The sequence below is a fragment of the Podarcis pityusensis genome, assembly GCF_964106645.2.
Source record: "Podarcis pityusensis genome assembly, chromosome: 9".
In the NCBI taxonomy this organism is placed as follows: domain Eukaryota; kingdom Metazoa; phylum Chordata; class Lepidosauria; order Squamata; family Lacertidae; genus Podarcis; species Podarcis pityusensis.
In genome coordinates this window covers 6,056,487-6,126,274 of record NC_138034.1, presented here as the reverse complement: position 1 = coordinate 6,126,274, position 69,788 = coordinate 6,056,487, and the positions used below count along the sequence as shown (strand labels likewise).

At 45.8% G+C, this 69,788-nt stretch overlaps 4 protein-coding genes and 1 long non-coding RNA gene across 17 annotated transcripts in view; 2 read left to right on the top strand and 3 right to left on the bottom strand.

Annotated features, from left to right (window-relative positions):
• The window catches only part of LOC308484764 (uncharacterized protein), a 48,352-nt gene extending 38,250 nt beyond the window's left edge, over nt 1-10,102 (bottom strand). For 7 of the 8 annotated variants that reach the window (XR_013990108.1, XM_081019886.1, XM_081019891.1 and 4 more), the window contains exons 1-3: nt 9,639-10,102; nt 8,150-8,504; nt 7,887-8,038 (exon numbers count right to left, since the gene is read on the bottom strand). Coding sequence is in view for 7 of the 8 variants with exons in the window: in XM_081019886.1 (XP_080876012.1) it covers nt 7,887-8,038; nt 8,150-8,377 (380 nt within the window). In the remaining variant the exon portion in view is untranslated. The remainder of the gene's footprint in view (nt 1-7,886; nt 8,039-8,149; nt 8,505-9,638) is intronic. The other variant, XM_081019887.1, reaches the window with a different exon arrangement.
• Nucleotides 10,103-12,579: 2,477 nt separating this feature from the next.
• CLK3 (CDC like kinase 3) lies at nt 12,580-32,032 on the top strand. 3 transcript variants are annotated; one of them, XM_081021480.1, is made up of 14 exons: nt 12,580-12,736; nt 18,053-18,204; nt 18,703-18,919; nt 21,315-21,408; nt 21,675-21,741; nt 22,808-22,924; nt 25,282-25,329; nt 25,681-25,847; nt 26,194-26,288; nt 26,649-26,778; nt 28,904-28,986; nt 29,812-29,891; nt 30,203-30,293; nt 31,518-32,032. In XM_081021480.1, the coding sequence occupies exons 2-14, from the start codon at nt 18,053-18,055 to the stop codon at nt 31,701-31,703; spliced, it is 1,527 nt and encodes a 508-aa protein (XP_080877606.1). In that variant the 5' UTR covers nt 12,580-12,736; the 3' UTR covers nt 31,704-32,032. The 3 variants fall into 3 exon arrangements, with proteins under 3 accessions (XP_080877606.1, XP_080877605.1, XP_080877604.1); XM_081021478.1 differs by lacking the exon at nt 12,580-12,736 and adding an exon at nt 13,079-13,254; XM_081021479.1 differs by lacking the exons at nt 12,580-12,736; nt 25,282-25,329 and adding an exon at nt 13,076-13,254.
• Nucleotides 32,033-32,746: 714 nt separating this feature from the next.
• EDC3 (enhancer of mRNA decapping 3) lies at nt 32,747-54,315 on the bottom strand. 4 transcript variants are annotated; one of them, XM_081021464.1, is made up of 7 exons: nt 54,174-54,315; nt 52,238-52,415; nt 48,582-48,901; nt 42,291-42,623; nt 36,574-36,727; nt 35,352-35,569; nt 32,747-34,530 (listed from the first exon to the last, which is right to left on the bottom strand). In XM_081021464.1, coding segments are annotated over exons 1-7 (1,539 nt in total). In that variant the 5' UTR covers nt 54,175-54,315; the 3' UTR covers nt 32,747-34,195. The 4 variants fall into 4 exon arrangements, with proteins under 4 accessions (XP_080877590.1, XP_080877591.1, XP_080877592.1 ...); XM_081021465.1 differs by having other exon boundaries at nt 54,170-54,258; XM_081021466.1 differs by having other exon boundaries at nt 54,166-54,244.
• Nucleotides 47,368-48,698, top strand: LOC308485620. Its single transcript, XR_013990657.1, has 2 exons — nt 47,368-47,943; nt 48,471-48,698. It is a non-coding gene; the product is annotated as an uncharacterized lncRNA (long non-coding RNA).
• Nucleotides 54,316-55,519: 1,204 nt separating the features above from the next.
• On the bottom strand, nt 55,520-64,350 carry CYP1A1 (cytochrome P450 family 1 subfamily A member 1). The gene is made up of 7 exons (XM_081021468.1): nt 64,197-64,350; nt 61,088-61,943; nt 59,925-60,051; nt 59,086-59,175; nt 58,863-58,986; nt 58,280-58,366; nt 55,520-57,241 (listed from the first exon to the last, which is right to left on the bottom strand). Exons 2-7 carry the CDS (start codon nt 61,922-61,924, stop codon nt 56,953-56,955), a joined length of 1,554 nt encoding a protein of 517 aa, XP_080877594.1. The 5' UTR covers nt 61,925-61,943; nt 64,197-64,350; the 3' UTR covers nt 55,520-56,952.
• Between the last annotated feature and the right edge of the window lie 5,438 nt (nt 64,351-69,788).

Here is a 69,788-nt window from a genome sequence, read left to right as displayed (position 1 = left end):
AGCTATCGCTGTCATCATCAGTACTACTGAACTCAATAAGATCAAACTCATCATCATCATCATCATCGTTTCCTGTGGGAAATGTCTGTACTACCCGCTCTTGCTTTGGAGCACTCTCTAGGAACTTTGTGAGAATCACCTGACCAGATTCAGACAAAATTACTCTGTAGAGACCCTTTTCATAACCCACAAAAATGCCTCTGGCATTCTTTACTCCACCTGGAGCTTCTGTTCTCACATGAGACCCGAAAACCTTAAAATAGGCAACAGAAGGTTTTCTATTGAACAGCTTCTCAAAAGGAGAACATCCCAACTCTGTTGAGACCTTTCTCAACCACACATGAAGATAGGACGCTAGCGATTCGGCCCAATATTCATGTGACAAATGTGAACTCAGCAATTGCGCATTCATCCCCTTTTGCAATTCTTTGTTCACTCTTTCACAGACCCCCCTGTTCCACGCTTCTTGCGAAACTGCCACTTTGTGGTCTATCCCTTTTCCATCCAGGAACTTCTGAAACTTCTGTAACAGAAAAATTTGCTTCTCATCTGTGAAAAGACAATCAATGTTAGCATCATGCATATTTTTAACCTTGTCACAAAACTCCTGAAACTTTTCTAAAGTTTCTTGCGGCTTCTCCATCATATAAACCCAAGAATAATTAGTGAAACAATCCACACACAAGGTAAAATCGTGCACCGCCTCTAGATGGTTCTAGAGGACCAATCACATCAGCATACACCCGCTGAAATGCTCTGTCGACCTTCTTGGTCTTGGTCACCTTCCTGGTGCTCACACTGGTCACACCTGCAAGAGAGATTTCGTTAGAAACAGAAGAATTACATTTCATGTAATCACTTTGATCAAAAGTCAACAAATACAGTCCATCTTTCTCTTTGGCAGTAAGAAACAGTTCTCCATCTTTGTAGATCTTGCAGCTTTTAGCATCATAGGACAGTTTCAGTCCTTTCTTTGCAATCTGCGACACGCTCAGCAGATTAAATCTCAGTTCTGGAACCAGGTAAACATTACTTATAGTCAAGTTCAGACTCTCAAGATACACAGTCCCAATTCCAGTCGCTTCCAACTCCTGACCGTTGGCCTGTTTCACAGTGAAGCTTTGCTTCTTCAACGTCGAAAACAGTCCTCTGTGCGGGCACAAATGTTTTGTACAGCCCGTGTCGATTATGAACGAGTTCCCAACATCTGGCGTGGTTCCTTTCGCCATCATAGCCTTTGCAGGTTTCACCTGGCACTTGGTACGGCTTTTGCCTGATGCCTCAGGCTTCGTAGAGCTGCTCTTTGCTCCTCTTGACTGGCGCGGCTTCTTACAGTTTCGCTGTAGATGCCCAGTCTGTCCACAATTGTAGCATCGGACAGCACTCAATGCTACACCATGCTCCCCAGTAGCATCAGCAGTGGGGGAATTAGAACTCTGTTCTTCCCTCCCCCTGTCTTTTTCTTCCAGTGCAGCAAGTCTGTCGTGTTCATTCAGGACCACAGCACAAACTCTCTCCGCGGTCAGCTGCGCGGCCGGTAGGGAACCAAGCTGACTGGCAACAACCTTGTAGGTGCGGCTAAGGCTGTTTATCATCATGAAGCAAAACACTTCCTCCTGAAGACAGAAATTGCGTTCCACCATCTGTTGACGCAGAAACTTCATTTCTGTCAGGTGCGCTTGAACATCTCCATCAGGCGCAAGTCTCAGATTGGTCAATTTCTCAAAATACAGCAACGCTGAAGAACCAGCATCTCTCTGATGCGTTGTACGCAGCGTGTCCCAAACCTCTTTCGCATTTTCTAAATGCTGAACATGCACCAACTGATCATCTGAGACACACAGAATTATAGCAGTCCTGGCCCTTACATTCTGTGACTCCCAACCTCTGGTTGGTGCTGCAGGGATGGGGTTTTCAATTACATCAAAAAGCCTCTGATTCTGCAGCAGGGCCTTCATCTTTACAGACCAAGATGAATAATTGTCATTGGTTAGGGGGAGTGGGCAAGGCAAACCTCCCCCTTTCTTGGCATCCATCTTGAAGCCAAGCCTCCAGCTCACTCTGTCAAACAAACTGTAAAATCCAACAGTTGTTTTTGTCTTTCTCACGCAGCAAACTGCAAATTATTTACGCTCTTTGCACCTGGCAGCTAAACTCAGGCTGCTATCGAAAAGTCCCTTCCAAGAGCTCGTAAACCTTGTAGCCAAAACATTCTCTGGTTTTGTTTCGCTTTCCCAGGCTTACACGCAGAGTCCAGCCCCTTTGCCAGTTATTTTCCAGGACCGTTACCTAGCAACAATGCATTTCAATAGGACATCTTATCTACCACAAAAATTTGTGGAATGCAGGCTTCAGCCTTCAAGCTGCAGGCCTCTTCCTCCGGAGCTTTTGTTTTCTTTGAAACGCAGCTCCGTGAACCAGGGAATTAATCTTCCTGCGTTCACACTTTTAGCCCGAAATGCAGCATACCTTGAGCTTTGTTGCTCTGGAAAACACCTCTTCTTTCCACCAGCTGTCTGTGGAGCCTCTGGCTGTTTTCAGACGCTTCTCTTCCTCCTTGGAGCAGAGGAGGACAATCCACCAGCCTCTCATGCAGATGTTCGATGGATCGAAACCATCCTCTGCTACCACTATTGGAATTCTGCCTGGGTCAGAGGAATGTGCCACAAGCATAGGCACCGGCAGATATTCCTGTCGACCTCCCCGCGTCTCCCAACCTCTGCTGATAAGCAGGCGAGGTCCGGCGATTCTTCTCAGATGTATGAGAGGAACACACCGTTCTTCCTCTCTCCCCTTTGGTGTCCCCAGGGAGGGGAAAGAAGCAGACAGAAAACTATTTACATCATTTATTTCTGCCTCTTACATCAGTACAGAGAATCATGTCTGCACTCAACAACAGCAAGAAGAAAACTCCTCCCAAGTACATCCAGTACGGGTCATATGACACACACACACACTGAGCTAACATCCGGTGCTCAGTACAGAATGGACTGCCCCTTTGTTCCCATGGCAACAGTCACAAACATCCTGTCTGGCTTTCCAGCCACAAGCAGCTGGCTGAGCTGCTAGAGCCTTTGCTTGCTGCACCATTGGTGCTTTATGGTAACACTGGATCCTTTAGATGGAAGATGAATGACAATTTGTTTAGAGATCAGGAAATTACCAAGAAGGCCCAAAAAGTTTTGAAGGATTACTTTGAGATAAATATGAATACTACGGTGGAAAAAAGAATCGTCTGGGACGCAAGTAAAGCTGTAATGAGGGGATTCTTGATACAACAGAATGCAGTAAAGAAAAGAACACAAAATGAGAAAAAAGATAAGATCTTGGATAAAATAAAAGAATTAGAGAAGAAATTAAGAGTGAATCCGAAGTCACAGCCAACTCTGAGAGAAATTAAACTTTATCAAACACAATATTCTAAATTGATAAATCAGGAAATTGAATGGAAGGTTAAATTAATGAAACAAAAAACGTTTGAGTCGGCGAATAAATGTGGAAAACTGCTAGCTTGGCAGTTGAAAAGAAGACAAAGATTAAATACGGTTACAAACTTAGAGGTTGATGGAAAAAACATTCAGAATCCAGTGGACATTAGAAAGTGTTTCCAGAGATATTTCAAAAAACTATACACCCAAGGGCCGCAAGACGATGTTGAGATTAAACAATTTTTGGCAAAAAATGGACTATCTAAATTGTCACAAGAAAATAGGACAATCCTGAATTCTAAAATAACACGACAGGAGATTGAACAAGCCATCCAGAATATGCAACTCGGCAAATCTCCAGGGCCAGATGGGCTGACCTCCAAGTACTATAAGACATTAAAAGACTATTTGATACAACCTTTGATGGAGGTCAGCAATGAAATTATGGAGGGGAAGAGGGCACCGGAGTCGTGGAAGGAAGCGTTCATCACATTAATACCAAAGTCGGAAGCTGAAAAGACACAACTTAAGAACTACCGTCCCATCTCCCTTTTAAATGTGGATTACAAAATATTTGCAGACATTTTGGCAAGTAGATTTAAAAAAGTTTTAAATGAAGTAATTCATAAGGACCAGGCCGGCTTTCTCCCAGGTAGACATCTGTTTGCTAATACAAGGAACATTATTGACATTTTGGAACTTTTGCAAACAGATATAAATACAAAAGCAGTTTTAATTTTTATAGACGCGGAGAAGGCCTTTGACAATATCTCCTGGAAATTTATGATGGGAAATTTAAAAGAGATGGGAGTGGGACGGGGTTTTGAGAATGGGATTGAGGCGATATATTCAGAACAGAAAGCTAAATTGATAGTTAATAATGTGGTTACAGAAGAGTTCAAAATTGAAAAAGGGACACGACAAGGTTGCCCTATCTCCCCTTTGTTATTCATTTCGGTTCTGGAAGTGCTATTGAACATGATTAGAGGGGATCGGTTGGTGGAAGGAATTCAGGTCGGTCAGAAACAATATAAATTAAAAGCTTTCGCAGATGACCTGGTTTTGACCCTGCAGAAGCCAGAGCCCAGTACGAAAAGAGTATTACAACTGATTAATGACTTTGGTCGGGTGGCTGGATTTAAATTAAATAAACAGAAAACTAAGGTTTTGGGGGAAAATTTGACTGATACAGAGTCAGAACGGTTTCAGAATGAGACGGAACTTAATGTGGTTAAAAAAGTAAAATACCTAGGGGTAAACATAACAGCAAAAAATCTAAGTCTATTTAAGGACAACTATGAAAAATGCTGGACAGAAATTAAGAGAGACTTAGATAGCTGGTCAAAATTGAAACTTTCTTTGTTAGGCCGAATTGCTGCTATTAAGATGAATGTATTGCCAAGGATGTTGTTTTTATTTCAAACACTTCAGGTTCTGGACAAAACGGAGTGCTTTCAGAAGTGGCAGAGAGACATTTCTAAGTTTGTCTGGCAGGGCAAAAAGCCCAGAATTAAGTTTAAGATATTAACTGATGCAAAACAAAGAGGGGGCTTTGCCCTGCCAGACTTAAAGTTGTATTATGAAGCCGCAGCGTTCTGCTGGCTAAAAGACTGGCTACTTCTTGAAGACACTGATGTGTTAGATCTGGAAGGGTTTAACAATGCTTTTGGATGGCATGCATATTTATGGTATGACAAGGTTAAAGCAAATAAGGCCTTTAAGAACCATATTGTCAGAAAATCACTGTTTAATGTCTGGACAAAATATAAAGACTTGCTGGAAAATAAAACACCAAGGTGGCTTTCACCTTTGGAAGCTAAGGCCCGAAAAAGACCCAATATGGAGGCTAAATGGCCAAAATATTGGGAAATACTAGAAAAGGATGGAGACAATTGGAAATTGCAGAGTTTGGAGAAAATGAAAGACAAAGTGCGAGATTGGTTACATTACGCTCAGATTAAAGAAGTTTTTAAAAATGATAAGAAACTAGGGTTCCAGGTGGAGAAATCGAAACTAGAAACAGAATTGTTAGAACCAAAGATTAAGGTACTTTCAAGGATGTATAACTTGCTGTTGAAATGGAATACACAAGATGAAACGGTTAAATCGGCTATGATAAGGTGGGCACAGGACATTGGGTATAATATCATGTTTGAGGACTGGGAGAGGTTGTGGAGTAATGGATTGAAATTTACTGCATGTAACACTCTGAAAGAAAATGTAATGAAAATGATTTATAGATGGTATATGACCCCAGTCAAACTTGCAAAAATTTACCACCTGTCTGATAATAAGTGTTGGAAATGTAAAGAGTGTGAGGGAACGTTCTTCCACCTCTGGTGGACTTGCCCTAAAGTGAAGGCGTTCTGGGAAATGATTTATAATGAATTGAAAAAGGTATTTAAATATACCTTCACTAAGAAACCAGAGGCTTTCCTTTTGGGTATTGTCGGCCAAGGGGTGGCAAAGAAGGACCAGACATTTTTTATGTATGCAACAACAGCAGCAAGGATACTTCTCGCAAAACACTGGAAAACTCAAGATCTACCCACACTGGAAGAATGGCAGATGCAACTGATAGACTACATGGAACTGGCTGAAATGACCGGCAGAATTCGTGACCTGGGAGAAGAGAGGATTGAGGAGGATTGGAAGAAATTTAAGAATTATTTACAAAAGCATTGTAATTTGAGTGAATGCTAAATAAGATGCTAGACTAAAATAATTGAGCACCACTAAATTTAGAAGTTTTTAAGAAAATAAGTAAGACTGTGAAAATTTAACTCCTTTCGAGAATTATAAGATTATGAAATATAGAAGGGATATAAGAATTTAAATAAGATGATAAATTGCTGACAAAACGTTATAACGATGAAAGTGGGAGCGGGAGATGTGAGGAAGTCCAAAGAAAATGTGAAACTATGTTAAGACAAATGTTATATTGTTTATTATGTTTACTTCTATTGTAAAATTCAATAAATTGCTTTAAAAAAAATAAAAATAAAAGGAAGATATTCTACAGAGCTGCTCTCCGAGTGGTTTATACTCTGCAAGACTCTGCAAAACTCTGCTGCGCAACGACTGTATTATTGAGACAGTGAATCCGGTGCTCTCAGCTCTGAGCTGTGAGTCCACAGCACTGTGACCGTTTCCTGTGAGAAGGAGGTCTCTGGCGGTGCTACCCAGCTCGCCTAGCCCAGTCGGGGTTGAGGTGCAAGAGTCCAGTTGGTGCACTGGCTCTAGGGCGATGCTGACAGAGCTTCCCCCGACCCCAGCCCCCAGAACAGGCAGCTCTCCGCAAGCCTTGGGAGACCGGCGCAACTTCCCGCCGGGCTCCCACACCTTGCGGATATCTGCCTGAAGCCCAAACCAGGTCGGGGAACAGCGGGATGGCGGCGTTCCACCTCCCCGCTGTCCCCCGAGCTTGTGGGGCTGGCGGCGGAGAGAAGCACGCTTCTCCCCACCGCCAGCCTCCAAACCAGGTCGGGGAACCGAAGCCCGGGGCGCGCTGTGCAGCGCGCCCCCGGCTTCTAGATGCAGGCTGCTATCCGCAAGCCTAGGGAGCCCGACGGGAACTCCCGCGGAGCTCCCAAGGCTTGCGGAGAGCTTCCTGAAGCCCGGAGAGCGAGAGGGGTCGGTGCGAACTGACCCCTCTCGCTCTCCAGGCTTCAGCGAAAGCCTGCATTCACCCCATAGGACGCACACACATTTCCCCTTCATTTTTGGAGGGGAAAAAGTGCGTCCTATAGGGCGAAAAATATGGTATGTTTTTACTTTGATTTTATTGGTGTTAGCTGCCCTGAGCCCGGCTCTGGCCGGGAAGGGCGGGGTATAAATAATTTTTATTATTATTTATTATTATTATGACTCTTTGGGTCTCCTCCTTAGCACAATAGCAACCTCCCCTCCTGCAACTTCCAGGACCGTATTTAGAAGCTTCCTGCCTCTGACTGTGGAGACAGAGGATCATACGGGAACCTGCATGCAGGACCTGAAATCACAAGCCCTCTCCCCAGTTATGATTTCCAGCAACTGCTGTTCAGAAGCACTGCTGCCATCATAACTAGAAGCTACTGATCGCCCTCTCCCACATGAGTGTGTCTAATCCTCTTTTAAAGCCATTTCAATTGCTGGCCATCACGACATCTTGTACCTCATGCTTCCTTTCCTAAGAAGGATTTTGAAAGCAGAACTTTGACCTTGTGTTGTGTACTAAACTTGGATCCTAGAACAATAGGCAAGTAGGATCGTGGAATGCAACAATTGATTTGGTCTGCAGGAAAAGACCAATCAGGCTCCAGGAGGGAAGCAGAATCAGCCAATCAGACGTTGTGTAAATAATGTATATAAAAGCCTGAGGTTTGGGGGGCAATTCAATCACTGTTTTACAAGCTGCAATAAAGAGCATGAAATCACTGCAGGGCTCTGAGTATATTTCACCTTGCCTGACACACGTACATTCTGCTGCCTTTCGTGTGGAGCACTTGTGGCGGACTCCTAGACTTGGCTCTCTGGGGATGCTTGGGATGAAGGGGTTCCCTGCTGTATTCTTCCACTCGGCCTCTTGAGCTGCTGAGCTCCAGCGGTCCTGATGCCCCATTGACAACTCTCTGATCAAGAGGAAAAAGAAAGAAAGAGGCAGGTGGGTTGCTGACTGAGATCCAGGAACACCTCGGATAAACCTGACAGGCTAAGCCCCAGCAGAAAAGGTGCTCTCTTACCTTTGATGGAAAGAGAACCTTTGGAGAAAGAGCCCTGTCCATGTTGATCCTCTTCAGCTCTGCTGCAGAAAATGGTTGAGAGGGCTGATGGCTTCTTCTAGAACTTTCTGCAACTTTGCTGGGCAATCCCAAGGACTCAATTTCTGCGAAGCCATGTGGGAAATGTTTATTGCTAGGACAGGGCTGGGAGGGCAAGCCTGCAAGTCCTCTCCAATTCTGGAGCAACATGTGAAGAGTTGAATGGTCACAGCCCAGTCTTTTTGTCTGTCTCCAGTTGTGTAGATTTAGACACAGATCCAGAATTGTGATCTATGGATCCAAGTTAATGGCAGATGATCCAGGAAGATCATGGGATCTAAAAGACATGTTACCAAACATAGCCACACACAAAAAAGGATCGTAATGAGTGATCTCATGAACCTGTCTTTCCCAGTCTAGAGATTTTTCCACAATGCTGGAACTTGGGAAATCCTTATGACTAAGATTTTCAACACTTAGAGACGCTGAGCATCAGGGCGTTTGCAGAATCCACATTGCTGGAACCATCCCTGAATTTTGATTATCTCCTTTACCTGATACACTTACCTATGCGGAACTGAAAATGTCAGATTTGGTACTCTTCCAAAGGCATATTTCTAGAATTTGCATGAAAAACTTAAATTAAAAGCTGTTTAAAGACAATTTAAAATGTTTGTGTTTGTTTTTTCTTTCGAATTGCACAGTTGCACAATGGTTAAAATTGTGGGTTTCAAAGGCATTGCAAAACACTTTAAAGAATAATGAGTGAGTGCTGTTTTTCTGAAACCTCCCAGAGGACTGTGCAGGGGCTTATCTATTACTGACATCCTGAAATCAATTCCTGCTGGGATTCAAACAGCGTGCGATCCAAGGGATATCGCAAATAGCAGAATAATGGTGTGCAAGAATCAGCTTGTGAAGGTGAGGGCACTTGCAGATTACCTGCCTACTGAGCAGTCATTCTGATTTGTTTGAGGGGCAGTTAAATACCATCCCTTCATATCCCTCCCCTCCTCCCTCAGAATTCTAGGAACTGTAGTTTGTGAAGGCTGCTGGGCATTGTAGCTCTGGGAAGGCTAAACTACAATTCCTGGAGGGGTGCTTTACACTGACATTGCATCAAAGGAAGTGCTATCCCACACTTCCCAGTGTATTTTCCTGTCACTTTTCTGACTGCAAAAGGTCAGGGAATCAGGTTTGTTGCACAAGATCTCCCAAGGAACCAGAACTGTGCCACTTGAATCTATTGGTATGTGACTGAACCCCACTCGAAATAGTGGCAGTTCAACTGCCTTTGCAAAGACAGGGTCATCCTTGTGGCAAACCCTTCTGGGACCCATCTAGAGATTCTCATGGGTAAGCTGCTCCAGAGGTCAGCTGCTCTGAGTAAGTGAGCCCAAGTTGCATTCTAAAGGGAGAAATCGCTTGCAGCAATGAAGCGTCCAGAACTCTGGGACTTTTCTAGGCTTACCGTACCTCCTCACAAAGCATGCTGGTGTGACTGAATTCCCAGTGCTGAGAGAGAGGCCTGCAAATACGTTCTTTTCTCTTCTATGCACCAGCTTGCTGTGGGGAAATACATATCCCATGCCAAGACAAAAAGCAGGGCAGCTGCTGCTATGGAAACTGTGGTGGCAACGAGGCAGTGCCTGCTTCTGGCCTGCTAATAAATTGGCCATTGTGAAACGTGGGTCACCTCTCAAAAAGGGAGGAGCCGCCATAGCAGGGAGGAGAAAGGAAACACACAGAAAAGGGTGTTTGTGTGTGTGAATAGAAATGACACACCCTTGAACATTCTGTAGGTGAAAACAAAGATAATTGGTTGTGCTTCAGATCCAGATCATAGCTGTCAACGTTTCCCTTTTTATAAGGTAAATTCTCTTATTCTGAATAGGATTCCTCGCAAGAAAAGGGAAAAGTTGACAGCTATGATCCAGATGCTCTTTGAGGAAACTGAATTTTTTTTAAAAATCCATTTCAATGGGAGTTTAGGCCCAGTTTTGGCACAGAAACTGCTTTGGTCGCCCTGTATGATGACCTCTGTCGAGAGAGAGACAAGGGAAACTTGTCCCTGTTAATTCTTGATCTCTCAGCGGCTTTCGATACCATTGACCATGGTATCCTTCTGGAGCAGCTGCCTGAGTTGGGGGTGGGTGGAACTGCTTTGCAGTGGTTCTGGTCCTACTTGGATGGTGGCCCCAGAAGGCGATGCTTGGGGAATGCTTTTCAGCCCCATGGAGCATTCAATGTGGAGTTCCTCAGGGCTCAATTTTATTCCCTGCTACTTAACATCTACATGAAACCGCTGGGTGGGGTTATCCAGAGGGTTGGAGTATGTTGTTAGCAATATGCTGATGACACTCAGCTCTGTTTCTCCTTTACATCTGCAGGTGAGGCAGTGGAAGTGCTGAACCAGTGTCTTGCCTTGGTAATGGACTGGGTGAGAGCCAACAAACTGAAGCGCAATCCAGATAAGACTGAGGCACTGTTAGTGGGTGGTTCCCTGGACCAGATGGCTGGGAGGTCACCTGCTCTTGATGGGGTTACACTTCCTCTGAAGGATCAGATTCGTAGCTTGGGGGTACTCCTGGATCCTGTGCTGTCACTCAAGGCTCAGGTGGCCCCAACGGCACAGAGCGCCTTCAGTCAGCTTTGGCTGGTGGCCCAGCTATGCCCCTATCTGGACAGGGATAGCCTAACTACTGTTGTCTACGCTCTGGTAACCAATAGGCTAGATTACTGCAAGGCGTTATACATAGGGCTGCCTCTGAAGACGGTTCAGAAGCTTCAGCTGGTGCAGAATTCAGTGGCCAGGTTGCTCACTGGGACAATATGATTTGAGCATATTACACCGATCCTGGCCTGACTGTACAGGCTGCCAATGAAATTCCAGGCCCAATTCAAAGTGATGGATCTGATCTATAAAGCCTTAAATGGCTCAGGAGCACAATACCTCAAGGACCACCTCTGGCCATATAAACTGACCCAGACTTTGCAGGTGTCAGGTGAAGCCTGTCTTCATGTGCCTCCTCCATGTGAGGTTGGGGGGTGGGGGTGACAACACAAGGATGGGCCTTTTCTGCAGTGGCTCCCTGTTTGTGGAAAGCTCTCCCCAGGGCGGTTCTTCTGGCACCTTCATTATATATCTTAAGGCGCCAGGCAAAAGTGTTCCTCTTCAGCCTTTGACTGATTAATATTCTACAGCCTTTTAATATGTACCTATGGAAAGGGGGAGTGTTATTGTTTCACTGTTTTGTTTTGATTATTTACTTGTGTTTTTATCTTGTATTTTATTCTGTGAATTGCCCTGAGATCTTATGTTGAAGGGTGGTATACAAATTAAATAAATTAATAACATACTCTTGTGCACTGGAATTTGGACACTGGAGGGCAACTGGGATGGTCAGAGGTCTGTTAATCCAATGTATGTACAAGCCATACATTTAACACCTGGAGATGAATAACACTGTATAATTTGTTTGCTTTTGTAACTTGAAAATTTCCCCCCCTAAAAGAACATGAAACCATAATCCATCTCTAAGAAATATTTCTGTCCCCACCCACCTCCCCCAGAGTACAGATATGTTGTAAGCCGCCAAGAGTGGCTGGGGTATAAATGAAACAACAACAGCAACAACAATAATTGCAGTCTTATGGCGAAATGCTGTTCCAAAGTTCCACAAGCGAGCTCTGTGGGCGCCACTGTAGTTGATGTTCCGTTGCACATAAAGGGATGCTGTGTCTCTATACAATCACTTTCCAGCTATAGCTTTGACTCCCTTCATTGGTCAGTTTTTCTGAAAGTGCTAAAGTCCAATTTGGGGCAGCAATAAGTAAGGCTTCCTCAAACTCGGCCCTCCAGAGATGTTTATGGGCCTACAACTCCCATGACCTCTAGCTAGCAGTGGTCAGGGATGATGGGAATTGTAGTCCCAAAACATTTCGAGGGCCGAGTTTGAGGAAGCCTGCAATAAGTTGTCCAGCTGCTTTGGTTCCCCCCGCCCCCGCTTCTATAGGGATGGTCTTGGTCCAACTGGTCCCTCCTGCTCTGGGTCAGGAGCGCTATGGGGTGGGAGGTGGGGCAGCCAGGTAAAAGGCACACGACACAGGCAGCTTGGGGAACTGTGGTTTTAATGTAAATTTGTTTGCCTTTTTAAACATAATTGTCTGTTGGGGTATTTTTAAATGCTGGTTCTAATGCATAATCGCGAACCGGAAGTCTCCGCAGCAACCTCTTTAGCCCGCATCCCCTTGGACCGCCCATAGGCGCCGCCACGTAATTCCGGTCAATCTCTCTCTTTGCCGCATTCCTCCTCCACCATGAAGTCGCGCGGGTAGAGCGGCCCACGCTCCTCAGACTCGTCGCGTCAAGGAAAGGAGGAAAAAGAAGCGTCGGTCGCTCTAGCCCGCGCGGCGGCGGCTGCCTTCGGCGCATAGGGCGGCAGAGTGCGCATGCGCAGGGTGCCGTTTGCGTCGTCGCCGCCGCCTCCGCTCTGTCGCTGCAGCCGCCGCCGCTGCTAAGGGGAGAACGAGCGGGACCAGGAGAGTCGGAGGAGCCGCGGGACAGCGGTGAGGGACGGAGGGGCGGGTGGTGGTGGTGGTGAAAGGAGCCCCAGAAGCGACGGGAGAGGAAGGCCTCAGGCCCCGCTGCGTCGGGCCTTGTCGGGTCGGGCCGAGCCTTTGCGGTCTGTGCGGGAGGGGGAGGGGCTTCGAGTAAGCCACGCCCCTCGGGCCTCGCCATCATTCTCCCCTCGTCCCGACCACCCCTGGGCGGTGGGCGAGCGGCTATCTGGATCTAGGCCGCGCGGTCTCGCGGTGCCAGGGGGAAGTCTCGCGGGACTTGGGCGTGGCTCTGCGGCTCCGCTTCGGGAAGCGGCTGGAACGCAGGAAGCCCAGGCCGCTGCCTTGCCCCGAGTTTCCTGGAAGCAAGACTCCGGCCCCCTGGCCCTGCACTGACTGGCTGGCGGCTGTCCAGGGTTTGGGGCAGGGAGATGGCCAGCCCTACCTGGAGATGCTGCCAGGGATCGAACCCGGGACCTTCTTCATTCGAAGCAGATGTTCGGCTGCTGAGCTGCGGCCCTTCCCAAGTAGGAACAGGGACAGCCTCTTTTGCGATGGCCCTTCCTTCAAAAATAAGGCCCAGTCCTCAAGGATCTGAGGAAGGGGCCGATTTAAACGAGAGTGCAGGAAGGGGCTTTATTCCGAGTCAGACGGTTGGATCTGTCTGGCGCAGTATTGTCATAGCTGTCAACTTTCAGATTTGAAAATAAGGGATTAGCAGCCTCACCTGTCCCGGGGACAGTGTACGGGATATCTAACAATCCGGGATAGCAGTGGGAAACGGCACTGGAATAAGGGGATTTCCCGCAAAAAAGGGAAGGTTGACAGCTATGAGTATTGTCTGCACCGACTGGTATCAGCAGTTCTCCAGGGTTTCAGGCAAGGAACTCCCCCAGCCCCACCAGGGGTTTGAATTTGGGGCCTTGTGCACGCAAAGCAGATGCTCTATCACTGCCTGTTACAGCCTTCCTCTCCTTCCTCCTGGGCTTATTCCCATCACTCTTCATTCCTTAGCTAGCATGGCCAATGGACAAGGAGGAGGAGGAGGATGACTGTGATGGGCGTTGTAGACCAGGAATAGCTGGAGGACAGCCAGGTGCCTTACCCTGCTCCTACCTGCCTCTCAGAAACTTGATCTACTTGTCACTGTGGGATGGGGTGTATTCAATCTGACGTGCTTTTAGTAATAACCCAGTAATCAAAATTGTGAGAGCAGCGAAGGGAGAAGAGGGTTTTTCCATGGTCTGGCTGTCACTGGAGCCCTCCCCCAGCCCTTAATTTGAGCACCAGCTCAGCACAAAAAATTCTTAAGTTTCAATACAACTGCTCAAAAACAAGGAGTGGGATTTTCAAAATAAAAATACAACCCTTTAAATATAGTCCTATAAAAAGTTGGTGATTAAATAGTGTGGGAGTTGTGGTCATCGGAGTCATTGGTGGTAGGGCATATCCATTGCCCTTTGATAAATGCAATTTTAGGGGTGTTTTTAAATTCTCTTACAGTCATATCTCGGGCTGAAATAGCTTCGGGTTGAGCGTTTTCGGGTTGCGTTCTGTGGCGACCCAGAAGTAACGGAATGCGTTACTTCCGGGTTTCGCAACATGCACAGATGCTCAAAATGACGTCATGCGCAGAAGCAGCGAATCGCGGCACGCTCAGACGCGGGTTGTGTTCGCTTCAGGATGCGAACGGGGCTCCAGAACGGATCCCATTCACATTCAGAGGTACCACTGTACTTTTGCTAGATTTTTATCCCACCTCAGACAACTATTGCCTTCTATGGTGACTCACATCAATTAAGAGAGAGGCTGAGAAAGAGGCAGGCCATTCTTCCCATCAGACTTAAAACAAGAAAGACTGGCCGTGCAAGAGAAAGGGAGTAGAGGGAGGGGGATCGGTACTTCAAGGCCAGCATATTAATGTGAACTACAGTCAGTAACTTTTTAGTCAACGGCAACCAGGAAAATAGTTTATAATTTTTAAAATATTTTATCAAGTACATATAGATAAAGAGGGAGAATTCATTTCTAAGTGCTAGAAATTGCAAGTATGTGTGTGTGGATGTAGTGCTGTTGTTTTTTTTTCTTGTGAATCATTTAAAAGACAAGTTCATGGGAGAGAGGTTGACTGTTGCTTGTCCTGGCTAAAAATCAGCCTGTGTGTTTAGATGCAGCATACCTGATGACTAGATGCAGGAGACGAGCAGTGAATGGCCATCCTCATGCCCTCCTGATGAACTTTTTGGGGGCTGCTGCAGCTGATAGAATGTTGATATGTCAATCTTACCTGGCAAGGCCGTTTTCCTTTAAAAGATAAAAAAGAGTTGGCTCACAGAACTGTCTGTTATTGGGGCACTCCATCCACTGAGGTGTTCTGTGAAATTCAAGCACATGTATACTTTGGTTTGAAGGGATACATATACTTGGGTTTCACATAGCACTTCTGTAAATGGAGTGGAAAATGATCACCTCTGAACTATGTAGAGAACAGTGTTATTGCCATTGCATATTGCTAGTCACTTTAGAAATGCATGTAGGAGATAAGTTTTAATTTGTGAATACCCCTCCCACCCCAAATGCTCCAATTTTGAACCCATCTCACCCAAATAAAAGTTTATTCCTGCACATGAAAACATGTGAAACAGGAATGGTTGAGGCTGCTAGTGAAGAAAGGAAAGGCTAGAAAGACACCAAGAAGAAGACCAGAATGGTTTTATTGTATATTTCAAGATAGAAGAATATTTATTCTACTTACACTCCTCCCTTCATACTAAACATGCCAACAGATAAGCACAATCAAACTTCAGGAATGGGCAGGTACACAGGAAGGAACCCCTCCTGCAAAAATGCTCCTTTTTGTCATAATTTCCAGTGTGTTCTCCCCATCCTCATGCTCAACCTGCATTTCTAGGGGAAAAAATGTAGCAGAATCCAAAAAAGGGGGCAAGCCAGCAAAAATATTATTGTGAGAAGAAATGAAAGGCAAAGCAAGAAAAGAAGCATTGCTATACCGTACTGCTAGAGCCATTTCACTTTTGAGAAGCAAGATCACCAAGAAAGGGAAATAGGAAGGTGTTTTTTCCAGTCCTTATTTAATAAAAAGTTTAAATCATAGGTGATAGCAGTAAAAGATCACAAAGGAAATATTCTAGATCGCCTAAAAGCGCAGCAAGCTTTCTTAAATACCCCTTGCATCCATTTTCTTAATTTTGAGCTAGATTCAGCAGAATTCTGTGGCCTGACTGCTGATGGAGAGCCTCTGGCCGAGAACATGAGACACAATGGTTTAAACAGCTGCACTAGCTGACAATTTACTACTGAGCCAGGTTCAAGGTTTTTGTATTAATTTACAAAGCCCTGAACAGCTTAGGTCCAGGGTACCTCAGGTCTGATTATAGCCCAGCTCAATTTGCAGGATCATCTTTCCTTGGTCTTTCCCCAAGTTGGCAAAGCTTGTTTGACAACAGTGAGAAACCAAGCTTTTAGTGTCACCGGCCCCATCCTGTGGAACACCCTACCAATAGAGATTTAGTGGGTGTCTTCTATGCCAACTTTTAAATGTCTGCTGAAAACTTTATTATTCCACCAGGCCTATGCAGGCAATTAAGAGTACATCTCCCACAATGGTTTGTTGATACTTGCTTTTAACCTTTTTTGCTTTTAACTTGTTTTTATTTTTTGTGCTTTTATTGTATGGCTTTTATCATTTAATGTTGTAAACTGCTTTGATATGTTTTGTAAATTAGCAGTAAATAATCTTACTGAGAAACATTTTATTTTTTTAATGTAGAAACATCTATAAAATAGCCATGGCAATCATTTAAATTAAAGCAGATTGATTTTCCACTCATTATTAAAGGTTCACCTTTATTAAACAAAAATAGCCAGTAGAGGGAAAGGACACAAGTTGATGGGAAGGCTCAAAGCGTTAAGTGAAGTTGCCCAAGGAAACATTCAAAGTTTTACTAAATTCTATAGCCAACATTCTGTTCTCTTGGGCTGCTAATGCACATACATAGGAACTCCAATTGTATGTACTTGGGCAGACATTAGATTTCTAAGTTATATTTATAACTAAAGAACTGCCCTTTGTGACCAGCATATCCTCGTTGAGTGGAAAATGAACTTTTTTTGCCATGTGTTCCAATTCAGGCATCTATTTAATATTTGCTCAAGCGTTTATTTTCTGGTAACTTCGTAGAGATGACATAACACTAGATAGTGTGGAAAGTGAAACAAGTGCTGTGTTTAAAAGAGACAACTTATTTCACACCCTTTAATGAGTAGAATCTATCTACAAAGTACTATAATTTACACTTGCATTTCATCTTGTTTAGTAAAACACAAAATTGCAGGTTAGGAAGAATTTGAAACTCAATAATGTACAGATGTCAAACGTAGAGATGAGAAGGCCTAGAAAAAAACAGAAAATTAGGGGGGGTGGAATATTCAAACTATATCAAACTTTTTTTTTTTCAATTTTTCCGGAGGAAAACAGCTTTGGGGGGAAATGGGAAAAACCCAGATTCCTCCCCCCCCCCCAATTTTTCTGTTTTTTCCCCAGGCCTTCCCATCTCTAGCAACGTATACCATTATGGTGTAACCTCCCATGTTGAGAAATGTGCATGGACTGCAGGGCTGTAAATGAACAATCATTTTGTACCTCTTGAACTGTTGGGAAAGGTGGGGTATACATTTGTTCAATCTGCCAATATGCTGTAAATAATACTGAGAAAATAGCTGGGATAAAAATAATTTAAATCCAGATTATTTTATTTCATGAGGCTCGGCAGTCTCAGTCTGTAATTGCAGGGTTCGTAAGAAATGCTCTCAGAAGCTGGTAGAGGCAGTAACGAAACCTGCAGTCCTAAAAGCTCTTTGCTTCTTCTAAAATAGGGTTGCTGGTGAGAAATGAATTCCAAAGTGGCAGCCCCTTTGCACTGCTCATCTTACGGGAATCAGATTGAGAGTATGCCTCTCTTACTGACCTTTCCCATGTATACTTGGTTCATGACTTTTGTAAATGGGTTGGGAGTAAATAGGTAGTATTCCTTTAACTAGATAGCTCTTGGTGAAGCTGTTGATTATGTCACAAAGGCCCTTTTAGTGCCACTGAAATGACCATTCCTGTGTTTCATAGCACACCGGCCTGGTTCTCTTATAGGTATTTTTAAAACATGATGTTTAAGATACAGCAAGATTTGGGAGGCTTGTAAAAGGTGGTGAAATGTTGTGGGCCAAGATTGCTGAAGACTGCTGGGATGAGCTTGTTTTGCTGGAGAGGTTGTTCTGGTGTTCATCCAGGTGCCTTCCTTGTATGTCTAGATGCATCACTGTAAGCGCTACCGCTCCCCAGAGCAGGAGCCCTACATGAGCCACAGGTGGAAGAGGAGGCGGTCTTGCAGCAGGGAGCAACATGATGGAAGAACACGATACCCAGTTCGCCGGGATCTGTCAAGGAGGTCACGGTCTAGAAGGTGAGCAAGAGATTATCTTGGAACAAGCAGTCATTACCCACACGGTGAATGCTTGCTTTGGTACTAAATGGTCCTTCTAAATTGGAATTGTAGATGTCCAGATCCCTTCTAGTCCTGTGTAGCTACCCCTGCAGCTACCAAAAGACACTCTTTGTGCCCTGCAGTGAAATGACAGAAAGCAGTGTCTAGTGCAGGTTAATAATAATAATAATAATAATAATAATAATAAAATTTTATTTATACCCCGCCCTTCCCGGTTCAAAAAACCAGGCTCAGGGTGGCTAACAACAAATTTAAAACACTTAATTGATGCAACAAAAAACAGCATAAAACATGGAATAACAATAAATTCAGTATTCAAAAATCAATTTAGGGCGAAAATCCATCCACACAGGTTACACACAGCACTGCACTGTGGTTGCTGCACAGATTCCTGTCCCCCCCACCCCCAGGGCACCTTTCCCATTTCCTAATCACAGGTTTTTATTTGTCACACAGCCATGAGAGAATGCCCTACCAGAGAAGATACAGAGACAGAGATGACAGTGATGTCTACAGGTTTGAAGAGCGGAGCTCATCTTTTGGAGAAGACTATTACGCTGCACGCCATTCACGGCACCACCGGAGATCTCGAGACAGAGAGCGCCACCGGACAAGGAAGCACCAGCATCGCTGCCGGAAACGCAGGACCAGGTCTTGTAGCAGTACCTCCTCGGTGAGTATCATCCAAAATGAGATCAGGATTGGTCAGGGCCTAACTAACTTGTAGCTTTTTTCCAGCTTTGAATCATATTGGGTGAGTACTTCTAATCCCCTGTCTTTCTCCTCAATGCAGAGTTAAGTTTTTCTTCTGCTTGTGTGATAACTGGTTATATTAGCTGTTCTTAGTCTTGACTGTGAATAATTTTAGGGTCTGAGACTCGTGTGTCTTTCTCAGGATGCATTGGGAGGGAGAGAAGCCAAACATGGCATCAGTAACAATGTGGGGGTGAGGGGGGACGTTTGTGCACATGGCTCAGAATCGTTTTGCACACATGACCCTCTGCTCTCAACTTTCACATCCTGTGTTGCTCAGCGCTTGTGTTCAGGGGCACAGAGCAGTCTTGCCTTTGCAACTGCAGCAGGGCATTTCTGCCAGCACCCTCTCCTTCCTAGGGCCAGGTCAAGCTGTGTCAGACTAATTTCTCAGGACTTTTAAGCTCACAGACCTTCCTCTCCTCTCTAAGACCCTTCATGGGTGAACAGTTCTGGTATAAGATGGTGCCTTCCTCACACAGTAGCCAGTCTGCACAACTTGTGTCGCTGCAGCCCACAAGTTGTATATGGCGGCCCGAGAGAGGCTGAATGCACCCCCAAGAGAGGGGACATGAAGAGTACCAGGCAGGTCTCCATATATAGCTGGTGGACTGCATATGACTTGTTGGATGGCAGATTGTACTGGCTTCAGGTGGGGGGGTGGTGTTGGGGATTTTTGGATTGCAGCACATACGCATATCATCTTCCTTTGTTAATATAATTTTTTTGTTAGCATTTCCAAGCAGCTCACAGACCTTGCCCATTCACTCACCCCAACCACAAAGAAAAAATTGGAAAGAAACCCAAGAGGAATGAGTCTTGAAGCACACACCCAGTTTTGCTTCATAGAGTCACAGACCTGTCAGTGCTCTAATCAATGTGCAACTTTATGCACGTTGATGTAATATGAGTTCTGTTGTTGGTCTGGAACACACTACAGTCTCTTCCGTTCCTCTGTTTTTCAGTTAAGCTTGCTTATGTTGTAAAGCTGAGGTTAATCTCATTTAACTCCACTCTTTCCCCCTCATTCCTGTTCTTGGAATTTATCCCAAAGTTATGTTTGTACAGTGCTAAGGGTATGGATTTTGGTTGGCGTGGCTTAAACTGTTTCAATATCGTACACCTTATTTTAGGGTCTTGTCTCAACTTCTCTCAATTTCAGACAGTCTCTTTTAGGATTTGTATGTGGTTGGTTCTACAGTGGAAGGGAATGGGAGATGAAAGGAAGTGCAGGCCTGGAGTCTGTAACCTATTTTTTGCAACTCAGCCTTGGGAGACTGCAATTCATTGCATTTTGAAAGGTTAAAAGTGGAGTTGGGGGGGGGGGGAATCAGGGATTGGAATAATTATTCACGGTAGTGGAACCCTTCAGGTTACTTGACTGTTCTCCCCCACCTTCCCCACTTCAGTAGAAGTGAGTAGCAATGCCAGGTTGATTTTTCCTCCCCTCCTTCTCTTTGAGAAAGCGAGATTTTTTCCTGGGGGGGGGGGGTCTAGTTGGATTTTGATGCTTCGCACAATGATTGTCAGCAGCACAAGCCATACTTGATTCCAAATCAGGACACAGCCACTGCTTCTAGAGTTCTTCTAGGCTTGATTCCAGCTCAGAAGTGAAAGCAAACCAATCTGGCACAGGTCAGACTTGCAAGCACATAGAAGGGTCAGATCTGTAGTGGTTTCTTTCAGGCAGCGACACCCAAATCTGATCATGCTGGAATCAGAGGGGCTTTACAGAAACTGGCAGGCAGGGAGAGAGGCTTCATGGGAGGAAGAGGAGGAGGCGGCTTGGGGTGGGGAAGGGAGCTGCTTAGACTTCTGCTGACCCAACTGCCTTTGGGCTGCCCGTCGTCCCAGATGCTGGTGGAGAAGCTACTGTCCTTGAGTCCTCCTCTCTGCGCTGCTTGCTGTGTCTTTCCCTGGTGGTTAAGAAGGGATGGTAATTCTCTGTGGGAGGAGGGTGCCCAGGGGCTGGAGCATCCCAGCCGCTGCTCCCCACACGAGGACCGCGTGGTTCTGCTGCTGCTGCGAGGCTCCTGCGCCTGCCTGCCTGCCTTCCATAGCTAATCAGAGTTTCTTTACATACCTGTAGCTGTTTTTTAAACTTTTGTTTTGAAGTCGGTTTGTGTCTTGACGTGTCCCTTGCAATATCCCTATCGTTATATATGCTGTGTGCCTTATGAAATGCTGGGATCTGGAAAATCCAACCACCGACGCATCGTCGTCTCTCCGCCTCTGAATGACAACTCAATCTGCCAATCGGAACTGCCCGCTGTGTGCGATTGGTCGGATGGCGTTTCGGGGGGCGGTGTGTGCAGAGAAGCCAACAGAGCAATAAGCGCAGCAGGAGCGTGGAAGATGACAAAGAAGGTCACCTGGTGTGCAGGATCGGCGATTGGCTCCATGAGCGATGTACAGCCACCTTTCGTAAAACTTTACCTCTCTACTTTCTATCCCCATGTTAGACGAGATCGCTCTCAGTGTACGGGAGGGGTCTCTAGTGTTTATTGCTTATAAATGGACTGAACAGTAAATACTTGAAACAGGAAGTAGACAATTGTGTGTTAAAGAGTGTAGCAGTGAGAGCCTTTCTTGAGACTTGAATGCTTTGAAATTGCAGGACCTCACACACTCATTAAGTCTCCAGGGCTCACATCTGCTTTTGTTTTCTCTCCTAGATGAAATTGTGGGGAGCCTGGGCGAAGGCACATTTGGCAAAGTTGTGGAGTGTGTGGACCACGCCAGGTAAGCTGTCCTGGTGATCTTATGTCAAGGAATATTGGGATTTATTGGTTTGGGTTGAGGCTAAAAGAGGATTGTGGCCCCGAGCTCCAGAACTTGTGAGAAGTTGGTGTGGGGTAGATAGTAGTTAATGAGCCCTTTCCAGGTAAGAATTGTGGGTAGTGAACATATTTAAATTAATGAACATGACAAAATTAGGTTTATAAATTTCAGTGACTCTACTGTGAATAAAACTTAGTTGAATGGTGGGGGTAGAGAATATCTGGGTTGGTTCCCACTCTCCTTGTGCACTGTTTCTGCACTGCTTTTAATTCCTGCCTAACGATTATCCTTATTAAAACAACAAATAGAACCAAAGAGCAACATTAAAACAGCGGATCAGCTGTATATGTTATAACCAAGTTAAACCCTAGACAACCAAGACAATAACACAAACTGTGTAACAGTTCTGAGCAAAAAAGTTTTTTTCCCCCTTGACCTGTCTTGTGGCAGGTCAGTGGTTGCAAGTGGCATGAGGACCTGGACAATAATCCGTTCTCATTCCATCTGCAAGTGCTTCCCTGCCATGAAAAGAGTGTGCCTAGGTTGGTATGAAATATGTTCCCTGGCTCACTTAAGCTCTATAGGCCTGGCTGTACCAGATGTGACCCTATTGGATTGGATCCAGACTGAGTTAATTGAACTGAATGCCCAATTAAATTAGTAGGACTGATGGCTAACTTGTTTCATTGATTTTAGTGGGAACTGAGTTCAGCTCACTTAGTCTGGATCCAACCCATGAGTAATGAGCAGGAGAGAAAGTTAAAGCCTGGGTCCTCCTTTCAAACTGTAGTCACATCCAGGACCTTTACTAAAGAATATAATGACGAATGCTTTACTTCTTTTTTCTTTCTTTAATCTTTGGCTCCATGGGGAGCAATTGCAGAGAAGGGGTTGGAGTTGATTCCTCTCCCTTCAGGATTTTGTTGTGTGACCAAGAGTTAGGCTTGAATTCCGTTGCAGAGATCTCTGCTGCTGTTCCTTATATCTCATTACTCAATTTTTTCCCTGCCCGCCTCCCCTTCTGTAGAGGCAAGTCTCTGGTAGCTCTGAAAATTATTCGAAATGTTGGCAAATACCGTGAAGCAGCCAGACTAGAAATTAACGTCCTAAAGAAAATTAAAGAAAAAGACAAAGAAAATAAACAGTAAGTCTTGCTATTGGGATTGGGTTGAGGTTGGCTACTCCTTTCCTAAAGGAAGGGTCCAGGTGTGAACTCTGGTCAGTCTGCTCAGTGTGGTAGAACATGAAAGCAACCAGCACTGCTCACTGCAGGGGAAGCAGAGGATCACCACCTTCCCTCTCCCCTCAGGAATAGTTGGCAACTAGAGCTGGTTAGTGCAGTTCTGTTAATTGCTTTGAAACATAGATATTTAACTGCCTGGGTTAGGGCTTGGTGCTTATGCATCCGGGGGGGGGGGGGGGGAGTGGGAAGTCACAGGATGAAAATTCAGTTTTGGAGCAACGTACGTAGTCATTGTCTAGTCCAACCCCTTCTCAATGCAAGATCTGTGGTACAGGATGCAACTAGCTCATGTCTGACACATGCCCACCCAAGCGTCTGATTAGCATCTCCCACAAAGGAGAGCCCAGCACCTCTCGGGGCAGTCTGTTCCACTGCCTATGAGCTGTCGCTCTTAAGTGATTTCTTCTCATGTTCAGCCAAATCTCCTTCCCTGCAGTTTCCACCCGCTAGTTCTAGTTTCGTCCCCTTGCTTGCTCTATCTTCTGCATGGCAGCCCTTCATATATTTGAAAATAGCTATCCTGTCTCCCCTTAAACGTCCCCAGCTTCTTCCACCATTCTTCATAGGACAGGGCTGGGGAAGCCTTCAGTCCTCCCCATGTTGTTCAGTCCCATTAGCGCCCCGCCCCCTGCATGGCCAGTGGTCAGGGATGGTAAGGGTTGTACTTCAATGTTAGCCAGGGGACCACAGCTTCCCCCCACACTCATAGGGCTTAGATTCAAGACCCCCTCAACATCCTGACTGCCCTCCTCTGGGCAGGCTCTAATTTCTCATTAAAATATGCCTGGAACTGGAGACAGTATTCCAGGTGTGTAGCCTGATCAGTGCAGAATATATTGGAACTGTAGCCACGTGCAGGCATTCATCTGAACACGTGTTAAGTGAAACTTGAGGACTGACCTCAGATTTCATCTTGCTGGTTTCAGCCCAGTGTTCCAGCCTAGCAATATACTTTTGAATCTCAAGCCTGTTTGGTGGTGATGATAGCTGACCCTCCCAGCTTCATACCATTGCAAATTTAATCAGCATTCCCTCTACATCCTCAAGTCATATTTAAATTTTTTGAACAGGATGGATCCCATGCTGGCTTGTCGTAATCAGTGCATATTTTTTTAGACACTCACAGACCAGCTTTTGGAATTTTGCCTAGTTTCAGCATTAGGCTAGCCACCTCTTTTGAAGATGGCAACAACATTTGCCCATTTCCAGTCTTCAGAAACTGGCCTGTTCTTTAAGAATTCTCAAAAGAATTATCGGCAAGCACCTTCAGGATGTGACCCTGGAGACTTGAATTCATTTGAAGTAGCTAAATGTTCTCTTATCTCCTTACTTATCCTGAGCTGCTTGTGCCTTCTTGTATCATTTGTTCTAACATTCCCATTGCAGGAGAAGACTGAGGTGGAACAGAAGCTGAGTAGTTCTACCTTAACTCTGTCACCTATTAACATCTCACTGTCTGCTCTCAAGCAGCAAATTTTCTTTTTCTTCTTGCTCTGAATGTAGCCAAAAAGCCCTTTTAAAAATGTTATTAGCATCCATTGTAGATCTCAGGCAATGCTGGGCTTTAGCCATGCTACTACATGCTACTGTATCACTTTCGTCATTGCTTATATTTCCAATTCTCAAGCGAAGCGTGTCCTTTTAAAATCTCAGATAATGAGAAAGCTCCTTGTGCAACCACACTGGCTTCTTCAGATGTCTCATTTTTCTTTCTCATTGGAATCGTTTGCTGTTGTACCTTCAGTATTTCAGTTTTTTAAACGCCCCATGCCTCTTGGAGCTCCTCCCTCCTTTAGAATTTCTAGCCATGGATTTTAGAATTCCCACCCAATTTCTTTCTTTGATTTTTGAAATCTGCTACGCTCAATTTTTACATCCTTTGCCATCACAAATTCCAAGATGCTATGGTCATCTTCTCCTCAAGGTTCCTGCTGCTTTCACTCCATCAACCAGTTCTCCCTTGTGGGTTACGATAAAGTCCAGAATTATAATACCCTTGTTCCTTTCTTTGCCTTCTGAAAGATGCTATTGTTGGCAGGGCATGGCAAGAATATATTGGACATTCCATTCTTAGCAGAGTTAGACTTCCAAGGGGTGCCAGAATAGTTGGAATCCCCCATTATTGCTATTGTTCACTTATGTGACCATTTTGTAATGTGTTTAAAGAAACCATCACCCATATCTTCTGCTCAGCTGAGAGGTCTGTAGTATACTGCCACAACAATGTCATTTTTGTTTCTCTCTCTATCCTTACCCAGATGCTTTCAACAGGGCTTCCACTCTCAGACTCATGGATTTTCAAGCAGGTGCAAACATTAACATTCTCTGTTATACATCTGTTATGTACATCTTTATCCTCCTTTAAGAGAAGGAAGAATTCCCTGATACCTGTGTTCCCTGCACCCCCATTTCCCCCAGGCCTGCCACTCACACTGATGGGGCCGCTGGCTGTGCTGTTGTGTGTTGGGCCCTGCTGGGTGAGGGGTGGCCTGAGGATGGAATTTTAAAGGCAACTCCAAATGATTCTAGAACAGGATGAGACAGGCAATCATCTATGTGGCCCCCAAGTCTAGCCTCAGCGAGGGAAGGGAATGGGCAGTGTGACCTCAAGAGCCACAATTACAGCTACTGTGTGTTTTTTCTCTCCACTGGCCCAGCCTGTGTGTCCTGATGTCGGATTGGTTCAACTTCCATGGTCACATGTGCATTGCTTTTGAACTCCTGGGCAAGAACACATTTGAATTCTTGAAGGAGAATAACTTCCAGCCATACCCTCTCTCCCACATCCGACACATGGCCTACCAGCTGTGCCATGCCTTGAAGTGTAAGTATGGCATGTGCTCTGCTTGCTTGGGAAAAGAGGAAGGCGGGGGGAGCCTGTTCGAAAGTTTCTTCGCTTCCACCTTAATGCTGTTTCAATATCTTGGAAGTTGGGAAGGCAATATAAACTTGAAGGCAAAGTTTATATTGCCTTCCCACAACCTTTTATGAGCATTTATTTAAATCATTTATATACCCATATAAATCACTGGAACATTTGGGTCTGCAGAATCTTGATTCTATACTTCTGTTTAGTCCTGTTGAAATAGGCTTTGCTTGAGAGCCAAAGTGTATAGCAGGAATGTAAGGCCTCTTAAAACCTCTTTTTTCTCTCTCCCATTTTTCTGTAGTTCTTCATGACAACCAGCTAACTCACACTGACCTCAAACCTGAAAACATACTGTTTGTAAACTCAGAATTTGATACCTTGTACAACGAGAAAAAGGTGGGTTACACCTAAGAGCATAGAAGTTGCAGAATAGCCTGCCCTTTTTGAATGAAAGATAGGGGAGGGGTATTGGGAAGTGGGTGCAGCTGAGGAACTGATGGCAAGGATCACATTCAGCATCTCAGATCACCCAGAAATTGGAGAATGGGATGGGTTACACCTTCCAACTTCTGAAATCTGGGCTCCTTGGCACGCAGTGCGTTGGCTTTTTTGAATGTACACCACCAAGTCTGCAGACTTAAAATTTCTTCGTTTTTGAAAGGAAAGGCCCACTGAAGGCTGCAGGGCCTTCTGTCTGGAACTCTCCACCTTTTCAAAGGCAGCTCAGTAACCATGGGTGTGTCTTCTGCATTACAGAGCTGCGAGGAAAAGTCTGTCAGAAACACGTGCATCCGAGTAGCGGACTTTGGGAGTGCCACGTTTGATCATGAGCATCACACCACTATTGTGGCCACTCGGCATTATCGCCCACCAGAAGTGATCTTGGGTGAGTTGGCATTAACTACTATGGCGCTTGGGAGTCGAGTGTAGCAGTTCAAAAAATGGTGGGTGAGTGCTCAGTTTGCAAAATGGGTTGCTTTGCATAAGCAAGAGGAGGAACCTACATGTCAGAGGGGCTTGTGGGGAGGAGTATGCGTGAAATGAAAAGGAGTGAAGCAACTGGGCATCAAGGTTCAAAAGGGGGCAACATCTTTCATAGCAGATAGTTGCGTTTTAGCTTGCTTGGGTGAGCTAGCCCTATAAGGGGGGTGTCTGTACCTTCACTACAGCAGTTTGCACACACTTTGTGGCCTGCAGATGAACTGGAGATTCTAGTCTGCTGCCTCTGATTAAGGAACTCAGTCTCTACTTATTCCCCCAAATGCGGGTCTCTCCGTGTGACCCATTCAAGAGGGCAAGTGTGAGACCATGCTCAAAGCATGGAAAACACAAATAGGCAAACTATCCCCAACCCCATCCCCACTAATCCCCACCTACTCATAACCCACCTACTTTCAGCAGCCAGAAACACCATAACCAGACACTGGAGAGACCTGTCAGGAGTAAGCATGGACCAATGGTACCAAATAGTATGGGAAACAGCCCTACTAGAAAAATTAACTAATAAACTGAAACTGACATGGGGACAAACAGAAGAAGACGCCTTCACCCCGGTATCGCTCCCCTTTATCACATACACAGCCCAACAGGACAATGACAATAATCCACCAACAGCATACAAATCAATATGGCTAACCTGATCCAAAACACCCACCCACCTCACTCACACACGAAAACAAAGATCACCACAGCCAATCACAAGCAAACAATCATACCCTAGGCCAACCCCAACCTCTCTCACCACCAAAGGAACACAAGTGAACAACACAAGCAACGCTGACACCAAACTCTACATACATTAAACATAATAGAAACACCCGACCCCACCCCCATCCATCTTCCCTCTCTCCACCCCCCCTTTCTTTTTTCCTTTTTTTCTTCTCCCCCTAATGCCTCAACAAATGAAACGGATTTGTAAAAATGTTACATGGGGGGAAAAAAATACGAGGCATTACACTTACTTCTGTAAAACAAGAAAATCCTTAATAAAATATTTATTAAAAAAAAAAAGAGGGCAAGTGTGACTTCATCACATTTAAATAATGTTGATGAGTGGGGAGTAAACTTGAAGGGGTTAAGAGGCAAGTGCTAGTTTAGATGTTGCTGATCACCACTTCGGTATCACTATAAATTAACCCGTGGCCTCTTGGTAAGGGCTTGCATCACTTTCACCCCTAAGTGATTTTGCACAAAATCAGTCCTTTATCAACTACAGAAATGGGAGGGCACTTAACAACAAAAATGGTAACTTATCATTTTGATTTAACCATGGTGACATTTGATGGGTGGAGGGAACGTAGTCCTCCTCAGTCCTTTTTAAACCCACTGACATTCTCACAAAGTGGCCAAAGAATATATTTTTTGGGGGGGTGTTTCTCCCCCCCTACAATTGCATTCACCCTTTAGTCACACTTGCTGTTACTGAACAGTAGGGGGCACAGTCCCCAAGATGTGCAGAGGGCATAGTAGCCAGAGCATATCTACACAGTCTGCATACAATGCAGGAGAAAGGCTGTGCCCTGAAGCCTTGCGCAGAGACCGCCTGCCACATCCTGAACATGCAGGCTGACCCGCATTGCCCTCTTCCGCTGAACATGCACATCAGCATGTGAATTCCCACCCACTGTCAATTTGCAGTTCTTTCCAAACTCTGTTGTGGCTCACCTTGTGTAAGACAGAGCAGCAGTTCCTTTCTTTTATGGAGCTGAAGGATGGCATCATTACTCGTCCAACCTTTTCCCGCTAATGGGCAGGAAGGGGGAGATTGCATAAGGAGGAATGTGCTACCATCTACGTTCACTGAGCTCAGCAGATATCCCCATTGCAGTGGTTTTTTTCCTGGTGGTTTTTTCCTTTGGTAGATTCCCTCAGCCCCCTTTTAAAGGGCAAACCACTGAAAGGTTTTCCTTGGCTGCTGAGCAGGAAAGCCCTACTTAGCAACTGAAGAACAAAATGGTGGCATTTGGGTACAGAGTAGAATGGCAGTCTTCATTCTGTATTCTCCTTTGCAGAGCTGGGTTGGTCACAGCCGTGTGACGTCTGGAGCATCGGCTGCATCCTCTTCGAGTACTATCGTGGATTCACACTCTTTCAGGTACAGGAATTGCTGTCCTCCTTTTTGGACCAATTCAGCATTGTAGTTTGCTTTCTGCTGAATAACCTGCTGCGTACTTCTCAGTACAATATTGTTTATTGGTTTTTGCTCAGTGGAAAGAGCTTTGCGGAGAGCAGAATAAAATCATTGAATCTTCCCCAAAAGCTGGCCTGGCTACACCAAGGGATAGAGATGGCACCACAGTGTCCAGTATTTGCTGAAAGGGAGGACCCCACCAGGATGCAGGCCCTATGGTGTTTTTTATAACAGCCAAGAGGTTTTACTTGAATGGCTACAGTTCCTTGCTCTGCCTGCCAGGTTTTTCTGCAGTTTGGCTCCTGCTCTGCAACCTAGAGATCTAGTTGTGCTTTTGAAGACATTACCCGGCATGTTTTCCCCTTCTGTTTAAGGGGTCTTTGCTTATTCTTTTCCTTGTAAAGTGCTGGAGAAATCACTATCACAAATAGGCATTAGCATGCTACTTACTGCAAAACCCCAAGGCTGGGGTTGTTGGAGAGAACAGTGGGCCCGGTCACCTCCCCCAGTTTCCTGGAAATGCTCTCATACATTTCACTCCTTATGGAGTGACCATTTCCCAAGAGGTATATAAGATGAGCCCTGCTGAACCAGACCAAAGGCATGCCTAGTCCAGTATCCTGTCTCCCACACCAGCCAGCCAGATGCCTGGAAGAACTGTAGCTCATGATTTGCATGTGAAAAGTCCCAGGTCTCATCCCCAGCATCTCCAGGTAGGGATTGAAAAGATTCCTGCTTGAAGCCCCATACCTGCCCTGCTAAGTTCAGCATATATTTTTCTCTCTACAGACTCATGAGAATAGAGAGCATCTTGTGATGATGGAGAAGATCCTTGGCCCAATCCCACAGCATATGATCCGCAAAACACGGTAGGAATGCTTGGTTTTGACTGGTAAATAGGTGGTCCCCAAATTAGAGAGAGGCACTTTGGGCAAATAAACCAGGTCAGTGAGATTTGTTGACGATTTAATATGGACTCTCCTGTGTTTTACGCTCTCAAAAAAATTACATGAGGCAGCAAGGCCTGTAGATGACATGTTTAGATGCGCAACTCAAGTGCTCTGTACATTTTTAGAGGCAGTCTATGGATTTATTCAACTGCTTGGGGGGAAGATGCCATTTCTTTTGCCTAACTCAGCCCAGTACATGTGTTCAATTTAAGCTCTCTCTCCTCACCCAGGAAACAAAAATATTTTCACAAGGGAAGTCTGGTATGGGATGAGAACACCTCTGATGGGAGGTATGTCCAGGAAAACTGCAAACCATTGCAGGTAAGAACCACTTGATCTGCTCTGGTCAGAATGCACTAAGCAGTTCTTTATGCAAATACTTGTTTGTAACTGAGCACCTGAAAGCTAAATTACTCTCATTGTGTTCATCCGCATTGCGTGCTTCTCAGCAAGGCCTTTGAAACAGGAAGCCAAGCCCATTAGAAACACCATCTTCTGAATATACTGGACCTTTCTTTTATCTGCTTCCATCTTTTCTGCTCGTGGGGATGCAGAGTGGAATAATTATGTTCCACTCTCCCCATCCCATTTTTTCTGCATCACACCTTTCCACATACCAGGTAGGAGCTTTTCATGAGGACGACACTCCACTTTTGTGGCTGCGAGAGGACTCTGTCAACTGAGCTCCTGGTCTCATATTTTTTTGAAAGAGCTTTGTTTACTTTCCCCCAAAACTCTTAAGCCTTACCACTTCTTGATGCAGTTATAACCTGTGTAATTCTGCTTGTATTGATAAGTGAAGCAGAAAACATGCAAGCCAGCCCATTACTGTCCGTAAGCAGTTTTCCCACCCTAAAGAAGAGTTTTGTCTTCTGGGGTGTTGCAGGATAGCTCTTCACAAGTCTACCACAGCACCCTGTTGGCTTGATAATGCTGGGCAGATTTTGTGAATGTGTGCTTGCATGGAGAAATTAGTCAACCCATCCCTAAAAGGAGCTACTAGTGGTGACTAACAATATACTGTTTGTCCCTCTTTTGAGAAACCCCAAATGCTTTGACTTTACTAAATTGTGTGTATTCATCAACTGGCAGGTGCCTCTTTGCGCACCTGTTTCTCTTAGCCAAGATGGAGAGCCAAGGTATGTCTCCATAGCCAGAAGCCCTTGGAACTGCATCAGCAGTGAAAGCTGAGCTCCTCTGGCATTGTGTGCTTCAGACAGCCATGATGCAGGTGCAGCCCTGCTGGTACAGGACTACACTGGGTAGTCTTAGGACTACATAGGACACTTTGTGTTGCCTGCTACTCTGCCACTACTAGTTTTACAGTAAAAGTCCTGGGAGAGCGACTTATTAAACTCCCTATTATTTAGACCTTACACCAAAATAATAGGGCTTGGCACTATTGTAATCACATAACTTGGTTTCCTTTAATACTCCAGGGCAACACTAAACCAGTTCTCTCCATTTGTTGTTTTTTAGTTGTGTCCGACTCTTCATGACCCTATGCTCTGGTCTAATTCCTCCCCTGCTTATTCCTTTTTCTAGACATACATGCTGCACGATTCTGCTGAGCACATGCAGCTGTTCAGTCTGATGAGGCAAATGTTAGCGTTTGATCCTGCCCAGCGGATCACGTTTGGCGAAGCTCTGCTCCACCCGTTCTTCGCTGGCTTATCTGCAGAGGAAAGGCGGCTTAGTTGCCGAGATTCAAACCGGGACCTGAGCAGATGACAGATGGGGATCATGGAGATTCCTGCAGGACGTGTACATACTCCAAGACTGGCCTGACATTTATTGGGGAGACTCCAGAGACCCTTCTGTAGCAGCGTTCCAAGGGGTTGGTGCAATGTCAGGAGGACCCTGGGCCTGGGCGGGGGGGAGACAGCAACCCAAAAGCACAGATTTGTCTCATATATTTATATGTTGTAAAGTTCAAATAAAGTGTTTCATATTGTTTGATAATTTACTTGTATGACTGTGTCCAGCTATTTTTGCTCCCTGCCCTACTGAATTTTTCTGTTAACAATAAAATAGTGGTTTTATAGCTTGCCACCAATCTCTGCTGGGCGTTTACAAAGTAGTTTCTTCCTTGCTGTGCTATCAGCCATCTTTTCTTTACAAGAAACCTGCATGAAGGAGGGAAAGAGGATGGAGGTTTGTTCCCCCCGCCCCCAATTGCTTCCTTCATATTGTGTGGGTAATGCAATCTTAGCTGTTGCCTGCATTTTGTCACAGGTATGTGCTTGTTCAGTTCACTTCAAAGTTTTGGAGGAGCTTCAATCGGGCAATTGTTTGGAAGGCTTTATCATCTCAGGCCATCTAGCAGGCTGGCCTGCCATTTTGGTAAATCAGAGATGGATATAGGGCAGATAAGTGGCTTGATCAATTCTAATAGTAAAGCTTTGGTCAGTGTAGGTTCTCAGTGGTTGTAATAAACATCTGTTTTTCTCCTAGAGGTACAGGGTTCTCTTTTAAAATGTTTTGGCATGAATGGAAGGTTCTTGGAAGAGTGAATCTGCATTTTCCATTATAACTGTAGTTGGGAGTTTTTAGGAAATAAAATTAGCGAAATCATTTACATATTGAAGTGAATTCTATTTTTTCTCAAATACATTGAGATAATAATTATGCCTTTAAGTCAAAGTGATTAAGTCTTCTTGTGATTGTCTCTTTTGGACCCAAGATGGCTGCAGGAAAGTGTGAATGAACTATGGTCACTTGTAACCAAGAAAACCAGTTTCTGTACTCTAGAAATGAAAACACAGAAGAACAACTGCTTTACTGCACATTTTAATCATTGTGATTTGTGAGAGAGTTCTGTATGGCACCTTTAGAGACAAGAAGGTCAAGCATGGCTGATTTCTCAGAGCTAACAGGTATTCAGCTACTTAACAGTGTATTGCACCCCTGAACTCTAGAAAAAGCCTGGCTACAAACCAAAATGTTCTGCTGGCAGCATTCGGAATAAGAACAAGCCAGTGACAGCAATGAGTTGGTCCCCAGAGAGCAACACAACGGTGTGCCCTTCCCACTGAAGAACGGCACATCGGGAGAGGGAGGCAGTAGCTGAGATGGCACAATTCACCAGTGGGTCATTATACAAGCTCATGCCTGAAGCACAAGAGGAACTGACATCGGTGCAAAAGCAACATGCAGGAAGAGGCGGCTTTGCTTGGCCATTTGTCTCACTCCACAGGCCTTTAAATCTTAAGCCGCTTCTGTTCCAATGCCACTTTGCAACTGGTCTGCACCGCTAGACAAAGCCCCATCACATTTCATTGCTTCACTTAAAAGTGTAGCCATGTGCTTGTTCTGGACATATTGAGAGGGAACAGGACAGTGCCACCATCAAGAACATGAATTTTTCTATGGGTTTCAAATCCAGTGGCAGCTAGACAGTCTCAATATTCTCATACACTCTCATACATACATACACACACACACATGGGCCCTGGGAAGTAGGTATTTTTTTTTAAAAAGGAGCAGACGCCAGCAACGTGAATTCTACAGTAAGATGGCAGGACACGACTTGTGGAGAAGCACAAGTAACAGCACCAATGAGTCTGCTTCCTCAGTCTTCTTTTAAGCCACAAGTATTGCAACCGCATTATCATTCACTCAAATAAGCAAAAAGGAAAAAAGTGTGTGCTGGCAGTGGCTCAGAGACACAATTGCTGCTCTACAAACTCTCAAGCTGCCAGCAGGAGAAGTAGGTGTCTCCCACCACCTGCCTAGGCTGAGCAAGCCAAGGTACCATATAGCTTGAGAGACGGGGCTGTAGCTGCACAAGAGAGGGGTGCCCTGGTGGCAGCAGGACAGCCCTCATTCCCACATGATCAGCAAGGGGGACACATGTCCCCTGCCAGTCCTGGGGGGGAAAGGAAAAATGAAACCATACTGTCAGCTGCATATCTGAACGGGCAGGGGCACCTGCATGTGTAAGCAAGCACGCACCCTGCCCTCCCACCACCAACTTGCCGAGCTGATTGAAGACACCAGCTGCCTCTGCGTTCCTTCATGGCATCAGGAGAGCATCAAAGGCTCAGAGGAGCACGAGCCCTCTTGGTTCTCCTCAATACTGATATTTCTTTTGAAAGAAACACAGCTGAGAACTTCCAACATCCTTAAGGCTTCAAAGAGTTTTAATATGGTCAGGATCAGTCGTGCGGTTCAAGGCGGTTCTGCCCCACTTTCCTCTTCGGGGCCAAAGCCCACCCCCCACTTTAGGTAGAGTGCAAAGGGATGACAAACTTGCAGCCGAAAGGCGAGTGGTAGTTTATCCCCACCTCCTGGAAGACTTTCTGTGGAATGCCGATGTCACACAGGTACACACGCCCAGCCCTCTCACCTAGGGGCAGTGGCAGCCCCAGGGACAGAGACCACTTGGCGTCGATCCCTTGCTCCATGTCATTCACCGGGGGATCCAGGCTGAGGACGGGGGCTCTGTTTTGGTTGGCCCAGTCCACAGCAGCCTTGTACCAAGGCTGGTCCCTCAGGAAGGCATTTTCATGGCAATCCAAGCAGTTTATCACCAAGTCAACTGGTGAGTCTGGAAGATCTGGGGAGCGGGAGGAACAAGAGAGCACTTTACATGTTTGTCAAGTAGAAACCTTATAAGGGACTTTAGGAAAGCCTCCCCAAGACTCTTCTAGCAGGCTGCCCAGCCGTCAGCAGAGCCCTGCAGGATGCTTCTAGGAGGCTCACAGAAGACGACATGCAGGCAATGCTCCTCTCCTGCTTATAACAACTGGGCCCCAAAGGCAGGCAGCCTATGAACAGGAATGTCCCTTACAGACAGCAGGACTAACACCCACCCATAGATCTGTCCTCTACAACTTTTTCAAAACTCCTTTTGAATAAAGTCTAAAATAGGCATGTATTTCAAAGCCCCAGGATTTGGTTAGCAGCTTGTGCAACTGACCCAACTCGCCTCTTTCCAACTAAAGTGTTCCCTACAAGTCCAGTGGGTATAAAAATAGCTTAGCTCCTTGCCAGTAGATGGCGCTGCTGCATTAGAGGTTGCCTCCACAGCCCCACAAAGATCACATTAGCATCTACCACCTGTCCCACTCCATCACTTGACCCCCAGAACCTATACAAAGCCAGGATGCAGTGGCAAAAGTGCACCACTTCAGTCTGCGGGGAGGGGAGACGGCAGTACTAGATTCTTCTGCTAACAGAAAAGCAACTGCTATTTCCTTTCTTGGAAGCTGTGTGCTTGTGCTAAGCAGCCATGATTTAGCTTGGCAGGACACATGGACTGGGCCAGTGCACACATTTATCTTTCTTTATTCAGCTGACTTGAGGCTTTGGCAATATAGCAAATAATTGTTATTTCTATATATTTAGAAAAACTATCCATGGCTGTACCCGGCTCACCTTTGACACTGGACACCTGTTGGCCTTGGGTCTTGCTAAAAAGTGTCAGCTCGTTGGTGATCGATTCCAACATCTTGACAAAGTTGGGGAGGAAGAGAATGACATGCACATCATGATTGGAAAGATGCCGGCCACAACTGATTCCCTGGGCCCCCTTCACGTGAGGGCCACACAGCAAGGCAACCGTGGGTCGCTGGTGAATGTTTTTTGGGTTCAACCTGAAAGTTAGATGTACAAAGGGTCTTAAACATCAAAAGCAGTTTCCTCAAACAAAAACTTGCCTTCTTAATGGGAAAGGAGATACTTTCAAAATATTTAAGATTCATGCAACCAAGGCTCAGAAGTTAAGACATACAATAGTCACAATAACTCCTCAGTCACTCCATAATTTCCCAAACAATTCTCTCTTTATTCAGAAAGAAACACCACTGAATTCAAATGCAGCTTTCTTCCAACTAGGCATGCAAAGGTTTGCAGTGTCACAAGGGCATGTGTTAGCAAAACGCAGCATTGCTGATTAGGAAGCTAGGTTTTAAAATAATGAAACTGCTTAGTGGTTTTTAAAATACTGGAATAACAATGTTTTCATGATGATCAAGGGAGATAAAAATCTCATGTTTAAATCTCACAATCCCTGTGTAACTTCCAGTTTTCTCTTCTGCTTTGCAATCAGCCAGGCTGCATCACTGCCAAACAAGTTCCTGGGTCAGGTCGCTCTGAGGTAATCTTGCATGGAGGGACTGGAACAACTGCTCTCCAGACGAAGTAGACCAAGAGTCAGTTCTTAGGGACAAAGCCCTAACTTGGCTAGTTTCTTTCAGAGCCAAACGCCCAGCACAGAATGTCAGAGGTGTAAGGACCCCAAGGACTATGTAAGTTCAAGCCCTTGTAGAAATTCATCCACAAAGCCAAGGCCTGCCATGAGCCGGAGCTAACAAGGCAGATGACACTGGATGAGTTAACAAATCAGCTCCAGGTGCCTCACAAAGAAAACCATCCCAGGCACTACAAGGAATTACACCCTGAACACAGTTCCTGTGTCTGATTGGCAGGGAACCAAGAACAGCTGAAAGCCAAGACCCAGGCTTCCAATCCACAATAATAGCCATATGGCTAGACTGGCTTGCAGCATGGCAGGTCATGTCATTTAGAATTCTGTGATTTTCACAGGAAGCCTGCAAAATCCACTGAGGCTTGCTACTTTCTAGGAAAGGTGTTTTACCTGTTGGGCCCTCCGAGCAGACTCAGAGCCATCTGGCTGGCACATACCCCCGTCATTTCCAGTCTCCGTTCAAGGGTGAGCCCATATTTCTCTGCCACCGAAAGAAGTTTTTTGTGAAGCTCATAGGAGATACTTGGAACGACCAGCCCAGAGTCTGAAATGAAGAAGGGAGGGAGCCATTTGTTAGGAGATGCTTGGCAAAAACAGCATTGCTCTTCAGGTCCAGAGCCTGAGCCTGAGACAGCACTCACATGCTCAGTTTTTGCATTAAGAACTGGACCATTCTAAACATGGTCACCCAACTGCCCAGAGGCTTTGGGACAAACAGACACAACCAACAGCTGTATAACTCACATAAATTTCAGTTAACCTGTCAGCGATCCCATTTCTATACACCAGCATGGAAACAAGTCTACAGGAGAGAGGTTTGCATCGTAAGTGTGCATGTCACGTCTTGGGCTTATAGGATACCAAAGGCTAGTGCAGCAAACTGGGGAAGACAGAAGGGTAACATCTAGTAACATTCAAAATGCAAAGTTTCTGGTGAGATCACACCCCCCCCCCCTTGAAGTGTGCCTAGAATTGTCTTTTAAAAAAATGCTGATGAAACCTTCAAGATCCAAAATTCTATAGAAATGAAATGAAGCATGATACGCTTTACGGTAATCTGTGCTCATCAGTCCTTTGTAACTTCATGCAGATGTAAACGGAAGCTTCTGAAGTATGAAGAAGCTGCTTTATATAAAGCCCAGCTGTTGACCCACCTTGATCAGTACTGCCTGGTCTCAGACAGTGAACCATCCCCAGGGCAGGATGCATGAGCTGCAAGGAATAAACCTTTGCTCTGCCACTGAGTGGTGATCCTTCCCTGCCATATATCCAAACCTATCTAAGCCCACTATCTACAGTGGTGTCCCGCAAGACGAATGCCTCGCAAGACGGAAAACCCGCTAGACGAAAGGGTTTTCCGTTTTTGAGTTGCTTCGCAGGACGAATTTCCCTATGGGCTTGCTTCGCAAGACGAAAATGTCTTGCGAGTCTAGAGATTTTTTTTTCGCTTTCCCCCCCTTTATCTAATCTGCTAAGCCTTTAATAGCCTTTAATAGCCTTTTAGCAGCTAATCCCCTAAGCCTTTAAGCCTTTAATAGCCGCTAAACCGCTAATAGCGCTAATCCGTTAAGCCGCTAATAGGGTTGCTTCGCAAGACGAAAAAACCGCTAGACGAAGACTCTCGCGGAACGGATTAATTTCGTCTTGCGAGGCACCACTGTACTCTAGAAAGGCACTGGGCACTCCAATGTCTCAGGCGGCCTTTCCCAGCTTGGCTATCCGTGTTCCAAGGGCTCTGGGTCCGAAGGCACCAGAGGCCACCACCTCACTGGAACAAAGCATGTCTAGGTCTGATCAAGTGCCTGAACGGGGGATTTGATCCGACACTTGATCAGGCGCCACAGGCACACTGCCTTGGGTTCAATGATGGGGGGAAAGGCAGGATGTAATAGAGTGCAATACAAGAAAGCAAAGATAATTTATACATTTTACTTCACTGGAGATGCCTGGGACTTAACCTGGGACCTTCAGCACATAAAGCAAGCCCTCTACCACTAACGCTAGAACTTGTGGGCATCCAATGAAGTTGAGTGTTGGAAGGTTCGGAAGGGATACAAGAAAGTCATCCTTCATGCACTGCACAGTTAAAGTGATGGAACTTGCTCCCACAGGAGGCAGTGATGGCCACCGAACTCATATGATTTTTAAAAATTAGACAAGCTCATGGGGGATAAGGCTATTGATGGCTACTAGCCATGACGGCTATGCTCAGCCTCCAGTTTGTTGCAGCAATGCTTCTGAATACTAGTTGCTGGAAACCACGAGGGGAGGGGAGCCCCTGCACTCGAATCCTGCTTGCAGGTTTCCTACAGGCAACCACTCAGCCACTGTGAGAAGAGGGTGCTGGACTAGAAGGGCCATTGGCCTGATCCAGTAGGCTCTTAAGTTCTTACCGCCGAGATATGGCTCTCCATAAGTATGTGTTTTGTTGTGCTTTCCTCTAGCTCTTCTCACCATAAAGATTCCGTATAGCTGTGCTTAGCGCAACAGATATTCAGCAATGACACACGCATGCACATGTTTTTAGAAACACTCACCTCAAAGTACAATCAGAGTCCCAAATCTAAGTAGACAGGAGTGTGTTTTCTCACAGCCATGTGGATGACCCCAGTGTATGCTGTTATTATAGGGAAAGAGTACTGCTGCATCTAGCTCAGAGCTGTCTGCTCTGACAGGCAGTGGCCACACAGCACACATCCTCTTTATCTACCCTTCTTTGGGTATGCATTCTACTGAAATCAGTGGAACATTCTTCCAGTCAAGGATGGTTAGGTCATCATAGCAACACAGAATCCTTAAATGAGGCTGTATCAGTCCTGCGAGAAAAGCGGCTAGTCACTCAAAAACAGGGTTCCCTCCAGGTGTTCTTGGACTGCAAATCCCATCATCCTTTACCATTGTTCAAGTTGGCTGGGGCTGATGGGATTGGCAGTCCACCCATGGTGGCTACACCTGCTCTACATAAACAAAGAGCTCTGCAGAGTCCCACTCCACGGAGGGCCAACTGAAGTTGAAATGTCAAGGTTTTGGTTTGTTTTTTTAACAGCCCCTGTGACCGACATGGGAAAGGCAAACTGATTTACACAACTTGACCTTGCATGTTAAGAACCAATTAAGATAATTGTGTTGCCTTAATCAGTTTTATTGCATGCAGCACCCATGTTAATGCTAGTGTGTTATTTTAACCAGCTTCAGGGTGGTCCATAGTCTGGAGAAAAAACCCAGAACATTCAAAGTCAATCTAGTCTCACAGCATTCACCAGCCTCCTTGCTTTTCAAACAAGGTTCAGCAGTAGTGTTTTGCTTGTAAGCAAAGACTCTCATAGCAATAGCTTAAGGGACATCTATGTCTTGGGGGTGGGCAACATATTCCCAGGTTTGAACTCACACTACCTGATCTGCGATGCACAGAGGTGATTTTCAAGTTTTGCAACACAGTTTTCTAACCAGGCCTTGGCTAACTCCTGTCAGATCCTTTCAACTTCTGTGTCTTGTACCATGTGGAATATTCCTTCCTTCCTAGTAACAGTAATCAACCCACCCCCCGGCTCAGTTACTTTGCAACAAAGCTGATAAAGAAGCTGCGTTCTGAACATTTTAGAAACGGTGATGGCATATAAGTATTTTTAGAAATAAAACAATGAGCAGCCCTGCCCTGTTTGATCTGAACAGCACATCTAGACCAGAGTGTTGTTTCCTCCAGTGATCGGCCAGATGTCTCCAGGAAGCCCCACAAGCAAGGCAAGAATGCAACAGCCCTGCCCAGCAACTGGCATTCAGTGCTGCCTCCAAACATGGAAATTTCATGGCCCCATCACAGCCAGTAGCTGCTCAGATCTATCCTAAATTTTGCCCAATTCCCTTTCAAAGCTTTCTGTAAGCTGGTAGCCATCACATCTTGTGGCAGCAAGTCCCAGAAAGGCTCAATGAAGGCATGAAAACAGATAAGAGAGAAGGTTTTCAAGAGAGAGTTTCAAATAGTTCTAAGAAATCTGCAGACCAGTTCTATGCACTATTGGATCAACTTATTTCAAGGAAACATCTGAACAGGGATGACAGAAGTACCATCACATTGAGATGTTCTCCTGAGCAAGATCTGCTGAAATAAATAGGAGCTGCATAAGGGGACTGTTCTGTGTGTAGAACTTCTTTGCAGGATTGCACACATTTAAAGGATGCATTCTGTTTTTGCTGGGTGGGCACCACAACCTGCAAGAAAAGAGGACCCGCATGGGTGTCACCACGTGCCCACTCTGCTAGTGTCTGTTTGCCTTTGGGAACTCTCCATGCTCCACTCTCCCCCATTCAAGGGGATGTTGTTTGAAGTGGAGGGAGAGATAAGGTGTGAGATTACACAGCATTGTTGCATGCAATCCCAGCAAAGCAAGAGCTCTGTTACACTTTGCCCTAATTGATCTTTGGCATGAGCGTGCAAGTACCAAGAGGACTTCCTTTCTCCTCACTCACGCAAAGGACAACTTGTCAGACCGGCTTATCAAAACCAGACCAGACCGTGCTAAATAAACTCAGGGTGGAAGGCAATCTAAGAGGTAGCGTGTAACTCTGGAAAACAACAATAGTGCCGCAAATGAGGGCTGGATCAAAGCCAGACTCAAATTACACTTGTGTTAGAAGGTGGATTGTATTATTCCATAATTAAGGTAATAAAAGCAGATCGAGCTCACACAGCCTGGTGTAGAACACTGGAAGGGACATTGCCCACTCCTTCCTTGTTCTGCTCCTTCCCTGCCTCCCACCCTCATGGCTGCTCGTTTCCTTTTCCTCTTGTGAAGTGCTGTGCTGTTTGGGGTTTGCCTTGTCCCCATCAATGCCACCTAATAGTTACAAGCAACAGTAACAAAGCAGAAGCATCATTCTTCCTTTATAAGAAACACTTTCTTGCGTTGTTCAGCCTGGACACTGAGGTTCAGCTCCAAGGGTCTTCTGGCAGTTCCATCACTGCAAGAAGTGAGGTTAAAGGGAACCAAGCAAAGGGCCTTGTCAGTAGTGGCACCCGCCCTGTGGAACGTCCTCCCATCAGATGTCAAGGAAACAAACAATTATCTGACTTTTAGAAGACATCTGAAGGCAACCGTGTTCAGGGAAGTTTTTAATGTTTGATGTTTTATTGTGCTTTTAATATTCTGTTGGGAGCTGCCCTGGGTGGCTGGGGAAACTCAACCAGATGGCTAGGGTATAATAATAAAATTGTTGTTGTTGTTGTTATCTGCAATAATCCTTCCAGTAGCTTGCAAAGGAGGTCAGTGTCACCACTGTCTAACTGTTTGGGAGGCCACCAAGGTTCAGGGTTCAGGGATGCATCTGGGTCCAGCACTGGCAGCCAGTATGGTGTAGCAATTGGAGCACCCTGCCCTCCCACTACATACCTGGTGCCCTCCAGAAGTTGCTGGAGTACATTTTCCATCCCTTCTGACCACTGGCCATGCTGGCTGGGGATGATGGGAGTTGGAGTCCAACAACATATGGAAAGTGTGAGCTAAAGTTGTCAGGCTAGGACCAGGGAGACCTGGATTCAAACCTCGCTCAGAGAAGGTGGCAAAAACAGCTGAATCCAATCCAAATATCAGCAGCCACTATGGCAGTAAAGTTGCAATGAATGCAAGTATTTTAAGGACAGACGCCCAGAAAAGGAAAAGCTAGGGCAGCACAGTGGCTAAAGGCATGACCTGTGAACCAAGAGGCCAGTCCTTCAAGTCTCACCTCAGCCATGAAAGTCACGGCATGGCCTGATCCAAACCCACTATCCCTCTTCATCAGCCAACGCCCCTTCAGCCCCTGCAATGTGGGGTGCTACTGGCCTGCTCTGTAGAGCTGCTGTAAAGATTACGTGAATATATGTGAAGCCCTGAAAGTTCTATATTAAAGCCAAACACTCATAAACAGTCACATCTTTGCATGCTTACCTACCTATGTGGGAGACGGAGTGTTTTTGATCCAATCCATGAAAGAAAAAGGGCCATGAGGCACAGAGCAAGTGGCCCAGCACAGATAAAAACCAGAACAGCCACATTTGCATTAAACAGACATTCCCTTTCAAATCATCCCTCAAAGAAGCCGCTGTGTTCAATTTTAAAAAGCCAGCATACCAGTGCAGAATTCTTTGCTTGCCTGGGGCACAGTGATTCTGCGATACACGATAGGCTCAGATTCCAAGATATTCTCATCATGGCGATAGCGTGCAGATCTCTCATTTGGAGTGCCTCTTGAGCGAGTCCCACTCTTCCTCTCGTAAGTGTCAATCTCCTCAAACACAGCTGCCTTGTCAAAGAGGGCCAGGTTCCCTTCAAAATCAAAATCTGTATCTGGGATTTCTTCAATGTCGTCCCCAAAACACTCATCGTCTTTGTTCTTCATCTGCCCATTCTTCACACCACTCTTCTTTGGAGTCACCTGGTTTGGATGGCGGCTACTGGAGGACCCTGAAGTAAAGGACATGGCAAGTCAAGGATTAGTCAACAAGGAAAGCAGATGTTTATGAAAACAAAGAACACAAACTGTCGACTGCACAAGATGGATTCTAGACTACTTTGCCAAATGATGCAAAGCCACCCACCACATTGTGTTTCAAACTGCCCATAAGGCCAGTGTTTGAAATTTCCCAAGCGCCAGGTGCATCTTCCTACTGGTGTGGGTCCAATTGTAACCAGGTGTAGATTTCTGAGCACCAGGTTGGCAACTGATATCTCCAACGAGCCAGCTGATTCATGGGCAGCAAAAGATGCACGTATTGTTCTTCTGTACTCCCACAAGAATTAACTGGCTCGCATGGTAGCAAACTTTGCGCTGCAATCCTAGGCACACTTTCTTGAGGGTAAGAAATCTCCTCTGGACATGGAGGGGATTACTTCCAAGCAAACATGCCTAGGAGGAAAGAGGGCAAAGCGTGTTTCTCCTTGGGCCTACATCACCAAGCTTGCTCAGCCCTGCGCACCCATCTCTCATGAGGCAGTTTCTCGGTGCCTCAAAACAGCCATGCTGGGCCACCCAGGCCGCCCTGAGAAGCACTTCTGCACTGCAGGGTCAGGCTGGGCTCTGGCAGTAGACCAGGGCAGCGGTGGCACATTCTTTCCAGGCAGTGGAGGAAGGACACCTCTGCCACGGGTTTGGCTCGGCTTCCCCAGGTCCACTTAACTGTAGTGTGAGGGTGGCCCCACCCACTTTTCATGTGGGTGCCACCCTGCATCCCCCTACCCTTCTTCCTTGAAGAAGAGCTGCCCCTTTCCATTTTTTTCTATCCTGATCAAAACCTGCACTGCATTATGAGGCCTGGGCTAGAGCCTTGTTAAGCTTTTGACAATTCAGTCCTCTATCATCACATCAAGGAAAGTAAGTGCAGGGCTGAGTGCAAAGATATTTGACTGTTCTGCAACCTTTCCAAAGGACACCCAAATGGAGCTCAGACAACATTTTAAAAACCTCTGCCTTAGTCTATAGTTTACACCATTTCCATTTCCACGGTGTGTGTTTCTCCTTGCAAACAGGGACATGTGAATTGTATTAAGAGCAAACTACAGTCAGGCAATGTAGTTGGCATCACAAAATCATAGAATTGTAGCGTTGGAAGGGCCTTGAGGGTCATCTAGTCTAACTTCCTGGGGACCGTAACCTAGGTTTAGGATGCTATTTGATGCCTAGCTTATACATCCGAGTTTCTAACACTGCATGAGACTTGTCTGTCTGACCAGCCTATTCTTGTTTCTTTCAGAACATAGTTCACTCTGCCTCATTGACTCAAGCATTATCAATGAAAAACTGTTGATCTTGCCCAGTTGCTCTGTATTGTCTTGCTCTCCCAGTGGCTCTCTGGGAGTCACTGCCAGAGACATTTAGAGCATATGGATGGCACACAGCTAAACCAAGAAGCCCACTGCCACTCTTTCTAGTACCAACTTTCAAATGGGAAAAGAGCAGGGGATTATCACATGGGGGAATGGCACAGGGAAAGATCTTAGCAAACTCAAGTTTTGGCTTGGCTACCAAGGCCAACCAAAAGTTATAGACATCTAGGAAACGGTTTGACACTTGTTTTCCAGGAAGACCTTGCCTGGTCTCTCCAGCCCCTAAATTTCCACCCTTACCTCATCCAACAGCATGAGTTCAGAAAAGCAAAGCACAGTCACCCATGGAGGCACCTGATAGAAAGAGGTCAGCTCAATCATGCAGCCCCCCGTTTACGTGCATTCAAAATGTGTGCAACTATGTATACATGCAGGCATAGGCAAACTCGGCCCTCCAGATGTTTTGGGACTACAACTCCCATCATCTCTGACCACTGGTCCTGTTAGCTACGGATGATGGGAGTTGTAGTCCCAAAACATCTGGAGGGCTGAGTTTGCCTAGGCCTGTATACATGCATCGCACTGAACCCAGAAGTGACCCAGAAACATCATAAAGACGACACTGAAACATCACTAAAAGAGCAGGGTGGGATGTTTGCAGGCGTTTTCAATGGGTTTCAATACATGATTTCAGACGCATGCGGTGCCTCGGAACTTAACACCTGTGTAAATGGGGGGCTGCCTGTATACTCTGCTGCTGCCAGCTCCAAACTGAGTGTTTAGATATTTCCAGACTCATCTGCAAATAAACTGTGTTCTACTTCACAGCTCCGTCACCCCCTCAAAAAACAAGGACATAAAAACACCCACAGTGGCTAATTCCAAAGGGTATGGGTGGACAGCCTGCCAGGAATCTAAATGCTGACAGAACAAAACAAGCCACAAAAGCAGGAAAAACAATAGTCAGAACACTCTCTATGGGCTCCCATGAGACATCCTGAATGAAGGCCAAGCTCCAGCTCCACCAGAGTTAAATACACAGTGATTGTGGAGGTCAGCCATGTAATCCACCCTCCTGACAGCCAGTTCTGAAAACTTGCTGACAGCTGCAACCAAAAGTGACATCACTTGCATAACTTGGCCACCATAAATATGTTGTTACGTCCCTGAAGGACCAGTCAAGCTCTGAAAGGGCTTATATTTTTGACATAGGTGGACAGGGATGGTGGTTGCATGAAGCTTTTGGGTCTACATAAGGAAAAGCAATTGGAGTGAGTAATCTAATAAACAGGATGCATGCTCTTTTCACAACTGGAAGCTATGCCACAAAACCAAGGGATCCACTGTGAGTAGCTAGCAATTAACTGCCCTACCAATACTATTATATCCAGTGGGCAGAAAAAGGAATGGCTGCTCTGAGCAAGCACTTACAACCTTCCTACACCACTCAGGACTTCAAGAGGTGTGTGCTGTGGTGTTCCAACCAAGGCTATGTTACACTACTCCAAGTGTAGCCTGCACATGCTCAGCAGGCCTACCACTAAGAGTGGGTAAAGCTGGGCCTCTTCCACACAGCACAATGCAATCAGTCAAAATGCTGGGACAACAAAAAACCTCTAAGCCAAGCTAAACACAGTCAAAACAGTAGATGGGCTGATAAGCAGACTTCACAGGGGCTTGCCTTCAGTGGGCCATTTGCATTTCCTCTATGGACTAGCTTACCTCTAGAACAGTTGGTTGTAATGTCAGATGTTACACAGCTGAGAATTCAGTTTGGCCACCTGCCAGCAGCCAAGGAGTCCCTCCCTTGGAAAAGGTAAACAAGGGCTCCCAGACAGATTCAGTCATTACAGCCAACAAGCCGAGCACATGAAGCCTCTGGCAAGCCGTCTGCCTTCCTGCAAAACCCTTTCCAAGGCTGCCCTGCCAACCCCAGTCTGAAGCAGGGAGTACCAGCCCTGCACGCAACTCATTGTTGTGTAACCCCAATGCTATTATTTATTGATTCCTTTTGCACAAGCATTATAAAGAGGTAACTTTGCTCCTGCCTTCAGCATGCACGCTACAGGGCATCTAAAGGTCAACAGCTGCTCACTCAATGCAGGGCACCACCTCCAACAATAATAACACTCAGCCACACTGCACCATCACCTTCCTTGGGTTTTCACAGCCAGCATCTTCTAGACTATTTAACCTCATGCCCAAGATTCTAGCCTAGAACGAGGATACACAGTGCAGGTACAGGTGGCAAAGAAAACAGCTGAACCAGTCTTTGGATATTTGCATAGCTTGTGCTCTCCGCAACCTGTTTTTCTCCCTTGAAAGCTAGGCAACCCTGACTGGGCAATATAGTCGGGAAACTAGACAGGATCCATCCATCCAACACTCACTGATTCGAAAAGGAGATGATCTAGAAACACTGCTTATTTTCACCACAGGACCAAAGAGAAGTGAATAAGTATAAGAAGCTGTCATAGATTAGCCAGGTCACTGTTCCACCTAGCGCAGCATCTGCTGTTCTAACTGGCAACAGCTTTATGGGGTCTTAGATAGATGTCTATTACCAAAGATCCTTTTATCTAAAGATGCCAAGGAATAAATCTGTTTATTCTTTGCGGTTAAGGCACACATTCTCCCTGTGAATTATGTCCCTTCCTGCATTGTCCTAACTGCCCCTCACCTGTCCTTAGAGCAATCTAATTTACAAGGTTATAGTTTAGGCTTAATGTTTGCGCCATCTCAAGGCAGTCATGTTACAGCCCCCACATGAATAAACACATTTCTTTCGTGCTCAATATAAGAGTCATTCCTGAGTTATCTTTGATCAAAAGGTTTTTTTACCACAAGTGGTTAAGTTGCAGCAATGGCAGAACACAGGGAAATTGTCAGTAAAGCATTTGCACTCCCACTCACTAGGTAATCTTGCTAAACTAAACTTAATGTTCAGCTAAACTTTCCTTTTTGATTTGGCTGACAGTAACTATGGATGGGAGGTTTTTAGAGAACATATAAAGGGATCCAGAACTTCTTCCCTTCAAACTCAGTTTTATAGAACTTATTAGGAAACTAGAATAAGCAAGTGATTCAAGTTAGAAAGACTGGGACAAACAAGTTTAAACTAAAGAAGCGAGATTTGGTTTTCACAGCTTGGTGCATTTGCAGAGGTAGGTACAGACACACATTGGTGGTTATAATCTGCAGTTAAGGAACATTCAAGCATTGACTAGAAGTAAGATTCAAGTTAAAGGGAAGAGCAGTTTCAAAGTGAAGGATTAACGAAAAGATAGTTACTAAAGTACTGAAAGCCATTGCTCTGAAGGCATTACTGTCACCTATTACACGGCCGTTTACAGGAGCATGAAACATGAATAGCTGATACCTGGCATTTCTCACTTAAGCCACTGCAGACCAAACACTCCTGCAAGCAGGAATACTATGAGCATGACTATTTGCCCACAAGGCAAATGTTAATGAGCCTTTATGGTCAAGTTGATGACATCATAAAAGCCTCATCAAGTATGTCAGGACGAGTCCTAGGACATCTGCAAAGAAAACAGGCCTAGCTTCACAAATGGCATTTCATTACAGCCAGAATGGACAAACCTATCACAGAACTGCCTTCTCTTATTCCACCCCACAGCTGTTAAATCCTTCTCTCTGCACTTGAAACAGGGTGGAGGTTTTTATGTTGGGGGTGGGGCATGACACAAAAGAGAATGACAGACATTATGTTTTAAATGAGTCTTAGTACAGCTGCTCAGTCACCTTTGGAAGACAGGTGGGCAGACTGACCGCTGGAGTGCACTAGCAAAGGGAAGGCTCCCTTTTCTTATCTGAGTGCTGCAATCCCAAGTCTTCTCCTGATGGAAGGCTAGACAAAAAAGAGGGACTGGGGGGCATGAGAATGATGTGGTCCTGTTTCCTTGCTAACATGCCCAGCCTCAGGACTGGAATCTGGCAGGTAAGTCAAAACATGTCTTGCCAGCAAGAGGCTCTCTTCCCTTGCTGGCATGCTCCATTACCGTATATCAAACTCATGCCATTCCAGGAAGGGGAAATGGGAGCACAAGAGTTACCACTAATTTTGGAAGCTGTCAGTACGCTACTCTGAAAGGAAGCTCTGTAACCCTCCCCAAACATTGGCTGGTAAAAGTAGATTACCCGTAAGCCAATGCTAGAGCCCACCTTTTGAGCATTTGTATATATTTCTATACTGTTTTAAATTTAGTATATGCTCTTCAGAAGACCCCCAGGCAGATTACAACACATTTTAAATGTGCTTGGAGGGTCATTGCTTTGTTGCTTCCAGTTTAAATATTTGTGCTTTTATCTTGCATTTTTATCTTGCAAATCGCCCTGAGAACTTTTGATGAAGGGTGGTATATAAACCTAACAAATAAAATAAAATAAATAAACAATTTAAGATTCAGAATTAAAAACAGTTTAAGCAACAAAGCTTCATACCCTGATTTCTAAATGTACTTCCAGCTTACAGGCCCCATCTCAGCTCCCAGATAGGGAAATGGGTACAAGGATGGCAGTAACAATGCATGCTCAGGACAAAGAGAAAGAAGAGTATTATGTGGCCAATGTACTCACATGAGTTGTGCCTCCGGCGAAAGCCTTTGGATTGGTTCAAGGACTCCATGTGCCGGTCCATATAGCTCTTGGAGCATTGCTGCTGCTGGGGAGAAATGGCAACCTCCTGGTTTTTAACGTCTGTTCGCCTGGGAATATTCTGTGGGGCACTACTAGAAGCACCAGGTTTCTTCAGCAATTTGCCGGGGCCATTCTGGCTGGTACCCCCTGGACATCCAATGCCAGGAATACAAAGGTCAGTGTGCTGAAAGTCTCCACATTGCCCATTATCACCAGGGCCTGGAATCTCCAGGATCTTCAGTTCAGTAATGTCACCTGCCCTAAACGAAAGGAAGAGGCCCAAACAAGGTGTGATTTTACAATAGTGCTTACCTCTACATCAGGCATAGGGAAGCTGTGATCCTCCAGATACCAGGATACTCCAATTCCCATCATTCCAGACCTACGGCCATGTTAACCAACACTGATGGGAGATAAGGGTTCAACAACATCTTGGACAGCTTCTCCAGCCCTGATCTATTGCACCACAAAACCAGCTAGCTGACAAGTTTAGCAGGTGTGAAAATGTGTTAGAAGCTGTGCCAGTAAGAACAGATACTTCAGTTACACAGGAGGCAATAACCGCAAAAAACTAAGTACCATCAAATTTTCAGGAATTGGCATATGCTAAGCAGATATGAGAAAAGAGCCAGTTTTTCAAATTGATCACATCATGAAACATAAGCAGGCTTCATCAAGCCATCAGTTATATTATAAATGCTGAAAAATTATTAGCAATTTTTTAATGCACATCAATACATCATACCATACAGTCAATACCCCCTGGTAGAACTACTCTAATATTTGGGGACAAGAAGGAAGGGAAGGAGAAAGAGTATACAAGAGCCCTGCTAGCCAAAGGCCCATCCAGCCTAGCACACATTTCCCACAGAGATGAACAGGAGGCTCATGAGAAGCTCAGAAACAAGGTGTGAAGGCAATAACTGAGCTGGTTGTTTCCACCCAGTGACTGGCATTCAGTGGGATATTGCCTATCATCATAGAAGTTTCATAGCTGAAATTTTAGACACATTCATTAGATTTGAAGTAAAAAATGAAACATTAGGAAGAAATCCAAGTGGGTGGAGGAAAGTAACGAAAAGTATAACAACTTCTTCCATTTCAGTCTAAAAATTCAGCTTTCAGACTATCACACTGGTATCTTCAGCTCGGTATTATTGGTGGTGGAGCATTACAAGGGTTGTGTGAATTTCGTGCTGGCACTCAGCACAGGTACTTGGTACTGGGAAACCAATTCATCATTCACAGTATATTAGCTTTCTTTTTTCCTTTTCTCTAATATTACTAAGTTTGCAGTCCTTAGGAGTGCAAAGATAGGGGTAAAAAAAATCAAGATGCAGGCAATGCAGACATAACTGTCTAAACGCTAAGCAAGTTGTAGCATTCTAATGACAATAGTTTAGAAACCTTGCCACAGAATTTTGCTTCTTGGTACAAAAATTTCATTTCACCACGGAACACTTGTTATTGTGGCCTTTTGTAAATTTAACATGTATTAGATGTGCCACCATTGTGCGATTTCTGTTCTCATCTTGAAGCAAAGTCATTAACCCGAGGTACTATTTCTGAGTTGGCGGCGTCTGTAACCTGAAGCGTCTGTAACCCGAGGTACCACTGTATACAAATACAAATTCTGTTCTGGGCCCAATGTTGTTAAATGTCTTTATAAATAACTTCAATGAAGGAAGGAGGAGGATGCTCAACCAATTTGCAGATGACACCAAACTGGAAGGGGTTGCTAATGCCGGAGAAGACAGGATCCAGATTCAATATGACCTTAAAAGATGGGAGAACTGGGCCAAAACTAACAAAATGAATTTCAATAGGGACAAATGTCAGTCTCTACACTTAAGCAGGCAAAACCCGCTGCAGAAATATACGATAGGACGACACTTGGCTTGCTGGTAGTACATGTGAAAAACATCTAAGGGCCTTCATAGATCAGAAGCTAAACATGAGTCAACAGTGTGATGCAGCAGCAAAAAAGGGAAGTACAGTCATACCTCGGGTTGAATACGCTTCGAGTTGAGCACGTTCGAGTTGCAATCCTCGGCAACCCGGAAGTAACGGAGCGCGTTATTTCCGGGTTTCGCTGCTTGCGCAGGCGCTCAAAATGATGTAACGCGCATGCGCAGAAGCGGTGAAAAGCGACGCGCGCGTGCACAGACACGCCGTCGCTAGTTACGTTTAATTCTAGATGCAAACGGGGCTCCGGAACGGATCCTGTTCGTATCTAGAGGTACCACTGTAACAGTCCCGCTCCGTTCCGCGTTGGTCAGACCACACCTGGAGTCCTGCGTCCAGCTCTGGATGCCACAATTTAAGAAAAGACTTATAAAATTGTAGAGTTGGAATCTTCCAACATTCAGCTGCATTGGGTGACATTCATAGTGTTACGAAAGAGAGATAAAATTCACTTAAGATCTCTAGCAAGCACAGTGGGATGCCAGGAGGAACTGTAGATCCCAGTATCCAAGGAATCAGCCAGAAGCATCTGGCTCATTGAACATCTTTGCACCCCCAACCATCACACTTGTTAGTGCGAAGGAAATTCAGTATGTTTGGGGTGGATTTTTTAAAAGAGTTTGCTAAAAAGGGGAAAAACAACTACTATGAACAAGAAGGCATGCAAGTATCATCACCAAGATTTGTTTTTAACTGTCTAGCCAGTTACCAGCCAGTATATCAAGATCTTTTAAGAGATGGCTCCAGTTTTTCAAATGTGATATGTATCCATTTATTTAAAAAAAGTTCCAATAAAAAGAAATGTTTTTTACATTGGATAGGAGCAAAGCTCCTTGGGGATTAACTTTCGGGGGCTGCATGACAGTGATGGGCAGGGCTGAAGCCAAAGTGGGCAGCGTCTTAGCCAATCCTTCCCTGTTACTTACTTCACTCATCCGCTGCTACATAATCCATTCATTCTCTATTACATCCATTCATATGAAAGGGGCTGGTAACAATCCTCCTGGTCCCTTATCATTCCCTACAATCCCTGCAAGTCTTCACTGTTTATAGAGGCATCAGAAGTTGTTGTTTCTTCCCCCACCCAACTTACAATCCAGTTGTTGCAAAGAGAATGAGAGAGACTGATAGCCAGGCAGGAAACATATGGACTTGGGGCCAGAGCATGGACAACAGCACTTAAAAGGGTTTTTCCAATGATACTGTGCTCCATGGTTGGGTTTCTGACCTACATGCATGTGCACCTGCCAGGCTCCAGGTCTCTCTCCCTCTCATTTTCTTCTTGTGACAGCTGGATTGCAATGTGGAGAATATGAAAGGGAGGCAGGCAGACAGACAGACAGACAGAAAAGACAGCAAGGCAGAGGTATTGCAGATACAGTGGAGAAACTGCACCATGGCAGCGATGAGCCTAATCTGGCCTGGAGGTTAAGAGCACCTCAGCTCCTGGTTTATGTACTGATTTGGCATCATCAGCCAGAATCCTGGGAATAAGAAAATGTGGTTGTGAACAACATATCAGCAGTGCCCCCCTCCCCCACCAGCTCATGGCAGTTTTTCATGGTTGGTCTCGAACACTCAAACACTTAAATGGTCAGAGTCTAGAAAAAGCAGACAGATGGGCCATTTACCTGAAGGTGACCTCTGGTACCAAACATTTAACACCATTATGGAAAGGCCGCTTTAAGGAGATGGTCTGGCTGACCTGATCCACAGCAGACACTCTTCCCTGATAGACTCCCAGGCTCTCTCCACAGTTGATTGAGACAATGCTTCCAAGCCAATCTGCAGCCATATTTTCCCTGATCACTGCAAAATGAAAGTGAAAAAGATGGGATAAAGTTTGCTGTTGTAGTCTGATTTTTTTAAAAAAAATTTTGCATCATAACACTGACCACCACTCCAAGGCTTGGCTTTCACTCCTCTGTACTTTCTCAGTACTTTAGAACATTAAATATCACTACAATGAATGAATACAATATATGTAAATTGAGCAACCAGAATGGATACAATACCAACTAGTCAAGTTAAAAATAAAAGTTAAAATTATTTTTTTCCTCCTTCACATTTTATTCAGTTCTTCAGGCATCTTATGTGATCTCTGCTGGTTTCCAATTAGTTTCCAGACTCTGGTGACTAACTGTAAACCTGTAAGTGGTTTGGGGTCAGGTTATTAGCAGGATCATCTTCTCCCACAAGTTTGCTGGCCATTAATGATGATCAGAGGTCTTGCTCATGGTCCTGTTACCTTCAGAAGTGTGGTTGGCTGGGACAGAGGACAAGGGTTTTTCAGTTGCAGAGGCCAGGCTTGTGGCTGAAAACTCAAGGGGCTCCTTTTTTTTAGCCTTCAGGGCCAAACGGTCAAGTCATTCCTGCTCTGAAACACTTTAAACCCCTGCATCAGGAATTTTTTTATGTCTGATGTTTTAGAATTTTTTTATGTGCTGTAAGCTGCCCAGAGTGGCTGGGGAAACCCAGCCAGATGGGCAGGGTATAAATAATAAAATTATTATTATTAAGTTGTTTTAACATCATACCCTGCTATCAACAATTAATTATTACTATTATTATTATGAATCCTTTGACCTGAATGAACTTAAGAGCCTTGCTGGATCAGTCCAAAGGCCCGTCTTGTCCAGTATTATGTGTTTACAGTGGCCAACCAGATGTCACAATGGGAGGCCCACAGGCGAGACCTGAGCATAAGGGCACCTTCCCCTCCCAGTTTCTATAAAAACATAAGAAGAGCCCTGCTGGATCAGGCCAATTGGGGGGGGGGAGGCATCTAATTTAGCAACCTGTTCTCAGAGTGGCCAACCAGATCCTTCTTGTGGGAAACCCACAAGCCCCAACTGGGATTCAGAAGCATTACTGCCTCTGAACGTGCAGGTAGAGCAGGGCCACTGTGGCGATAGCCCTCTCCCCCAGGAGCAGCCAAAGGACCAACCACTTTTTGTTTCAATGTTAGCTCCTTGGGGCAGAGCTCCACAGCAGCACGAGCTTACCTGTACGCTTCGCCTACATCACTCTCCCTCTGAAACACCATGAACATGGTCAAAAACGACAACAAAAAACAGCTAACCCTCAACCTGAAGAAAGGGAACGTCACCAAGTTCGCTCGTTTTGTAAGCTCCTCGGGGCAGGGAACTCCCTCCCTCCGCTTTCTCGCGCGCCTCCCTAACTGCTGCCAGGCTTCAGGGACACCCACGGCGCCCACGTTAGATTGAGGGCAAACAAGGAAATGAAAGAACTGACAGGATGAATCCCTCCAGGGGCTGGGGGGGGGAGGGGAAGTGACGTCACCTACTCCCTTTAACCCCCTGTGCTGGCTTGCAGGGGCCGCTCGCGCGGGGGGGGGGAGGGAGGGGGCAGGGGGCGGCGGCCCCTCCCCTTCACGCGCCCCCCGTCAGTTGCTCCCGAAGGGCCCCGAAAGAGGCCCCGGCGCTCCTCTACCCCCACCCGCAGAGCCAGAGTCACGCCCCCCCCCGGCTTCCCTCCCTCGGCCTTTCCCGGCAACGAGGCGAGAGGCTAGAAGCGAGAAGGTAGGGAGGCCACTCTCTCACTCACTCGCTTCTTCCCCCTCAGAGCTTCTTCTTCTTCTTCACACCGGAAGCGCCAGGCGTCCCGACGTCACTTCCGTCCGCTGCTGCTGCACTTCTGAGGCAGCGTCCGTAGGGAATGCGCCTGCGCCGCTGCGCACGCGGGGCTTTTCATCCAGGCATGCGCAGAGCGTGTCGCGGGGGAGCAGCTGCTCCGCTCTGGCGGCGGCGGCGGCCCTGCTGTCTCTTCTCTCGCTTCTTCATTTCTCCCTCCCCGCCGAGGAGCCTTCGCTGCGAGGCAGGCTAGGCTGAATGAGGCGGCCACTGGCCCCGAGGGCACCGCCGAGTGAGCCTCGTCCATCGCGGGATCCGAACCCCGGGCTCCCGGGTGGCCGTCGGGCGCTCTAAGCGCGGCGCCACGGTCCCTGCGAGCGCGGGAGGCGGGGTTCCTTCGCTTCATCACGTGGAAGTTCTCGCGCGGAACTAGAAGCGGAATTAGAAATCCATCTGGACAATTCTAAGTAAAATGCCAGCGTTCTGCACCGAGGTAATTCTAATCTGTTTTAGGTATTTTTAACTTTTGTATGTTTTAAAGTAGGGTTGTGACTTTTTCTTGTTTTTACTGTTTTGTAAACTGATTTGAGGCTTTTTACACTCAATTATTCCATAATATTCATACACTGCTTAATTAGTTAATTAATTAAAAGCTGCTTCGTGTAAACATAACTCATATTAAATGCAGGTGATATTGATCTTAAAGTGGCCTAAACCCTGAAAAAGCAGAGTTTTACTTGGGTTGGATTCTAAGTCCGTTCAACCTAGTATTGTGACCTGGCAACCTGGCAGAAGTTCTGCCTGCAGAAAGGATGGTGTAACTCAAACACTATTTCAAAAGCTTGTTTTCCTCTGCCAGGCTTTGGCCGACTGAGCCAGCAGTAGCCCCGCTGCTGAACGGAATTTGGATCTGGTGTAAATTCATGCCAGCCTGCTATACACCAACTTCTTGTGTATAGGATCGTTCCCTTAGGATTACAAATAGTTTAGGTCAAGGTGGGTCTGGTTCTGTGCAATACCTTGTCACCATGTTTAAAAGGACTACGCTCCAGATGAGGCACGTCTTCATTCTATATAGAGGGGTTTGTGCCATTGATCACTGAATTTCAGTGTTGAGCAAAACATTAAATGTCTTCTATCGGTGTTTTTTTATATATATGCTTGTAAAACAGTTTTAGATAAACTGGAAGATTTCTTGGTGTGAGATATACATTTAATAAAATATTTTTGGGAGTTTTCTAGTTCTTTTTAATTCCTTTAAAATTATTTAAGCAGATTTTCATTTAAGCTCATCAAGCAAAGATAACTGCAAGCCTGAAATTCTTGTAGAAAGCTATTTTTATTTATACATCAATATACACAGCACTGTACACATATAGTCCCTGCCTAGAGTTTGGCAGCCACACATAGTTAGTCCTCACCCCTAACTGATACAGACTACCGTTTTCACATCAAAAGTGCCTGCAGGGGAAAAGGGATTTCAAGGAAGACAAGAGATGTAGAGATGTTCTGGGACCAAGTCCCCTTTCTGTCCCTTATGTCTCTATAGATAGCCCCATAAACAGATTTCCTGTATATACCACCATTACATTTAATTTCTTTACTATTGAGTTTCTCAGTGTACAGCATCATAATACTTAACTATATGAGAATGATTCATGAAGCACAACTTGCATTTAGTAAACACAAGTGAGACCCACAACAAAATGTTGCACTTTAAAGTACAGTGGTGCCCCGCAAGACGAATGCCTCGCAAGACGAAAAACTCGCTAGACGAAAGGGTTTTCCGTTTTTGCGTTGCTTCGCTAGACGAATTTCCCTATGGGCTTCGCAAGACGAAAACGTCTTGCGCTTTTTTTTTAAAGCTGCTTGAAGAGGCGCAGTTGCGACGGACCGTGCTTCGCAATACGAAAAACATCGCAAGACGAAAAGACTCGCGGAACGAATTCTTTTCGTCTTGCGAGGCACCACTGTATATTCCTGAAGTTTTCAAGGATATTCCCTTTGTTTCTCCTTCCTAGTTTTTCAACGTGCTGTCAAAGTTCTGTGACTACTGATCAGACACTGTTCTCGTTTGTCTGTCTGTGGATTCATCAAGGATTTTCCTAAAGTTTGTGTTATTTTTGCAAACTCTTGATCCCAAACCCAAGCTTGCTAGTTCTTCTCATCTTAGGCATGGCTGGTGCCATTTTGCTATGTAAGGACTCACAGTGTGAAGCTGAGTTTGCTATTAGTATATATAAGTGTGATTATTTGGTTACAATGTTCTGTTAGTAGTAAAGGTTTATAAAAGTGTGAGTCCACTGCCCCTTTTAACAAGGCCTTCAGGAAGCAACATTTGATGGGTACATACATGCCTATCCACTTCCTCTTAAATGTATGTTTGTACAACAAGCATGATAACCTCTCAGTTACTTGTCTGCATCCTAGAAAGACTCTTCCAGTGAAGTCTTAGTGTATGACCAAAGCCACCACAGTATTATGGTCAAATCGGAGAAGTTATTCCATGCCATACAAGCCCACCTAGGGCATACTTGGTTTCAAGTCACTTAAATGAAAATGATTACAGTGCCTCATGCCATTACCCAACCTATATAATTTGCCCACTTTTGTTATTTTGATACAGCCTCAATCCACGGTTCAGCCTGGGTGACCAACCCACTCCTAAGTCAAGCTACAGATACGGCAGGGTAGGAATCCCTCCTCCCCGGTCACCCCAATCTTCCTTTGCTCCCAGATGCCACCACTGGTTCTTAGAAACGCTGTCTAATCTGGAAATGCTCACACTCCTTGTGTTTCATTGTGAGTCCATACTGAGGGGTTAAGTCCACTGTCTTCCCGCTGCACACACTCAGCTCCAGCTTCTGAACGATGGTCGTCAAGAAAAGGAAGACTTCGCCCTTGCCAACGTTCTCTCCAATGCACCTCCTCTTGCCCAGACCAAATGTCAGAACCTTTTCGCTCTCTGCTCGGTTTACTCCCGTCCCGTCAGCTGTGAGAAACCGTTCTGGGTTGAAGGCAGAAGGATCTCGCCAAAGCTTCCTGGAGAGGCAAAGAGCAGGTGTTTTAGACCAGCGGTTTCCAAACTTTTTGTGGGGCCCCACCCCCTTGGTTCCAGAAACACTTCCCCAGTGGCCCCTGCCCTACCCTCCAAAAAGCATTATTCAGAATAGTGGTTTGCACAAGCCACACAATAAAATTCAGAACAGTAACAATTAACTGCACATTTATTCAAAATACAATTAAAACTGTTCAGTTTCATTAATTCAACAAAAACGAACTTGATCCAGTGATGCCAGTTTTTCCAACTCTGTCATTTACACCTCCGGTGCCCCCATTTGCCTCTTGGTGCCCCCCAGGTAATTCCCCAAGGAACCACTGGGTTAGAGTTCCACTGCCCCATTTTGGGAACCACTGGTGTCGAAACTTTTTTCAAAGAGGGCCAGAATTGATGAAGTGAAGGGCCGTGAGAGCCAACCAAAGTTGTTGAGCTTTTTTTTTTAGGATTGAAGTTGTTGAGGTTTTTTTTAGGAGTTTACCCCAAGAAATAAACTGCCACAATGGCCAGTTTAAACTGACCAGTAGGCCAGATTAGGCTCCAAAAACGGGCTTTGGACATCCCTGGGTTAGACTCTCATTTCATATGAGGTTTGGAGAAAGCACCCATTTTGGTGTCTCCAATAGTAAATCCAGCTGCTTGAAACTGGGAAGAGTTATAGCAGGGGAATGGAAGCCTCTCTTTTTGGCCTGTGGGCTGTATTTCCTCGTGGACAGCCTTCCAGGGGCTTCATGCCACTGATGGCTAGGACAAAAGTGGGAAGAATAATTAATGTAACATTTATAAGTAGGCTAGTTTCTGCACACAATGACACGATCCAGCCAGGGAGAACTCAGATGGGGGGTGCAGAGGGCCAGGCTGGGAGGGCTGAGGTTCGACACCATTGGGTTACAGCCTCAGCCTTTCCATCCAGAGCCAAGTATCTCAGGGATGCAGGATTTGCACTGAGAATCAAAACCGTTTATTTGGGGCAAACTGGAATACGGTAGCTCTACTCCAAAGCGGGTTCCAGAGATGCTTACGGATCATGGTTGACTTGCCACTGGTTGACGAAGACGCAGAGATCCTTCGGGATGTAGAAGCCGTTCAGTGCTGTGTCCCTGGTTGTGCTACAAGGAGAGAAACCAGAACACAATTTATACATGTGCAAGAAGCTGCAGGTGTTTAGTTCTTATGTGATAAAGGTGGCATGGGCTGAATGTAAAAATGGCTGCAATCCTAAAGCATGTATGTCTCTGGAATAAAGTATAATTAAACTTAATTCAAAGCAAGATGATTTAGGAAAGCTGAGTTCAGACAAGCATGGAGGAAGTCAAGCAGTAAGTTAGGAGACAGGGCAGATTTACAAGCTGACACGATTGATGGGTCATCTTTTCAGCTGCTAATGGTACAATCCTATACATGCCTGTCTGGAAGTATATCCTATCAACTTCATTCCCAGTCCCAGGTAAGTGGGTACAGGATTGCAAGGATAAAATGGAGCAGGGAGTACTATGTACACCACCTTGATCTCCTTGGAGGAAAGATGGGAAATAGTAATAATAATAATAAAATATACCAGGCCAAAACTGTTCAGTTGCCAATCCTGCATTGTGTGAGCCTTACCAGTGAGGGATTGTGAAAGGCAGGAAGGAGGAATGCCTAAACATTTCCAGGATGAAAGCTTCTGTGTAGGGCAACGTGGAACGATCTGACAGCCTGGGCTTCCTTTCTCTGCCAATGGTTTGGTCTGCAGTTTCCGGAAAGAGGCAGAAAGTAAGATGGATTCAAATTTAGCCTTGGGCAAACACAGTTAAGAAACGCTTGAATTAGGAGTGCCTGGGTTTACCTATTTCTTCCTGCATTTTCTTCTGGATTTCTGGAAACGTCACCAGGTACATGAGGGACCAGGAGAGAGCAGTGGTGACTGTGTCAAAACCTAGACAGGGATCAAGTGGGGAAATATTCAGCATCAGGTGCAAAACTATTGAACATTAATGCAACACATCGTCTAGGAGCCCAATTCCAAGATTCCATTCTCTGTACTGAGGTATCAAAGCCGTGCAGACTCTGAATTAGTTGTTAAGATACAGAGACAGGAGAGCCAATGCATTACTTCACAAAATGGATCGGAGATCTGAAGCTACGGTTTAAAAAAAGGTAAAGGGACCCCTGACCATTAGGTCCAGTCGTGACCGACTCGGGGGTTGCACGTTCATCTCGCTCTATAGGCCGAGGGAGCCAGCGTTTGTCCGCAGACAGCTTCCGGGTCATGTGGCCAGCATGACTAAGCCACTTCTGGTGAACCAGAGCAGTGCACGGAAACGCCGTTTACCTTCCCACCGGAGCGGTACCTATTTATCTACTTGCACTTTGATGTGCTTTCGAACTGCTAGGTTGGCAGGAGCAGGGACCGAGCAACGGGAGCTCACCCCGTTGTGGGGATTCAAACCACCGACCTTCTGATTGGCAAGTCCTAGGCTCTGTGGTTTAGCCCACAGCGCCACCCGGTTTACTGTTCTTATAATTGGTGAATTGGTGTGAACATCGTATCAAATGATAATGACCAATGATAATGGCCTGATCCAGCAAATCTCTTATGCTAAGCAGCGTGCACAATAATTTCAATGGGAGGTGGAGGAGGGAGAAGACAGTTGAAAGGTTCTCTCTAGATTAGCAGATTCTTACCAGCTCCAAAAAGATCGCTGACGATATTGACAATCTTCTGATCCGAAAGCAGGATGTTTGCATTCTCATCCAGTTTTTTATCTTCGCAGTGGTTGATCAGGGAGTCAGTAATGTCTCGGATGTTCTCCTGAAATACAAATCCAGAAGATAACTGTTTTCCTGCAGAGCCAATCCCAGTCAGTTAGAAGACAGACATATAAAACTCCCTTATATCAGGTCAGGCTACCTGTCTATTGAGACTCACCTGGTATCTTCCCTACATACCTTCAGGCACTCGGCAAAAACATTCCTCTTCTCACAGGCCTTTAGCTAATTAAACAATCTGTGGCCTTTTAAACTATGGGGGATGTTGTTTTGATTGTTATTATGCTATGTATTTTTGTGTTTTTTTACTGTAAAGTGCCCTGTGGTCCTTGGATGAAGGCTGGTATATAAATTTAATAAATAAAATAAACAAATAGCCCACTGTTGCCTGCTCTGTCAGCACTTTTCCAGGGTGTCTGGCAGATGTCTCTCCCATCACCTGCTTCCTGATCCTCTTGCTAGGATCACCAAGGATTGACCCTTCTGCAAGCAAAGCGTATGGTCTACCATGAGCTGTTACAGAATAAGCTACAAGTACAAGAGCTCATTGTAGCTCTCCTGGCTGCAGGTTGCTTCAAGGCATACCAATCTTCCTAGAGCTAAGCAGGTCGAGGTCTAGACACTGCCTGCATGGGAGACCATCTGCAACCCTGTAGACACCACCCTGTTCCATAGCTGATACATGGGATGTAATTCAGATGTGAGAATATGGGTTAAATTTCATGTTGTGGTTCCTATTCTGCATGGGCCAGTTACCCAGGCACCACATAGCTTCCTTTGCAAGTGTTAAACCACACATTGACATGCAATCTGGTGTATCTACTGTGTGGAGATCTACGGCTCCGTCAACAAATACAATCTTTTAAAGTCTGGGTGGGCAGCATGGTACTTGTTCAGATGTTGTTGGACCATGGCAGGTGAAGGGCACCCTGTCGCCTATCCCTGCAGCAGCTTATGGGCAAGCAAGTCATTGCAATGCCCTGGTTGGTCTTCTACCGTGTTGGTGACGGTCCAGGAATACATGCCAGAAATCAAGGATGAAACTTTCCAAACTGAATGGTTCACACACACAAACAAACCTTGTCAAAGCTCGTGTAATGGTCCTTAACTATCTTCAGCACAAATGCAGTGAAGCGCTGGTTGAGGTCCTTGAAGGCCTTCATGGTGCAGCTGGGAAGATACTGGAGGACAGGGATGAAGTCTGCCGGGTTCCCGGAAGCAGCCGCCGCCCCAAACTCATTGTTCAGGTTCACTAGACTGAGCAGTTCCTGGTCTTCATGGTTATAACGCTTTCCGAAGCACATGGCACAGATTACGTTGGCCACAGAGACCACAAGGTACCGGTAGGGGTCAAAGCTCTTTTTCTCATCCATCAACTCCTGGAACTTCATGACAAGGTAGTCTGCCTCTTTGGAGACGTGCTCCTCCAACAGACAAGTGGAGGAGGTTGGGTTGGCAGAAGCCGAGAAGGCCTTCAGGGCATTCTGGGCCAGCTTCCTGCGCGCTCGCCACACTTCTCCTGAATCCCTGCCGAAGGTCAAGCTCTGGCCATCCCCAATGTACTGGAAGCTGTAGAGGTCAGGGCGCCCTGAGAAGTCTTCTCCTTGCTTCACCAGGGCTTGCTTGATAGTTTCAAGCCCACTCAGGACCAGCACTGGCCTTGTGCCGATATGGATCTGCATCACATCTCCATATCTCTGGCTCATCTGAGTCAAGGCCAGGTGAGGGTTCTTCTGAAGCTCCAGGACGTTGCCGATCAGCGGGTATGCCCTCGGCCCCGGGAGCTGCTTCAGCCCCTGAGGGATCTGCTGCCGGAAGGATTTGATGACAACCAGGAGCAGGCAGAAAAGCGCAATGGCCAGGAGGATTTCTGAAGGAGACATAATGCTTTGGCTACCCAGCAACACTGCCTTCATCTTCCTAGATTTAAGTGTCCTAATAAAAGCAGAGAGAAAGAGAAGAGCAGGAGAGAAACAGCATTGTGAGTAAGTGCAGGGACCAAATATCCGATGGTTATAGTGCCATCTTAACACTGCAGAAGTTGAACTGCACTTGCTTTTCGACATCAGGAGTGTTTTCAGGACTGAAATTCCTCCAAACTCAACTTTCAAGCTGAATAACGTATGGCCATCTGTCATGGATGCTTCAGTTGTGATGCCTGCACTGCAGGGGGCTGGACTAGATGGCCCTCAGGGTACCTTCCGATGCTGCAATTCTCTGAGCACCTGGAGGGCCAGAGGATAATTCCTCTCCTGGGGCATCATTAGGACTGCAGCCTTGGGCTCTTTTGCAGGGTAGGGAACCTGCGTCCCTCCAGACATTGCTGAAAGATGGCTGCCATCACCCTTGACCATTGGCCAAGCTGGCTGGGACCAAAGCCAGCTGGAGTCCCAACAACATCTCAAGGGCACCATATTCCCAACTGGTGTGAAACCGAGAAGTTACGCAGGGTACCCTCACCCTGCCCCTCCTTAGACTGCCCACACTCATTGCCAGAGCCAAGCTCAAGCTAAACTTGTGCTCTGAGAGCCAGGATGGTACAGTGGTTAGTGCTGGACTAGGACCTGAGAAATCAGGGTTCAAATCCTCACTTGGCCATGAAGCTCACTGAATGTGACCTCGGGGATCAGTCACTGCTCCTCAGCCTAACCTACATCGCAGGGTGGTTGTAGGGATTAAATGGGGGTGGGACATGTGTGCCACCTTGAGGTCCTTGGAGAAAAGGATGGGCTAGAAATGCAACGAAATAAAGTAAACTCAGGGGAGACACGCATGGTCTGCTTCCGTTCTACATATATCTGAAGGGAAGGTGGAGAAGCTCGTTCTCTGCTGCCCCAGAGGGTAGGACCTGAACTGATGGATCTAAATTACAAGGAAGGAGATTCCAGCTAAACCTTAGGAAGAACCTGCAGAAGGTAAGAGCTGTTGGACAGCAGAACAAGCTGGAAGGTAGTGGACTCTCCTTCCTTGGAGGTTTCTAAAGGGAGCTGAGATGGCCATCTATCACGGCTTATTTAGCTGTGATTCCTGCATTGCACGGGCTTGGAGGAGATGACTTTTGGGGCCTCTTACAACCCTTCAGTTCTATGATTCTGTATTTAAAATGGGAACAGCCTGTGATGGCTTTTCTATATGTCCCTATATGTTTAATCTCTTTTTATTGCAGCACAAGAGTACTATAGGCCCTGATCCACATTTTTTATATCCCCACATCTCCCCTTGTCTTGCGGTGGTGAGAAATAATCTTGTGCGTGTACAAGCAAGGTTATTTGTTTCAGCACTGACAAGTACTGGGAAACCATAAGGCACTGAGAGGAGGCACACACAGAATAACAAAATGTCCCAGGATTCAAAATGACCCAGGGAGGGGGAAGGAGGACTTCGGTGCTCACCTGAAGACTGTGTTGTGTCACCATCCAACATGTGCCCATGACACACACACAAAAAGAGCACAAAATTTCATAACTTCAACAGCCATATCTTCCCACCAGCAATTCATTTTGTGCTGGGGAAATGTAATTTCCCCCAAGACCAGGCTTGCAGGCTGTAGCAAGGACAGAACATCCAGATCATGCATACATGGAAAACCATTCACACATTCCCTGAGGAAAGGCACCATCTAAAAAAAAACCTCTCTTAAAAATGATTACATAGCATGTGGTAGGTCTTTTTAAAAATAGGGGTGCAGCAGGGACAGGCTCACAGCTGATCTGAGGCATCCACCAGGCTTGTTCTGAGTGGCATCTAGAAGGCATTCTGTGCATGCTCAGGGGCATTTTTTGTCAAACCTCCTCTAAATCAATAAGGGCTTACACACGCACACAGCCAACGTTTGCAGGGCGTTAGACTACATGACCCTTTGAGATCCCTTCCAACTCTACAATGCTATGATTCTATGATTTCAGTTCTGCAGCAAAAAAAAAAAAAAAAAATGTGAGTGGAACATATAATCATTGCGGGTTAGGAATAACCAGCTCCCTCTTAAACAAAAAGTTCTAATAGCAATTGTTTTGCCTAGAAAGATGACCAGGAGAAAACAAATTGGCCACAGGCAAAAAAAGGTCCTTCCCATCAGCAGGCAAGCGTGCATGCACACATTCAGACGTGCAAGGAAGATCTGACCCGTTTTCCAGGTCAAGCACTGGGGCTGGAAGAGGAGGAGAAGCCCCCTTGGAGTGCTCAGCTCACCGATCAGAAGTTTCAGCCTGTCTCCACCGCTCCGTCCAGACCAGCTTTGCCCGCGATGCCCACTTTGGCTCCGGATGGGATGCCTTCACTCGCCTCCTCCTCCGAACGCGCTCCCCGAAGCACCGCTTTCGGCTCGCTTTATAAGCGCCTCCTCGGGCTCTGATTGGCCGGCAGCCCTCGGGTCACGTGGACGCAGCGAAAAACTTTGTTTTGCCCGGTTCTCGCAACCCTTTGCGCGCTCGCGCCAGGGAAGCCGACCCGCTGCGCTCCGACACTCGCTGCCCAGGAGCTGCGCCCCGACGGCGGGGGCTTAAGTCCTGAGTCCCCTGGCCCCGGCTGCAGACAATGTGAATAAGCTAAAAGGAACCATTGATTGATTGATTTTATTGCTTTTCAACATATTGGGAACACAGCAAAGAAATTCCCCCATTCGCCTCCCAGTTTATCAAATCCTGCCGTAGCCTTGTTCGCGCCCTCAGTGAATGCCGGTCGTCGGAATGTCCCTTAGAGCATTCCACGCGCTCAGTTTTATGATTTCATTATTAAATGTATATTTTAAAAAAAGACTAACCAAGTATTCCAGCCAAAGGAAGGAAGCAATTGAGGAGATATGGTCAAGTGGAAAGTAAGGAGACGAAAGGGATAAAGGGAAATATTAAAAGAAACTTGTGCAAACGAGGCAATAAGGCAGGATTCCAAGATCTTTTTATACGTTTATTGTGGGGAAAGAAAGGAGCAGGGAGGCGGCGCTGCTGGCTAACTGGAAGATGGCCAACTAAGTTTTATTCTATGCCTCCCCTCCAAAGGAGTCCCCCACACTCCCCATACTGGACTCCCCATCTGAGGAGCAGCTCCGGTTTCTCCTGGACGGTTTCCAGCTGGAACGGGCCTTGCTGTAGATGTGTTTCCGAGCATACAGTGGGTAAAAAGCTCCCTTTTCATGCGGATTGGGCTGCTCTAGAATGCTGGAGACAGAGACCCCACTGCAGAAATAGTAATGGGTCTTTGACATCCTATGCAGTCCTTTTATCTGTGGACAAGACTTTTTATGTGCGTGATTGAGCTCCTGTCGCTGATATGAAGGCATGGGCAGAACTTCCATATTGTCTTAACAAAATAAAATAAATAAAATAAAAATAAAAAATTACTTCCAGTAGCACCTTAGAGACCAACTAAGTTAGTTATTGGTATGAGCTTTCACGAAGAAGTGTGCATGCACATGAAATCTCATACCAATTACTAACTTAGTTGGTCTCTAAAGTGCTACTGGAATGAATTTTTGTTTGTTTGTTTGTTTGTTTGTTTCGACTACAGCAGACCAACATGGCTACCTACCTGTATCCATATTGTCTTGTTTGTTTGTGGTGTCAAGAAAGTTCACGCATTCAGCTGCCCCTCCTCTAGTGGACAATGGTCTAGAGCTGATAAATCATTTGGATGTCCCAAGAATCCTTCAAGAGCTGCACTGGTGGCCAACTTTGCTTCCAGGCAGAATTCAAAGCATAGGTGATTAGCTACTAAAGACCTACCTGTCTTAGGGCCCAGGACACCTCAGGGACTGCTTCTTCCCATATCATCTTCTCTGTTCTTTAATCATCAGAAGGCCCTTCTCTGCATTCTTCTTCTTCTTCTTTGGCAATCACTTGTAGCCAAGTAAGATGGTCTTCCATGAAAATGGTCTTAACAGTGAGTCCGTAAGTGACTGTGGAGGCCAATTCTGGATCCACATGTCCTTCCATAGTGGGGACATAGGTTTCCAGGTGGGAGCTGATCACGGTGAGGGTGATCAAACGTGCCAAACGTGCCTTCCTCTTAACATGTTTTCCCCTTTCATCCTGAGTTCGAGTGTCTTCAAAGTCCATGACACCTTTGGTAAAGGCTGTTCTCCAATTGGAGCGCTCACTGGCCAGTGTTTCCCAGTTGTCAGTGTTTATACTACATTTTTTTAGATTTGCTTTGAGACAGTCTTTAAACCTCTTTTGTTGACCACCAGCATTACGCTTTCCATTTTTATGTTCAGAATAGAGAAGTTGCTTTGGAAGACGATAATCAGGCATCCAAACAACATGACCAGTCCAATCAAGTTGATGTTGAAGAATCATTGCTTCGACACTGGTGATCTTTGCCTCTTCCAGTACACTGGCATTAGTTTGCCTCTCTTCCCAAGTGATGTGTAAATTTTTTCGGAGACACCATTGATGGAATCTTTCGAGGAGTTGGAGATGGCGTTTATAAGTGGTCCATGTTTCACAAGCACACAGCAAGGTTGGTTGTACGAAGGTGGGGGCATGGCTGGGGGGGCATGGCTGAGTGGGACAAGAGACAGAGCCTTCCTGGTGACTACACCCAGGCTGTGGAAGAGTTTGGCCTTCAAAACAGAGTTGGCCATTTCCAGGGCTGGCCCTGCCTTAGGCAAGCAGATGCTGGGAGCAGCAGTGGCAAGCCTGCCCTCCTCCCAAGTCATCTCACCACCCTGGTCATTTCCTACTGTTGGAGAGCAGAGCTATGCCTGCCACAACCCTGCAATGGGAACCTAAGCCGGTGGAAAAGGCAGTGTGGTATAGTGGTTAGAGCATAGGGCTAAGACCTGGGAGAGACCTGGGTTCAAATCCCTGATGGCTTGCCTGCCTGTGGCCTTGGACCGGCCACTGAGCCTAACTCAGGGGTCTTCAACTGGTGGGTCGGGACCCACTCGTGGACGGCGGCCCGATCCAAGACGGGACGCAGCAGGGCCACACCGCCATGCGAAAGCACAGGGAGATCTTGAGAAAGGGTCAAGTGGGTCCTGGGTCTGAAAAGGTGGACGGGCACCTGGCCTCGCCTACTTCGGGGGTTGTTGTTGCGAGGATGAAAGGGGGAGAACCACGCGCGCCCCCCCTTGAGCTCCTTGGAAAAGATCGCGGGCTGGCGGTGCGCAAAGAGCCACGTGCGCGCTAAGCGAGCCTGGCGGATCGGGGACGCGGCGGCGAGCGCGGAAGTGCCCCGGGAGCGCGCCCGGCCTCGCGTGAGAAGGCGGCGCGGCAGGCGGGCGCGCCTCGGCCTCGCTCCCTTTCCTTGGAAACAAACTCGGGAAGCGATCCGGGAAAGGGGCGGCTCCGACCCCTTCCGAGAGGGCGGCGGGCCCGGCTGGCGTGACAAGGGGCGCGCAAGTGGCACGGCAGGCAGATCGCGCGCGGAGATAAGCAACCCCAGGGAAGAGGCAGCGGCGCCCGGAGCGAAGCGCCGAGGCGCAACTTTTCGTGGGGGGGGGACTCCTTAGTCCCCATAAATCCAGCCCCCGCCCACATAAGAAACATTCAGCATAGCGGCTTGAACGAAGGTGATAGCTCGATGAAATTCAAGAGAGTGGCAATTAATTGCACATTTATTCCAAGCCCAATTAAAACTATTCACGTGAATTAATTCAACCACAGTGATGAACTTGACCCAGGGTAATCAGCTGCGCAACGCCCGGCAGTCCATCCACCTCCAGCGCCCCTACCCGCCCCCCGCCTCTTGCACAGCTGTCAACTTTTCCCTTTTCGTGCGAGGAATCCTATTCGGAATAAGGAAATTTCCCTTTAAAAAAGGGAAACGTTGACAGCTATGGCCTCTTGGCGCCCACCCTGGAGTCACCCCGTCCCAGCGGGAGCTACCTGCCACTTTGGGAATCCCTGGTTTGAAATAGTAAAAAATTAGTTTCGAAGCAGCAGTAAAGCAAATGGCCAGATTAAAAACGCCTGTCAACACCCTACATGTCTGAATTGGCTTCCCTAAACAAAAATGTCTAGGCAGGCACCAAAAAGAGGACAGTAATGGCGCCTGCCTGCCTGGTGTCAACTGGCAGGGAGTTCCAAAGAACCGCTCTGCTCATAGATTTCAATCCTGCCTTTACTAAGAACCGAAGGCAGAAATTTCTGAAAGCATCACATTAGGTTCCCCTCCCACTTCCCAAAAGCAGCTTCCATCACTTAGGCGATTTTTGTCTTAATTTCAGGGTTGTGGGTTCAAGCCCCACCGTGGGTGAAAGATTTCTCCATTGCAGGGGGTTTAATCCTAGGAGTTCCTTCCAGCTCCACAGTTTTATGGCTTTTTGATTATTTTAACCCCCTCTTCAAATAATTACTTAGATTAGATGCATTTTGTTTTAGTAGTTCAAAATGTGGAACATTTTTTTTAAAAAAACCACAGACCCATGCCAACCTCTAGTAGTAAAGAAAAATGGAAATAATAATATTGCCTTTTGGAGATTGTCCTTCTAAAATGAAAGAAAAAGAAGCATGAGAAAAATAAAAGCATTTTTTTGGGGGGGGGTCACCAAATCGAACATTTTTTGAGTAATCCTGCCCATCTTAAAAGCGCATGTCTTCCCAGGGGTGCCCTGAGCTCAGAGGCATTTGCTGGCAGGGAAAACTACACGGGATTGCTGCCCTAAACCTGCTTACTTGTTGGTAAGAGCCAGTAAACTTACTGGAACTTGCTTCTGTGTGAGAGCACCTGTAATTGCTCAATATTAATCTCAATAGGGGTCAAACATATGTTGGAAATGTAAAGAAAAGGAAGAGACCTTTTACCATATGTGGTGGGAATGCAGATAAATTTAAAAATTCTGGGAAATGATATATAATGAGTTGAAGATGTTCAAAATAACATTTATAAAAAAAACCCAGAGGCATTTTTGTTAGGGATTGTAGGACAAGACCTGCCAAGGAAAAGAAACAATTTATTTCTGTATGCTACAACAGCAGCAAGAGTCTTGATTGCACAAGGATGGAAGAATGAGGAAACCCCGACAAAAGAACAGTGGCAAGAGAAATTGATGAACTATGCAGAACTGGTGAAACTGACATGCAAATTACGAGACAAGGACAACTGTAGCTTCAAAGAAGGAACCCTTCACAATTTTTTTAAAAAGACAACAAAATGAATTGGACTCCTTGGCAGGTTTTGAATAAACATACACAAATTCATTGAGGGATAACATAGAATAATATAAGGATGTATACAGTTTTATAATATGCAGAAGTTAACATTGGATGAGAAATCAGAGAGAGGAGTCGTAGGGGGGAGGGTTTGTTGGGGAAGTGGGAGGGAAAAAATGTGTGTGGGGGGGGGAATAATGAAGATGATTTCTTTTGATAATTTGCTATGTTGAAATTGTTAAATTTTTAAAAAAGATATTAATCTCAACAGGAGAGATTTAAGCACATGTAGGACTCTCTCATCAAAACCGTTGGGACTTCTAAGTGCTATACTGTACACCTCAGCCCTGTCTATCCACCTGTCTATCTGCCCATTCATACTCAGGAGTAAGTCAGGCTGAATTCAGTGGGACTTGCTCCCAGAAAAGCTTGCATAGAGTTGCAGCCTGACTAGACCATGTCTGTAATTTGGATAGCTGACATCAACGTGCTGTTTTGTAAAGCCCATTTGATCTCCGCAGGTGTGGAATTGATTTGAGAATGAATGAATGAATGAACTGGAGGATATTGCTTGGCTGTGCAATAAGAATCTGCTGCAGCCTACAGGATGTATCTAAGAAAGCATGAAGTCGTCACCTCTAGCCCAGTCCTGGTGCTGAAGGCTGTTGTGCTGGGTGGCCTTGATGCGGGG

Bases quoted from the DNA above. Each gene is read 5' to 3' on its own strand.
- CLK3 (XM_081021478.1), top strand. From the start codon at position 13,159: ATGGCCAGCCCTACCTGGAGATGCTGCCAGGGATCGAACCCGGGACCT. The intron at 18,205-18,702 runs GTGAGCAAGAGA...TTTGTCACACAG, and splicing joins AGGAGGTCACGGTCTAGAAG to CCATGAGAGAATGCCCTACC. The intron at 26,779-28,903 runs GTGAGTTGGCAT...TCTCCTTTGCAG, and splicing joins CCCACCAGAAGTGATCTTGG to AGCTGGGTTGGTCACAGCCG.
- EDC3 (XM_081021464.1), bottom strand. The intron at 36,728-42,290 runs GTATGCTGGCTT...TCTTCATTTCAG, and splicing joins AAGCAAAGAATTCTGCACTG to ACTCTGGGCTGGTCGTTCCA. The intron at 35,570-36,573 runs GTAAAACACCTT...TCTAACTTTCAG, and splicing joins CTGCTCGGAGGGCCCAACAG to GTTGAACCCAAAAAACATTC.
- CYP1A1 (XM_081021468.1), bottom strand. From the start codon at position 61,924: ATGAAGGCAGTGTTGCTGGGTAGCCAAAGCATTATGTCTCCTTCAGAA. The intron at 59,176-59,924 runs GTAAGAATCTGC...ATCCCTGTCTAG, and splicing joins CAGCGATCTTTTTGGAGCTG to GTTTTGACACAGTCACCACT. The intron at 57,242-58,279 runs GTAAGCATCTCT...TTGCCTCTCCAG, and splicing joins TGGCAAGTCAACCATGATCC to GAAGCTTTGGCGAGATCCTT.